General features: G+C 36.9%; 3 protein-coding genes and 2 pseudogenes across 3 annotated transcripts; all 5 read right to left on the bottom strand.

The window, feature by feature from the left end:
* Positions 1-13,728: 13,728 nt before the first annotated feature.
* On the bottom strand, positions 13,729-23,392 carry LOC122092801. Its single transcript, XM_042663096.1, is given in 5 exon segments — positions 13,729-15,114; positions 15,116-15,666; positions 15,668-16,000; positions 20,663-20,699; positions 21,582-23,392. Coding segments are annotated over 5 exon segments (3,438 nt in total). The 5' UTR covers positions 23,327-23,392; the 3' UTR covers positions 13,729-14,342.
* Positions 23,393-30,008: 6,616 nt separating this feature from the next.
* Positions 30,009-40,817, bottom strand: LOC122089111 (MADS-box transcription factor 26-like). Its single transcript, XM_042658583.1, has 7 exons — positions 40,515-40,817; positions 40,329-40,410; positions 32,802-32,863; positions 31,809-31,908; positions 31,464-31,505; positions 30,444-30,485; positions 30,009-30,326 (listed from the first exon to the last, which is right to left on the bottom strand). The coding sequence occupies exons 1-7, from the start codon at positions 40,694-40,696 to the stop codon at positions 30,261-30,263; spliced, it is 576 nt and encodes a 191-aa protein (XP_042514517.1). The 5' UTR covers positions 40,697-40,817; the 3' UTR covers positions 30,009-30,260.
* A 7,014-nt stretch (positions 40,818-47,831) lies between these two features.
* On the bottom strand, positions 47,832-56,269 carry LOC122062769 (putative 12-oxophytodienoate reductase 11). Its single transcript, XM_042626418.1, has 5 exons — positions 56,010-56,269; positions 54,928-55,068; positions 54,680-54,810; positions 51,930-52,106; positions 47,832-48,785 (listed from the first exon to the last, which is right to left on the bottom strand). Exons 1-5 carry the CDS (start codon positions 56,087-56,089, stop codon positions 48,193-48,195), a joined length of 1,122 nt encoding a protein of 373 aa, XP_042482352.1. The 5' UTR covers positions 56,090-56,269; the 3' UTR covers positions 47,832-48,192.
* Positions 56,270-57,507: 1,238 nt separating this feature from the next.
* LOC122062759 lies at positions 57,508-62,481 on the bottom strand (annotated as a pseudogene).
* A 6,464-nt stretch (positions 62,482-68,945) lies between these two features.
* Positions 68,946-72,089, bottom strand: part of LOC122062751 — a 5,066-nt pseudogene continuing 1,922 nt past the window's right edge.

Below are 72,089 nucleotides of genomic sequence, written 5' to 3'. Positions count from 1 at the left end.
TACCACGGGCCACCAATGCACTCATCTCCAAGCCGACTACGGCATCTAGTCTATCAATGCATTATGCACTATGATGTCAACATTCATCACATAAGCATTTCATCATTTGGCATTTAGAAAGTAAACATATCACACATGCATAACAATGGGAGGATAACTAATCTACATAGCATATTCATGATGGCATGACTAGACTAGATACATTTAAACGAATGCCAAACAATGCCTTGAAACAAGGCCAAACGTCCTCTCCCCACTTACTTGTTGTGTACAAGGATTCCCGCTCGGTACGGGTGAGATCCGATGCGAAACGTGTAGGATTTGGTGAACCTAACATGATCGAGCGGGGTTAGTACTTCACCATTTTGGAATCAAAATTAACGAGATCCGATGATAAAATCATGTTTATAACGTTAAAAGAAGGTCACAGGTCCGATTTGGGTCCAATCGGACATAAGAATCACCTTCGGGGCCACACACCGGTTCTACCCATCGGTTTGGACCGACGGGTAGGGGCCCACCGGTTGGCCCGCCAGTTGGGGCAGGGGGCCCTGCTAAGACCGGCGGGCAAGGTGGCCCGTCGGTTAGCCTGCTGGTTGGGCCCACCGGTTGTGCCCGAAGGCCCTGCCCTCTCAGGTGGGTGCTCACAGGCGGGCCAGATGGCCCACCGGTTCCACCCACCAGTCTTGGCGGGAAACACGTTGTTTCTTCCCAACTTCCTCCATTCTTTGGAAATTCAAATGGGGCTTTTCCCAATCCATTCTTCACACCTTTAAGGTCTTATAGGATGGTTCTAACCTAGATCTAGGTTAGATTCAAGGGATGGGAAACCATCTTACCTTCTTTGCTCAAAAACAACTTCAAACCCTCCAAATCACTTCAAACCCACAATGCTTCTTCCACCTTATCAATACCTCTTCAAATCCTTCAAGATCAACACATAAATCATCCATTAAACCTTAGATTCATCATTTCAAAGGGGATTTACAAGATCTCAAGAAACCCTACTCGAATCAAGGGTTTATGCTTGGTTATGGTGAATATTCAAGGAACCCAACTTTGCTTACCTCTAACTATAGATCTAGAGTTGAAGATCACTCTTCCGGTGCCGGAATGGGAAGATCAAGCTTCAGCGCCACTGAAATCCCTCTTTCCTTCCTCTTCCTTCTCTTCCCTTCTTCTTCCCTTTCTTTTCTCTCTCCTCTTAACTATCCTCACCAACGTACGAGTGTCATTAATGAAAATAAAAGAAAATCATAAATGCTACATATATATATACTTCTTAAATAACTGAATAGTGCATATGGATGGGTCACTCAGGTGGGTGGGTACGCCCACTTGTCCGCCCACCTGAGGGCCAAAACTTGGGATTTTGACAGAGTTCGGGCCTGGCGTAAACCCCACCCTAGCATACGATGTAGTATACATATATACCTTAATATACGGCTACAATACCTGCTTTATCCATACATGGCCTAATGGTAGGTGCATATACACGGCTTGGGCACTCCCGTCTCTTTTGGCACTGGCTCGGACTTGTCGGGCCAGCCGGTGTTTAAGGTCACCCTTGCCATCATAGCCCATAAGGAACCCGCTCTAACTCCCTCTGGTTCGGTTCCTGCATGGTTAAACCGGGTCAACCACGTAATCAGACCGGGTTTAAGAAGTAGGGTATTACATCTTACCCCTAAGTGTCTTATAGAACTCATGGAAAATATCAATCCCAAAGATCTTATAGATCTAAAAAATCCTATGTACCTCAAATATCATATGAATCATATGAATCACAAAGAACCCAAAGGAATCCAAGATCATCTCGGAGACAAATTCAAAGATCTAAAAGTTATAAGACCACTTGGGTCCCAATAGGGACATTTGACACTAACAGTGACGGACCCATGATATTATGGAGACCAATGTACAACTAAACTCTTATTGTAGGTGTGCTTGAAGAACAAGATTGAAGCTGAATGGGTGATAAATAGTGGATGCTCCAAGCACATGACATCCAACAAAAATATATTTTCAAGCCTAAGAGCCTACGACGGAGGATGGGTCTCATTTGAAGATGATAGCAAAGGAAAGATTGTTGGGATTGGAAGAATTAAGTTAGGAGGTATTTTCATTTCAAATGTATACTATGTAAGAAATCTAAACTACAACTTGCTTAGTGTGAGTCAGCTATGTGGTATAGGATACAAATTAGAGTTTGATGTATCTCATTGCTATATCAAAGATGCAAACAATGACTTGATCTTAAAGGGAATTAGGAGAAATAATATATATGTTTGCATGCTAGAAGAAACAAGCCCCTTTAATGCTTATCTGGTTTCTAACCATAGTGAATCCTCACTTTGGCATAGAAGGCTTGGTCATGTAAATGTCAAGGTAATCTAAACTATAACGTCAAAGGAACTTGATAGAAATCTTCCTAAAATCAAATATGCCAAAAATGATTTATGTGATACTTGTCAAAAAGGGAAACAAACAAAGGTATCACATAAGTCAAAAAGTATTGTTTCCTCATCTAGACCTTTGGAATTATTACGTATGGATTTATTTGTTCCTATAAATGTATCTAGCTTGAATGGTAAGTCTTATACTTTCGGGATTGTAGATGACTTTTCTAGATTTACTTGGACTATATTTTTGAGAAACAAAAATGATGGCTTTGATGAGTTTGTAACCTTGTGTAAAATATTACAAAATCAAAAAGGCTATACAGTAACCTCCATAAGGAGTGATCATGGAAGAGAGTTTGACAATATAACTTAATTTGACTTATATTACAACAAGTATGGTATTGACCATAACTTCTCCGTTCCTAGGACACCTCAATCTAATGGGATTGTTGAAAGGAAAAACAGATCACTACAGGAAACTCCTAGGACAATGCTCAATGAGTACTCCTTACCTAAATATCTTTGGGCTGAAGCTATAAATACAACTTGATATGTTCTCAATAGGATTATTCTTAGACCCATACTTTCCAAAACTCCCTATGAGCTATACTTTGGTAAACTACCTAAGGTAGATTACTTTAGGGTGTTTGGTTGTAAGTGTTTCATCCTAAATACTAAAAGACCATCATGGAAAGTTTGATGCCAAATCTGATGAAGGAATATTCTTAGGGTATTCCCTCAACAATAGGGCATATAGGGTCTTCAATAGAAAATCATTAATGGTTGAAGAATCAATGAATGTAAGATTCGATGAGTCCTTACCTAAAGACTTATACAAACAATTGATTGATGATGATGATGATGATGATATTGATGAAATAAAAAATAAAGTTGATGGCATTTCTCCTGAAAAATCTAAAGATAAAGAAAAGACTATTGAAATAGTAGAAGACCTTCCTAAGGAAATCATTCCCTATAGGAATCATCCATTAGAAAATAAAATAGGTGATTTGGATAAAGGAATTAAAATCAGATCTAAATCTCGTGAGATATGCACCCATACTACTTTTATCTCAAAGATTGAACCTAAGAACATAGAAGAAGGCCTGAATGATAGTGACCGGATTATTGCCATGCAAGAAGAGCTTCACCAATTTGAAAGAAATAAGGTTTGGGAACTTGTCCCAAAACCTGAACACCACACCATCATTGGTGCAAAATGGGTCTTTCGAAACAAATTGGATGAAGATGGAAACATTGTAAGAAACAAAGCCAGATTAGTAGTAAAAGGATATAATCAACAGGAAGGAATAGACTATGATGAAACCTATGCCCCTGTAGCTAGATTAGAATCCATAAGAATGATATTTGCCTTTGCATGCCATAAAAATTTTAAACCATATCAAATGGATGTAAAGAGTGCCTTCTTGAACGGATTTATTCAAGAAGTGTATGTTGCTCAACCCCCTAGATTTGAAAATCCAAAATTTTCAAACCATGTGTTCAAACTTGAGAAAGCCCTCTATGGTCTCAAACAAGAAACTAGAGCTTGGTATGAGATATTAAGCACCTTCTTAATCGAAAGTGGCTTCTCAAGGGGAAAGATATATACTACACTATTTGTAAAAACCAAGAAAAATGACATTCTCATTATTCAAATATACGTTGATGATATTATTTTTGGTGCCACAAATGAGAACATATGCACAGACTTTAGTAATGCAATGAGTAATGAGTTCGAGATGAGTATGATGGGAGAATTAAATTTCTTCTCTGGACTTCAGATAAAACAAGCTGAAAATGGTATTTTCATAAATCAAAGTAAATACACTAAGGAACTTCTAAAGAAATTTGACATTAATAGAAAAACATATTCAGATACTCCAATGAGCTCATCCTTGAAACTAACCAAGGATGAAGATGGCATTTCAGAGGATGTTACTAGATATAGAGACATGATCGGAACCCTTCTATATCTAACAGCTAGTAGACCAGACATCATGTACAGTGTATGTGCATGTGCTCAATTTCAAGCTAATCCTAAGAAATCATACTTCACAGCTGTAAAGAGGATTTTCAAATACTTGAAAGGCACATCTGATGTGGGATTATGGAATCCTAAAAACCAACCACTTGACCTCGTCAGCTTCTCACATGCTGACTTTGCAGGCTACCATATTGATAGAAAAAGTACTAGTGGTACCTGTCACTTCCTTGGCTCCTGTCTGGGTTCTTGGTTCAGCAAGAAGCAAAATTCAATCGCTCTTTTCACCACTGAAGCTGAGTACGTTGCAACTAGTAGAAGTTGTGCTCAGATTCTTTGGATGAAGCAAATCCTCCAAGATCTAGGAGTTAAATTTGATGCATGCCTTATCATGTGTGACAACACTAGTGCCATAAACTTGAGTAAGAACCCATCTTACACTCAAGGGCCAAAACACATTGATATTCGTCACCACTTCCTTAGGAATACCATACAAAATGGTGATGTCACTTTAGAATACATAGAAACAGAAAAGCAATTGGCTGATATTTTCACAAAACTGCTTGGAGAAGAAAGGTTTTGTACCTTAAAAAAGGAACTTGGCATATGCAACCCTTTCGGATAACACTAGAGTGTTTTTCTCACTTAAAACCCCTCCTTTAACAAGGAAAATTGGAAAATTCTCAAAAAATAGCCAAAATCCCCTGTTTCTGACCCATCCGATACTTGCCGTACATAACTGGTAACTACAGTTCAGCTCGGCTTTGACAAACCCAAGAGCGCAAATAGTTTTTTTAAAGCCCATTTAAAAGGTCTCTTCGACCTTTCTTCCTCTTTCACATCTTTGCCTCCTATGTTTGAGAAGAAAACCCCAATCCATAGCCTCTAAAATCCATAAGTTCTCAAACCTACTCTTCTCCTACCTCTTTCCTCTTCTCTGTTGACTGAAATGGCACCCAAGAAAGCAAGAGCCAACAAGAGACATAAGTCTGCTGCACCATCATGAGAGGATTTCACCTTAGAAGAAGCATTCGATTGTTGGGACTCATTCACTGATTGAGATGTCGAACAAGGTAGAGATGTTGATATTCTTTCTCTCATTTCCTTCAATTTGGATGATTATTTTGAAGTGCTAGGGTGGACTAGCATTCTTCAATGTGGATTCAGCTGTTACCCTAGACTGGTACAACTATTCTATTGAAACCTCATAGTGGAAGGATATGAGGAGAATATTAGGATCCGAAGCTTGGTGAAGGGTGTTCCCATTCAATTTGGGATTACGGATTTAGGTGCTATTCTTGGTGTAGAAGCCACCGGCCACCTAAAATACTTGGTCACCAAGAAAGATTCCAAAGAATTCATGGATCACAACTTGGTCTATGGAAAAATCATGAAGAACTATGTTGGAGCTACAACCACCAAAGTGAATGAACTTTTTGATTTTGCACAGGTCATCTCCTACATTGTGTCCTACAATATACTGCCCAAGAGTGGACATAGGGATGAACTCAGCCCTTTTCAAGCCTACATCACCTATTGCATATGTGACAACGTTCGGATCAACCTTCCCTATCTCATCATTCGTCACATGATATATGTCGGGAACAAGGATCACATCAGCAATCTTCCCTATGGAAGAATCCTAGGTCAGATCTTTGGTCATTTTGGAGTTAACTTAGTGAGTGAGTATGGAAAGAAGGAAAAGCCCAAGATATATCACTTCCATTCACCACATGGGGATAGCAACTCCTCACCCTACTAAAAAAGGTGAAGGCAGCTCTTCGAATAACGTTGTGACTGAAAAATGGTTAGATGAGAATCTACAAGCTTTGGAGACACGCATCAAGAATCACATAGATTGAAAGCCCAAGAGATTCTACAAGCTATCAAGGATTGGGAAGAAAAGTTGCAGCTAGGGCATTTATGTTTGCTAGTAGCTTGGTGTTAAGATCATTGTGTGTGGACTTGCAATCCTCTATTATGTGTGCTTTATAACATTGTGTTTCTCTTATGTTTATGTGTGGAAAAGTGCACTAAGTATGGCACTATATGTTATGTATTACCTTTTCTTAAATGAATGAACCCATGCTCTATGTTAATGGTTTTTGTGCTTATTGCTTTTTATATCATGCATGTGCTTAGGGGGAGCCTATGGGTCCCCTTCCCATTTTTGTTGTTTACAAAGGGGGAGAGAAATCTTGATTAAAGAAAGAAATCATTGATTCATAGACAAAGGGGGGAGAAAATTGAGAAAATTATAAAAACTATGCAATTTTTAAAATTCTTCATTTTCTCATTATTTTTTTAATCCACTTGTTTGTCATCACCAAAAAGGGGGAGGTTGTTGGGAATATCACTCTCCATAACGGTTTTGATGATAACAAACAACTGTATGTGCAACTAATCATTTTCATACCAAGTGTGATGTGAAGGATCAAGACACAAGGTTGCTTGACCTCTAGCTGAATAAAATGGAGAAATAGAAGAAATTAGAGCTCAAGACCGAATAGCTAGGAGAAGACTTGAAGCAAGTGATCAAAGACTCGAAGACTTGAAGCAAGTGATTGAAGACTTGAAGACTCATCTCTAGAATAGGTTGTAATAGCATACACTGATACACACCACACTCATACATATATGTGTTAGAAAGACCTTTAGTGCAACCTAAGAAGTTGGTCTCATGTTTATATTTGACATACACTCAAAAACACAAAACAGAGGCCATCCGGTACTTACCGGATTGAACCGGTACCCACCGGATAGTCTCTGTGAAGTAAAAATTTCTTAGATTTGACTAGCAAAGGCCATCCGGTACCTACTGGATGGAATCGAAATTTCTTCCGGTTGGTCGGTTTGGTTCCGGATGAGATTAATATCTTAGACATGGCCCATAGAGGCCATCTGGTACCTACCGGATGCCTCCTGAACACCTCTAACAACTATATTTTAGACACAATGGCTACTTTTATGAGTCTAACGACTATAATGTGGGCAACGGTAATATGATTCGATACCTACCTGATCCAACCGGTACCTACCAGTTGAGACAATTTTTGCCTGTTTGAGTTTATACTCATTCCTAAATTGGAGATATTGTTACCCAAATTAAACCCAACTCTCTCCCATATAAATACCTCACTAATGGCTTTATTAATTAACACTTAAGTGAGTATTAAACAATCATTATCAAAGCCATTGAGTGACAAGCATTATATTTTGAGTTCCAACTTTGTGATTAAAGCTCAAGTTCCAAGGAAATCAAGTGCTGGTTAGAAGTCTCCATCAACCTTCATATACAAAAGGAGACAACTAAGGTGTAATTTTTTATTCATTTTGCAAAGAAAGTCTAGGTCATTATCTCCTACAATTTTCCTCAGAGCCATCCACGTTGAGGCCTTCTTGATGCCTCTCACATTCCAGAAGAGAATCTTCATGCATTATTTTTTTAGGTTGCAAGTCGATCAGACCTTTTGGCCTGCAACACAGTGTCCGTCCCTTTTTCGTTTCTTTGGGCATAATGTAACTTGGATTCAGTGGCTTCAACCAGCTTATCAGCCATTTCTATCTCCTCATGGTGCACCTCCACAGCCCCTCCACGTGGAGATATGCAAGGAATAGATGACATGATATTCTCAGCCGCATGATTTTCCTGGTGGGTTGATCTAGGATTAGATACCGAATCCATTACATGTGATAGTCTCCCCTTGTTGCTGTGCGCTGGATGCCCATTATCTAGAGAAGTTTCTGTTATAGGGGAACGGCTACTCCCCAAATCTGGGTGTCTCTCACTTGAGATAGGAAGGAGAATCTGTATGGACCCCACGTTCTCTTGATCAGGAAGTGAATTTGAATTCAAATTCACGTTCTCTCCTGATAAGGAAGGAGATCGTGAGGTTTCCATCCCTGCATTTATTTCCATATTTGGTGCAATTAAGTCCGCAACCCTACTACTGCCGGTCTACTCTCCTTGCTGGATGGTAGCATCATCACCATTGTTGAGGTGGCCCTCATCACCATTGTTGACAAAAGGCGCATGGGAAGCCTCTACATTGGCGTCATCTACATACATCGCTCCAGGAGTCACATGTGTTTTGGATTTTTTCTTCTCCTCCACTAATTTCCTAATTCTGCAGTCAGAGGTCGAGTGGCCTGCCTTTTTGTATAACCCACAAAGTCCCAAGCTGTCTTCGTATATAACTTGTTGTTTGGACAAGAAGATTTCATGGGAGCCTGGTACCCTTCTTTCAACATGTATCTCATCAACACGGCTAGCACCGACTTCCATCTCAACTTAGATTCTTGCAAAACCTCTCATTGTAACTGCGGGAGTGTGCTTGTCGATGGCTATGGGATGACCCATTGCCTTAGCCATAGTAAGGAGAATTTTCTCATTCCAGTATTCTAAAGGAAGATCAGGAAATCTGATCCAGACCATTTTCTTATCAATCTGTTTTTCATGAATATTAAAATCCTGTCTCCATTTTTGGAATTTGACATGTTGCCCTCCAACCTTGATAGAGCTTCTGCGCCATATCATGGTCATGTCTGCTTCTAGTTGAAATTGAAAAAGGATGAATCCTTTCCCATCGCTGATAGAGCCACATTTCCTTTCATTATATAAAGGTATGTAACCCAAGCTATTAATCAGACCTTTGAATCCGATCTACTTGATATATGCAAAAGATTCAATTCTTTACATAATTCAGCCCCCTTTAGAATTGCCAGGAGCTCCATATATAAGATTGACTTTACCACCTCCTTTGCTGCAAAAGCCATAATCGATTGTCCACTATTGTCCCTTATAATTCCACCATAACCTGCCCTCTCCTGTGTGAGAGAACCATCACAATGGACTGCCCACATTTGATTTGGTGGAGGTACCTATTGACAGATTTTTGTGGATATACTATTCCATGTAACACTTAATCTCCAATTATTTACCAAAAACTGATTTTTGCCATTACAAACAACTTTGAACGCTATGGCCTTACACCTATTTGTCATATCATCCATAATACATGAAACAATCTGGTACTTAGTTCTTACCCTCCTTTTAAATATTCTTGCATTTCTTTCCTGCCACACATGCTGAATTGTAGCACATAGGGCTAACCTTCCAACAACATTAAGGTCATCTTCTTCATAAACTCATACTTCATCCAAAGAACAATACTGGTAATGGTTAAAGATTGGATTCCATTTTGAGAGCATAAAGCCATAATGCTCCTCCAGATGGAGGAAAATAACTGGCACTGAAAGAAAAGATGATCCCTACTTTCAATACCAGCTCAACAGAAAATACAACTACTGTTCACCCCAACATTTCTTTTTACTAGATTTCCTTTTGTAGGTAGAGCATCCACAAGGCATCTCCAAGATGTAAAAGATTGCCTTGAAATATTACCAGTAAACTAGATGGAGTTCGTCCAATTGACCTTATCCCCCCCATTTCTAATAATCTCCCATGCTGATTTTGTGGTGAATTTCCCCTTGGAATTCCCTTTCCAAACCACTTTATCCTGATCCATATGGTGTAACCTTTTTAAAGAAGGAAGGGTTTCCCAAGTCTACATAAGTAGGATTGTAGTAGATGGTCCCGGATTCCATCTACCATCCCTCATACTTTCCCCCACCTTTGTTAGTCTATTTGAACCACCATCATAACATATTCCATCCCCAAATCTATTAAGGAGTACTCCCAATGGATGCCAATTACCCAACAATAGTCTAGTATCTCTACCATCACCAATAAGATGCAACACATAAGGTTTTATTCGGCTTCTATACTTAATTATCTTTCTCCACACCCATGAAGCATTAGTTACTTGCTTAACAGTCCAAATAAAGTCATGTTTTAAATATCTCTTATATATCCAGTCTACCCATATGCTCTTTTTATGAGATGCAATCCATCATATTAATTTCCTAATCCCAACAATATTCATATCTCTGATGCACTTTAAACCTAGTCCTCCCTCTAACTTGGGTTTACAAACCGCATCCCAAATATAAAATGCATCTTCCTTTCAAGCATAGGGCCTGACCATAAGAAATTTGAGAAAAGGGGATCAATCTTAGATATCAGATTACTCGGCAATTCAAAGAGGCTTGGCCAGTAGATATAACATTCTTCTAATACTAGGATATCAGTTGGAGACGACTAGCATAAGACAGGAACCTCGACTTCCAGCCCTTTAGCTTCTTTCGTATCAAATCTAGAATGGGAGCACAATCTGTCATAGATAATCTTCTAGCAATGAGTGGGACACCAAGATACCTAATAGGTAGCTTTGTATCCCTAAAACCCATCAATTCCAATAGTTGTAGTCTGCTACTTTGGGTAAGGCCCCCTAAAATAATAGAAGACTTAGCTTTATTGAGATGCAACCCAGAATAGATAGCAAACTCACTTAGAGCCCCCATTGTAGCTGTAACAGATTCATAAGCACCTTTCATGATTATCATAAGGTCATCTGTAAAAATTAAGTGAATTAGATGAAGAGCTTTACACCTTGGCATAAGAGCAATCCTACCTTCTACCTCTAATTTTCTCATGATTTCTGTAAACCCCTCCATAACTATAGCAAATAGATAAGGAGATAATAGGTCACCTTGTCTAATACCTCTTCCCCCCTCAAAGTATCCTGCTGGACTTCCATTTACCAAAATAGAAAAAGATGGAGATGTCACACATGCTCTTATCCACCCTACAAACCTCTTCGGGAATCTCATCATTTTCATAACTTCAATCAAATACCTTCTGCTAGGAGAGTCATAGGCTTTATGGAGATCTATCTTCAATTCCTCTGACAATGTCATGACACAGAAGAATATTATCTGCAATTGATCTTCCCTTAATGAATGCTAACTGACATTTACTAGCTACATCTCCAATCACCATTTGCAATTTATTGGTGATAATCTTTGTTATTATTTTATAGATCAAATTGCATATGCTATTGGCCTAAATCCGGCAAAAGTAGACACATCCTCAGTCTTTGGAATGAGAGTAATGAAGGTGGCATTTAAAGAACAAGGCATCTTGGATTTCTTGAAAAACCATTTTACTGCCAATGATAGGTCTTCCCAAGGAGATAAAGAATATTGGATAGTGAAGAAATCATGGGGAACTAGTTGGGGAATAGATGCCTACATATATATAAGGAGGAGCATAGATTTTCCATATGGGGTTTGTGCAATCAATTCCATGGTTTCTCATCCAACCAAAGAATCCGTTACCCCTTAACCATCTCCTTTCCCATCTCCATCTGTTCCACCACCACTACCTCCACATGCACCCCATTCGCCCGTGCCTCCCTCTCCTAGTCCATCACCAAGTGAGTGTGGAGACTATTCCTACTGTCCAGCTTCAGAGACTTGCTGCTACATATATGAATATTATGATTACTGCCTCATCTATGGTTGCTGCGAGTACGAGAATGCCGTATGTTGTACTGGAACTGACTATTGCTGCCCTGAGGACTATCCCATTTGTGATGTCGATGATGGACTCTGTCTCAAGGTTTGAGATTCTCTCAAAGATACTTGATTGTTAGAACTTTGGTTTGCTAAGACAAACTCTAATTCACTTAGTTCTATTTTCGGTAAAGCACCTAATCAGTTTCAGTTCTCTGAGATACTCAGTACAAAATTTAGATAGGGCAACTTCATGCTTGATAGTGTTACTGCTACTTTCAGTTCAGAAGGCCAGGAAAGGAACCCAGGGACAATTTCCAATAATTGCTAGATTAAAACAATAATTACAAAACAAATAGGTTTACCAGAAGAGTAGATGTAAAACAAAGTCAACGCTACTTGTTTTGTAATTTATTTTGTAATCTAGTAGATCTGGGAAATTTTCACATTATGATTGAAATTTCATATATTTTATTCTATTGATACTTACTTAGAACCATTGAGTTCAGTCACTAGCTTTTTAGCCATTCTGACTCTAGGGATAAAATAGAAGTACTCATTTGGTGTACGAGAATGGTGAATGCTATGTATGCTGTACTGGAACTGACTATTGCTTCCCTGAGGACTATCCCATTTGTGATGTCGATGATGGACTTTGTCTCAAGGTTTGATATTCTAACAAAGATACTCAGATTGTTAGAACTTTGGTTTGCTAAGAAAAACTTTAATTCACTTAGTTCTATTTTCAGTAAAACACCTTATTGGTTTCAGTTTTATGAGACGCTCCGTACAAAATTTAGACAGAGCGCCTTCATGCTGGATAGTGTTACTGCTACTTTCAGTTCAGTAGGCCTGGAAAGGACCCCGGTGATAATTTCCTAGAATTGCAAGATTAAAACAATAATTACAAAACAAATAGGTTTTTACAAGAAAAGTAGGTGTAAAACAAAGTCAGCCTACTTCCTTTGTAATTTATTTTCTTATCTAGTAGAACTAGGAAATTTTCATATTATGATTGAAATTCCATGTTTTGGTATTATATTAGTGATACTGACTTAGAACCATTGAGTTCAGTCACTAGCATTTTAGCCATTCTGACTAGTTACTAGGGATAAAATAAAAGTACTCATTTGGGTTCTCTTTTACTGTAGAACTTGGGTATGTTTCAAGTTCCTACTCTGTTTCTTCTGCCATAGAACTATGAAGATTACCTGGGAGTAGCTGCAAAAAAATGAAAGATTGCCAGGCACAAGTTCCCATGGACCAAACTGGAAAGGACGGGAAACCATATCGATCTCTCCAGTTGAAGAGGAACAGGTTTGCAGCATTGGAGTGAAGATGATAGTATTCCATTGATCATAATGGAGGGGATTGCGAACCTGTATTGGCTTCTCCATTGGAAGGCAAATTGGTTTGCGACAATGAGGCAAATATGAGGTCAACTTATTTGGTTCGATCCTTTGAGGCATGAATGTTGTTGCCACTATTGTTTTCTGTAGGACCTATTTGGAGCAATTGCTATCAAATTAAATTTCTGTCAACAACACTATGAGTAAACTTGTGTACTGAAGACACCATATTACATAATAAAGCGACCAATGATAAGAAGAATTTCTGATGCTTTTATGCTTCATCTTGTTACATAATTTTCACCTCACCCAAGTTATAATCCCTCAACTGAAGACATTATGTTTCTTAAAAAGAAAGAATAAAAGAACAAAAGCAAAGAGAATCATAAACTGGTCTCTGAGTCTGTTTCCATCCCTTTTTTTGGGGTACAGCTTTCATAGTATGCACTACATTAATACAGTTCTTATTACAGATTATGTTTTTTTTTTTTTTTTTTTTTTTTTTTTTTTTTTTACCATGAGTTGAAACTGATATGCTAGATTGACAGCTGACTGCAATTAGGTACCACAGAAATATAACCATAAAAGCGAATAAGTCATCCACCTGAACTGTGGTAGAACCTCTTCAAATATATCAAGGTGAATCCAACCTCCTTTAATTTACAGCTTCATACAGTTTTCGTTTTCCTTTTTATTTTATTTTGAATTTATTGGAATTTCAAACAAATGTATACAATGAATGCTCAGTCTAGATATCTATAAAGCTAAACAATAGATCCTATAGTTCATGAAGTTTAAGTTGGGTTGATTTAAAACACAAACATGAGTATATTGATTTCCTTTCAAGGATTCATATTCATTCTATTCCCAAAAGCTTACAGAGGTTTCATGCACAAACCAGAGGATAAGGACTCAAATATTTGTTCTTCCAATTATCCAATTTAATTTGGTAAAAGTAGTGAATCAAGACTACAGGAGACTGAATTATAAATATCCATGAGAAGTAACTATTCCTGACTATCACTCTTACATGCTCATTATTAAGCTGTCACTGCCCAAATCCTTTCAGATATGGAGCCAGTAATTCTCAACTTATGGAGCAAGTAGAGCATCAGCTGAATCCAAGCCAACCCCCTTTGACTCCAATGGCCAACATCTATGCAATCTAAAGCCTAAGCCAGTTGAAGATATTCAGTCACAAAGAGCTCTTTTTTCATCATAAAGAACAGTGGAATTTTTACTGCTCACATTCCTGAAGTAGCATTCTTTATTACCATCGTAGGCATATACTTGCTGAGTACTTCCCAACCTACTGACTACCAAATTTCCCTTTACAACCATATTGCCCTGTCCATTCTGCAAGTTTCTGAGGGAGCTGTTAGAGAAACCAAACTGGGTACTGGAAAATTTGTCTTCATTAAATCCCAATGAGAGGTTTGCAAGTGAAGTATAACTACCATTTCCTTGGTTCACCTTGTCTGAGGATAAATAAAAAGGAAACCTCTGCATTGATTTGATATAATACATAGAAGAAGAAGTATGCTTTGCAAAAACACTTCTATTGGCTTCAATTGCTTGAGACACAGTCTGCCAATCTAAATTATTTTTCATCTCCATTGAGTTCATGAAACTAAAATCTTGGAATGAATAAGTCTTGATCTTCCCATGGGAGGACTTCACCCATCCTGTTGAAACAATAGACCTTCTTGCATAGATAAGAAAAGAATTAATCCCACCTTTAAAATGCGAAACAAGAGAGACCTGAGGATATGAACTTTTGTGTTTCATAAGCTTTCCCCTAGTTCTCTCACTCTTACTATCCAACCAGACATGCAAAATTGCATCTATATACCAAGTACTCAGAGCATTTGTTACACTAAACCCAAAATTGTGGAGATCTCCATCCAAAATCTTACCAAGGAACGGCGTAATCTCAATGTCATATGAAGGAACGTTAAAAGACCATCTCAGTGACAGGCCTCCATAGGAGAGGATTGACTCCTCCAGTAAAAATCACAGTGAAAGGCCAGACGGCACCAACAATCCTTTCGTCGAGTCTAGCCACAACCTCCCTAAAGGGTCCATTTCCAGCCACATCTGTTGGATTGTTTGCTTTTATATAATTATTGGGAGGATTTGTATACCAGGACTCATCATCTGAATGAAACGAAACATACACCTCCAGAACAGCCCGATAGGCATTTCGAGGAATTTTGAACTTCTTCTTCTGTACATCTGTTGAATTATTAATAAAAAGCCACAATCCATCATTCAGAGGAAGGTTTCTTGAGATGGGTAGCACCAAATCAGCAGGAAAATCAAAGCCAGAAACCAAATTCGGAGAATTCTTCTTAAGGGGACTGTGGGGTACTTCCGAAGGATAGAAATGGAATGTTACATTGACATTGTAGATTCCAGTGTAGGTTTGATCAACAATGTTACCCATATAAACAGCTAACGTTTGATGATTCTTAAGCAATGAAAGGTACCTTGTAATGTCCTTCCCGACTGTCCTTCTCGACTTCCCAGACAATCCCAGTGGCTCTAGGCTCTGCAGAGCAGCTACGGAGAATCTCGATACCGCCCAACCAAATACCAAAACTGCGATCAAATTGCCTCCCTTTACAAGTTGCTTTCCGTTCAAGAACAATTTTGGAGAAATCCTGAGATGGGCAATCTAATGGGGGTTTATATTCAGCAAGAACAGGGGACTTACCATATGTGTTTCCCAAATCATGCTGAAGAATGAGGTAAGAACAAGGTTTCGTTTTGGGTAGTTCAATGGGTTTTGTTACTTCGAAATAACGAGTGATTGCAGAGACATTATTGGGAGAGGGTTGATGAAGGAACTCTGTTCTGAAACGATTCGTTTTTTGAAGAGTTGCATTGCAAGCCAACGGAAGGTGACAAAAAAAGAAAGAGAGAGGATGAGACTAGAGGAACCCATAAATTTGTGATTGTCAGAAAACCGAGAAGACTTGCATTTAATTGAATTATTGAATGGGTTTATATAGAGTCTTATAGAGCCGTTACAGATTCTCTTTCCTAAGATAGTGTTATCTATGATAGAATACAATATATCCTAAGATGGTAAACAATCAATAAATTTGCTGTTAGTTAGCTTGGAAATAAGCTGGAGGACGTGGCATGAGTTGTCTTATGGACTCCTCCCCCTCAAGTTAGAGCGTGAAGATCATGGACGCTCAACTTGGATGCAAGCTTCTTGTAACGGTCTCGGTGAAGAGCTTTGATGAATGAGTCTACAACCTGTAGTTCGATAGCCACTTTTGTCCCTTGAATAAGACATTGTTGGGATTTTTCCGAGCACAATATGACAGTTTATTTCGATGTGTTTTGTGCATTCATGAAATTCAGGGTTTGCATGTGAAGGGCTGCTTAGTTGTCACAATACAGTGGGATTGGGGCTGTGATGGGATGCCCAATTTCTTGCATCAAATGGGATAACCAAGTGAACTTGCAAGTAGTCATTTGTCATAGCATGATATTTGGCCTCTGCTGAATGTACACTTGGGACATCGAGATATGTAAAAAGCAAAATAATTCAGTTTTTATATAGCTTTTTCTTCTAAGACAACATTTTTTTCTCCTTTTTTATTGTACTCTTCAAATCCAAGAAGCTTAAATATAAGGCGAAGTGAAATTTAATAACCAAATATAGAATGATTTGGAGTTAGTGACAACCATATAGAGTAATGATTACTCAAGTTTCCTTATTAAATAGAAATTTTTATTTCCTTTCCCTTTAATTTCCCTTACATCTAACATAGTCTATGGAGCTGATGGAGCTGATGTTGTTTCAAGTATGCAATGATTTTGAGGGGTCAAGATTTTAATGCTTGGTTAGTTATAAGTTCAAACCTAAATGGCATTCTCCTTTTGGTTAATTCTTGTAGGGAGTTGTTCGTCATTCTCTTCAACTGGAGCCATGTTAGGTATAAATGCAATAGTCTCCTGAGGACTAAACAGCCTTTCAGAACAGAAAATTGTAGACTGACACAAACAATGATGGGTGCGACGGAGGTTATATGGAGTATGCGTTTGAGTGGGTTATAAATAATGGTGGAATCGATTTAGAGTCCAGCTATCCTTATACGGGGATGGATGGAACCTGCAATGTCACCAAGGTCTTTCTCTAAACATATCCCACCAATACTAACACTGCTCACAACATCTAATTGTGTATTATGTCATTTCACTTCCCTCTCTAATATATGCTGTTCTGTTGGACAGGAGGAATCAAAGTAGTAAGCATTGATGGCAATGAAAATGTATTTGAAGACGACTGCTATGCTTTGTGCTGTTGTTCAGCAACCGATAAGTGTGGGGATTTCAGCTATATACAGGGGCAAGTCTATGATTTTCTGGATTTAAATGTAAACCTTTAGTTTTGTTTTCAGAACTAAATAAGTATCCAAAACTGTGGAAATGTTTTAACATTATAAACTGTACAGGGTATCTATGATGGGTATTGTTGAAGCGATCCAGATGACATTGACCATGCAGTTTTAACTGATTGTAGGATATGGTTCACAAGGAGATGAAGATTATTGGATAGTGAAGAATTCATGGGGAATTGGTTGGGAATAGGTGGGTACATATATATAAGGAGGAACACTGATTTGCCATACAGGGTTTGTGCAATCAATGCCATGGCTTCTTATTCAACGAAAGAACTCTCCTGGTTCGTCACCAAGTGAATGTGGATACTACTACTGTCCAGCCACAGAGACTTGCTGCTGCATATATGAATATTATGCTTACTGCCTCATCTATGGCTGCTGCAAGTATAAGAATGCTGTATGTTGTACTGGAACTGACTATTGCTGCCCTCAGGACTATCCCATTTGTGATGTCGATGATAGACTCTGTCTCAAGGTTGAGATTCTATCAAAGATACTCGATTGTTAGAACTTTGGTTTGCCAAAACAAACTCTAATTCACTTTTTTTCTATTTTCGGAAAACACTTATCGATTTCTGTTCTATGAGACACCCAGTACAAAATTTAGATAGAGCACCTTCATGCTTGATAGTGTTACTGCTACTTTCAGTTCAGTAGGCCTGGAAAGGACCCCAGGGACAATTTCCTAGAATTTCTAGATTAAAACAATAATTAAAAAATAAATAGGTTTACAGGAAGAGTTGGTGTAAAACAAAGTCAACCCTACTTGTTCTGTAATTTATTTTCTTATCTAGTAGATTTAACCCTACTTGTTCTGTAATTTATTTTCTTATCTAGTAGATTTAGACGATTTTTGCATTATGATTGAAATTCCATATTTTGGTATTATACTATTGATACTGACTTAGAACCATTGAATTCAGTCACTAGCTTTTTAGCCATTCTGACTAGTTACTAGGTATAAAAGAAAAGTTCTCATTTGGGTTCTCTTTTACTGTAAAATTTTGGTATGTTCTTATTTGGTTTGGTCCTTGAGGCTTGAATGTTGTTGCCACCATTCTTTGCCACAGGACCTATTTGGAGCAATTTTAATCAAATTAAATTTCTGTGAACAACATTATGATTAAACATGTGTACTGAAGATGACAAATTACAAAATAAAGCAGACCAATGATAAGAAGAATGATATGTTCTTAACTGTAATCTTTGAACAATTGCCAATGCTTTTATGCTTCAGCTTGTTACATGATGTTCACTTCACCCAAGAAGAAAAAAGAACAAAAGCGAGGAGAATCAAAAACTGGTCTGAGGCTGGTTCCATCCTATCTTTTTTGGTACCTAGATTGCCATAGTATGCACTATATAGTACAGTTCTTATTACAGATTATGTTGTCTAAGAAGAGTACAACTTCTCCCACAGACCACCTAAAGTTGAAAGGTGATATACTAGGTAAACAGGTGACTGCAATTAGGTACCACAGAAAATAACCATGCAAGCGAATGAGTCATCCACCTGAATGCTAGAACCTCTTCAAATATATCAAGGCAATTCCAACCTCGCTCTTCGGCACACAGAATGCTATGTCCATCACCATAAATGTGTATGCAGCAATGCTACTGCTTCTCTTTTCATGGTTTAGTGTGTATTCAGAAATTTTCAAATAATTGGACATCTATAGAGTTTTTTTTTTTTCCTAAAAGATCAGCAAAGATTACAGTTCATATTAAGCAAAGGATCATATTGTTCATGAAACAACAAATGGGACTATATTGATGTCCTTTCAAGGAATCATAGTTAGTGAATTCATTCTATTCCCAAAAGCTTAAACTCAAATCGCTTATGAACAGAGGTTCCATAATTTGCTAACAGAGGTTTCATGCACAAGCCAGAGGATGAGGACTTAAATATTTGTTCTTCCAATTTAATTTGGTAAAAGTAGTGAGACATGTTAGACAGATTAGCATGTTATAAAACACATTTTTAGGATGATTTATGAGAGAGATTGGACAAAAAGTATCTTGTTACATATATGTAATATGTCTCTTATGTACATATATGTATATATAAATACATTGTTTTGTAGAGAATTTATTATTGTAATTATTAATCGATGAGATTCTTTAAAACTTAACAATTTGAAAAGAAAAAAAGAAAAAAAGAAATGTTGATTGAAAACCATGGAACCTACTTGGTTCCTCATAAAAAAAAAATATCATTTGGTAAGAGAATTTATTTGTTTTGATGTCATGTATATATATATAAACAAGGTTGTGGGGCTATTTAACTGTTTTTTGGATCAACATTTTAGACTAGACCATAGTTTGTTGGGCAAAGGCCAGGGCTTAGAATTTTTCTTTTTCTTTTTTGGGGGTATTATTATAAGTCAATGAGGTAGAATCGTCCTGAATATAGGAACATCTAAGTCCCAGACTGGGATTGACAGCATATAGTTGCGGGCCAGGGTATTTCCATGGGTTGCTAGAGACTCCATCTTGAGTATATCGTAGATTGATTGTGTATGCAGCCACTCTAAATTTTATCTAATGAGGATCCTCTTGATTGGCTAATTTTAGAAATAAGTACCTGATGTTGAGAATCACAAGACTGATATTGTTGAGATGCATTTCTTGGTTGAAGCAAGATGAACTGTTGAAGATGTTTGGCATCAATTGTTGAAGCCAACGAACCAAACAGGTTGAGTCATACCCGAAATAGTCCTTAAGGTTTGAAACACCCCTACAGTAGTACAATTGAGGATTCCTGCATTTTACCTCCAAGATAAAACAACCACTGATCTTTGTCTGATTGTACACAGATTTTGATCCTTTGGGAGAGTAAGGCTAGACACAATAGTTCAGAAAAACAAAACCAAAACAATAATGGAGAAAACCAAAAAACAACCTTTTTGAAGTAGAGATTGTCTTACTTTATATAAGAGACGAAAGAGACATCTCCAATGGGTGTTTCCAAAAGCCATATCTCTTCCATAAGATATGTCTGTTAACCATTCAGACATACTGTCCAATAGTCACACCTATTGGTCACTTTTAGGTGCCGATTAGGAAGAGACAAGCCTCTCCATCACACACTTTTATAAGACAAAAATATATTTTGAATCTTTTACTTCTAAAACCATTAAAGATTCCAGCAGCTAATGAGGGAACATTGATATATATATATATATATATATAATTTTGGACTGAGTTTTGCTCAACCTACAGTGTACCAAGAATCTCTTCACCCACCACCTCCGGGCATTTCGGATTCTATACTAGGGGATAATTATGACCATTGATTCTCCAAGTTTTTCTTCATCAAAAAATTTCTCATAACCACTTATTCCATTTATAGCTTCAGAATTAGTTAAGTTCAAGCTGAATCAGTTTCACTTTTATGGGTTGAAAGCAACCAACCAACTACCAACAACCAACAGCCAACAACCAACAACCAACAACCAACAACCAACAACCAACAACCAACAACCATCAACTAGTTTTGTTACACGTTAAGTAAATTTTAAGCTGCAGAATATTAGAACATGGCAAACATACGGATCGTGTGCCATAGTAATGTTTAGTTGAAATTTCAGAAACTTGGTTGAAATGATGGAACTATAAAATTAAATTACTCTTAGCTCAGTTGGTGAGGTTGTGGTGTAATAAGCCCACACTCACTAGGAGGTCTTGATTTCCCCTCCCCCCTTCTATAGTGTACCCTTCTAAAATAAATAAACAAATAAATTACTCAGCACTGCCACTAAGGCATTAAGAAGGAAGCAAATCAAATACCAGAGACTGAAGCATACATATCCATGAAAAGTAATTATTCCTGATTATCACTCTTACATGCTTAAAACTATGCTGTTACTGCCTAAAACTCCATATTTACATAGAGCAAGTAGAGCATCAGCTGATTCTAAACCAGCCTCCATTGGCTCCAATTTAGATGCCAGAAAGGCCTCCTACCAGAACGAGGCCACCATCTACTCAATCTAAAGTTCAAGGAAAAGATTTTCTGTCACAAAGGTCTCTTTTTTCATCATAAAGAACAGTGTAGTTTTTACTGCTCACATTCCTGAAGTAGCATTCTTCATTACTATCATATGCATATACTTGCTGAGTACTTCCTAACCCACTTACTACCAAGTTTCCCTTTACAAGCATATTACCCTTTCCGTTCTGCAAGTTTCTGAGAGAGCTCATAGAGAAACCAAAATGGTCATCAGAAAATATGTCTTCATTAAATCCCAACGAGAGGTTCACAAGTGAAGTAAAACTGCCATTTCCTTGGTTCACATTGTCCGAGTACAAATAAAAGGGAAACCTCTGCATTGATTTGATATAATACATAAAAGTAGAAGGAAGCTTTGCTAAAACACTTCTATTAGCTTCAATTGCTTGAGATACAATCTGCAAATCTAAATTCTTTTTCATCTCCGTTGAGTTTGTTAAACTAAAATTTTGGAATGAATATGTTATGATCTTCCCATGGGAGGACTTCACCCATCCTGATGAAATAATAGACCTTCTTGCATTGATAAGAAAAGATCCATTCACACCTTTGAAATGTGAAACCAGGGATACCTGAGGATGTGAGCTTATGTGTTTCGTAAGCTTTCCCCTAGTTCTCTGATTCTTACTATCCAACCAGACATGCAAATTCGCATCTATAAACCATACACTAAGAGCATTTGTTACACTAAACCCGAAATTGTGGTGATCCCCATCCAAAATCTTGCCAAGGAACGGCGTAATCTCAATGTCATACGAAGGGAGGTTGAAAGACCCAATCCCAGTGATGGGCCTCCATAGGAGAGGATTGATTCCTCCAGTATAAATCACAGTGAAAGGCCAGATAGCACCTACAATCCATTCGTCGAGTCTAACCACAACCTCCCTAAAAGGGCCATTTCCAGGCACGTTTGTTAAATTGTTTGCTTTCACATAATTATTGGGAGGATTAGTATACCAGGATTCATCATCCGAATGAAATGAAACATACACCTCCAGAACAGCCCGATAGGCATTTGGAGGAATTTTGAACTTCTTCTTCTGTACATCCGTTGAATTCTCAATCAAAAACCACAACCCATCATTCAGAGGAAGGTTTCTTGATATGGGTATTACCATATCAGCAGGAAAATCAAACCCAGAAACCGAATTCTGCCGCTCAAGGGAACTTTGGGGTACTTCCCCAGGATAGAAATGGAATGTTACATTAACATGGTAGATTCCAGTGTAGGTTTGATCAACAATGTTACCCATATAAACAGAAAATCTTTGCGGATTCTTAAGCAATGAAAAGTACCTTGTAATGTCCTTCTCGACGGTCCAGACGATCCCAGTGGCACTAGGCTCTGCAGTACAGCTGCGGAGAATCTCGACACCGCCCAACCAAACACCAAAAATACGATCAAATTGCCTCCCTTTACAAGTGGCTTTCCATTCAAGAACGATTTTGGAGAAATCCTGAGATGGGCAATCTGACGGAGGTTTGTATTCAGCAAGAACAGGGGGCTTACCATATGAATTTCCGAAATCATGCTGAAGGATGAGGTAAGAACAAGGTTTTGTTTTAGGTAGTTCAATGGGTTTTGTTACTTCGAAATAACGAGGGATGGAGACATTATTGGGAGAGGGTTGATGAAGGAACTCTGTTCTGAAACGGTTTGTTTTCTGATTAGTTGCATTGCAAGGCAAAGAAAGGTGACAAAGAAGGAGAGAGAGAAAGAGGATGAGAATAGAGGAACCCATAAATTTGTGATGGTCGAGGCGTTCTTGCCTCTCTTCTTCTCTAGTTACAGATTTTTTATGATGAATTCTTCTCTAGTTACAGATAGATTCAAAATCTAAGGCACCGTTTGGTATTGTTCATAAGAAACGTTTCTATTGTTTTTTGGTTTTAATAGAATGAAAAAATAGAATCTTCTGTTTGGCGTGTGTATGTATCGTTTCAGTTTTTTTGAAACTGAAAGTGAATAAAAAACGAAAAATCATCTATTTGACAAAACACCCAAGAGGCTGTTCTGTCGGGGGTGCTTCGTTTCAAGTTATAGATATTGAAACGTTCGTTCCCGATAATTCTCTGGGTCCACGATAGAGAGAGGAGAGAAGAGAGAACCCAGCTTGCCCCCTTCTGAAATCTCCAGGTAACTTCGCCTCTTCTCTTTCTTCTCCTTCTTCTTCTTCATCTCTTCTAACCTGTTTCTTCTTCTATTCTAACATCTTCTCCTTCTTCTTCATCTATTGTAATCACAGAGCAGGTATTGGGAACAAATTTAGGGGTTTTTTGGACCACCTATGACTGATTGATTCCAAAGATAGAGATCGATAAGCTTCAATGTTTTGAGGAGAGAATATATTTTGGAACAATCGTTCTCGATAATTCCAGAGTCCGCGCATAGAGAGAGGAGAGAAGAGAGGAGAGAAGAAGGAAGAGGAGCTCGGCCCCTTGTGAAATCTCCAGTGCAGGTAACTTCGCCTCTTCTCCTTCTTCTCCTTCTTCATCTTCAGCTCTTCTAACCTGTTTCTTCTTCTATTCTAACCTCTTCTCCTTCTTCTTCATCTATTGTAATCACAGAGCAGGTATTGGTAGCAATTTTAGGGCTTTTTTGGACCACCAATTTCAGGGTTTTTCTTTTGGTAACTTGGTTGTGTTTCAGTAAACTTTGCCCTAATTATAATTGATTTCATGTGGACATGCACAATGAGAATTATCTTTCTTTATGACTACTAAATATAGTGATTTACTTCACTGATAGGCGTCTTCTTTGAATGGTTTAGCCTGTTGTGTGTTAATAGTTGATTAAACAAGCGGATTGGAAACTAGAAAAATGGTTTGGCATCAAACAACAAAAATCCACTGCCTGTCGGCAGCCCCAAAGTTTTCTTTCAGTTCAATGCATGGTTTCAAGAATTGGAGCTAGATATAAATGCAAATAAAATATGTTGCTTTGATGCTTGTCCTGGTAGACAACTTTATGTTAGTGTGATTACTTGTCACGACAGGAATTTTACAAGTATTAATTCTACAATAAATACCATAGATAATATCCACATACCACATATGTTATAGAATTTTTGAGTCAAATCTTCCTGCGAGTCCTTTCTATTATGGCATGTCCTAATATTCTGCCCTTTGGCATTAACGATCACTGTAAGACCTGCTTCTTGAAGTAAGGAACCCCTTCTTTTAAATGGACCATATACCTTATAGTGGTGATGCCTTGATGATTCCCCCTCTTCAGTTCACTTGTCTTGTGACTTTTACCAGTTCTATATTGTGGCCTCTTTTCCATATAACTGACATCTTTATCGCAGTTATCGCCAACCTACAAAGCTACCCAGTTCAGGGCACAAGTTCCATGCTCTGTAATAAAATCTCACTCCTAAAACAGAGAACAACTTTTTTGTTGCCAAAACAGATAACAATAGAATAGCAACTTAAAAAAAAAAGGAAAACCATTGAGAAACTAACACCCAATTCAAAGTTAAGACAACATTAACTTGATTTCTTTATTATTTTCCCATGCTTGATTTCTTTATTATTTTCCTATGCTTGATTTCTTTGTTATTTTCTTATGCTTGATTTCTTTGTTACCTTGCTTGGTTTTATTGGTCTTTCCATTATCTCTCCCCATGTCTGATTTTATTGGAGCTTTGCCACTTTGCGTGGGTATGATTCCAAATCTGATTCCTAGATATCTTTGGTAATTTATATTAGATAATTATAATAAGACATTGTTACTTGGGTTTCTTTGTTACTTTGCTTGGTCTTCATGCATGTAAGTTTTATTTACAAATGTTTGTATCATATGTGAAGATGAGCTTTGTTATTTCTTTTTTTAGTGTTCAGTCTTTTTTTGTCCCAGTATGCTAACTTTTACACTAACTTATAATGTCTAGCTATTATGTCTGGAAGTAGTATCCTTGCCGTTAAGTGGTCAGAACTTGGGACCACTGTTTTCATTGAAGCAATGAAAGAAGTTGTAAAAAATGGTCACAAATCCAGTAATTCATTTAATAAAACTAGATGGAGGACATTACAAAGCAATTTCAGCATGTTTTAAATCGTACAGTTGGGAGAGAACAATTACGCAACAAGATGAACAAGTTGAAACACGAGTATCAACAATTCAAGAGACTGCTTGACACAACTGGATTTGGGTGGAACTCAATGACAAAATCAATCACAGTAGATGATGAGTCCGTATGGGATAGGGCAATACAAGTACAATAGATTTCACTAACTAGTTGAATTATTTAAAAATTAGATTATGCAGGCAAATCCAGGTTGGTTGAAATACAAGAAGTATGGACTAAACAATTGGCCAGATTTGAACATGGTATTTGGGGATGCATATGCTAGAGGTAACTTAGAGGTTGATAGTGCTCAAGATTTGGATGGCATCGAAGCTGTTAATACAGCTAATATTGAGCACGTCGTTGACTCCCCTAGTACCCCGGTGCATATAGGCATGACTGACCCCTTTCATGAGGATAGTCATACTCCAACTCAGACCACCACAAAGTGAAGTCTTGATAGGACACCCATGGGACGAAGAAAAAAGAGCGTCAATAAGGGAGATAGCCACGTGAAGGACTTGTATGGGAAGTATTTATCCATTAAAATTTAGAAAGCATCCAGTACTTCCGTTACATCTCCTGTTCGTGGTAGGGTAGGTACATCTTGTCCTCGAGATTTCAGTGTGAGTGCATGTGAGGCAGTGTTATCCTCCATGCCGGATATATCAAAGCAGATATAGTTGAAGGCCACCAGTCGTATGTGTGTTGATCCTAGTTGGAGGGATTTTTTTATCTGTGCAGAGCCTGTTAAGAGGATTTGGCTTTTAGATGCCTTGGAGTAGTTGAGGTTGTGTTTGAATGCTACTTTTGATAATTTTGGATTCAAGACAATACTTTTGATGTGTGTAATGTTACTTTTGGAGATACATTGCATGATTTGGCTTTTATTTCTTTTATTTTTTTTTCTATTATTGATGTGTGTGTTACATGTGGTTTGGGTTGAGACGATGTGTTTTGGGTTGAGACGATGTGTCAGCTTGTTATGTTTTACAGTTATTTGTTTCAAATTGAGTAATAATTGTTTATTTATTACAGTTATGTCAAATGCATTATGTGAAACTTCTAATGATGAAGAAGATACGATCATTCACATGGGAATGGAATTACTGAGTGAGGTGGTATATATTCGAGAACTATGTAGGGATAGTGTATTTTCAGGTGCTGTCATGATGCATGAGGTATTGAATGGGTATGCCAATAGATGCTATGAAGAGTTTAGGATGGAACGTCATCTCTTCCTTAACCTATGTGATTATGTTAGACATAGGGGGTGGTTGAAAGACACGACCAACATCCGAGTGGATGAACAACTTGGAATGTTCCTATGGATTGTTGGGAAGGGTTCAAGTAATAGGGACACCCAAAATCATTTCAACCACTCAGGAGAAATAGTTAGTCGAACATTCAATGTTGTCTTGATTGCAATGCAACGCCTGGCTAAGGAAAAAATCAGACCGCCAGACGTCAATATGATATCGATAGAGATTGCACAGAACACGAATACTACCCTTTTTTCAAGGTAAATATGCTAATATGATACATGTTTGTAATTAAATATATGAATGTTTATATTCTTATATGTACTGACCATTTAATTGTCATTATATGTCATAGCATTGTATTAGCGCCATAGATGGTACTCACATCCATGCTGTAGTTCCAAGAGATGATCAAATTCGATATAGGAATCGGAAGGGAATCACAACTCAAAATGTGATGTGTGCATGTTTATTTGACATGCGATTCACATATGTGTATGCGGGATGGGAAGGTAGTGCAAATGATTGTCGAGTACTTGAACAGACAAGAAGTGATCCTCGATTGAGTTTTTCACATCCACCTCTAGGTATTAATGTTATACTAATATATTAGATTTTTATTTGAGTGTATACGTAATAATATATATATTATTTTTTTGTCTGTAGGAAAGTATTATGTTGTCGACTCTGGGTATGCTAGCCAATTTGGATTTTTTACACCATTTAGGGGTGAGAGATACTATCTACCGGACTACAAAGGGCATAGAAGATCCCCAAGAATAGCGAAAGAGTTGTTCAATTATAGACATTCATCACTTCGGAATGTCATTGAACGCACATTTGGGGTATTGAAGAACAAATTTAAAATTTTAAGGCTAATGCATCAGTTCCCAGTGGAAGCTCAGGCATCAATCGTACTGGCATGTTGTGGGCTACACAATTATATTCGAGAAGAACATATTACTGATGCTGAATTCGTGGGGATGAGTGATGATTTAAAAGTTGCAGAACCACCACATGAAGATTTCGTTGATCATTCTACAATACAATCAAGTCAACGAAATCGGGCAAAAGAGATGAATGCCACTAGACTAAGAACTACAAATACAATGGCTAGACAGCAAAAGATGCCAGAACTAGTTGAAAACTAAAACCGATAACTATTTTGACAAAACTGAAAACCTAAATTGATGTTTCAAGTGATGTAGTACTTGTTTTATGTTACATTTATATATGTGGTACAAGTTGATATATTATCATGAATGTCATATATTTGGATGCTATATTAACTTTTTTTATATTTAAATTTCTGTTACAGATGACTTCTTCTATGCTTCCACTCATTATAGCAAATTGTGAAATTTGTGAGAAGAGTTGTGGTAAATATACAACCAAGTCGGGTAAAAATATTGGAAAAGAATTTTTCAAGTGTCAAGATTCATGTCATTTTTTCATGTGGGTGGACCAACTACATCTATGTAGATATGGTAAAGGTCAATGCAAAGTACAAATTGTGATGAAAGGTCCAAACAAGGGACAATATTTTCTATGTTGCCCAAATTCAACTGGGGTAATTTATTTCTACGATTGGCCTATACCTATAGATAATTTTAGATTTTTTTTTTAATTTGATGTTAAATTTCAACGACCCTAATCACATCTATTATTTGATATATAGGCTGATAACCGTGGATGTGGTATGTTTGTATGGTTGAAAGATGAAACACATATCTCTACCATACAACATACATTATGTTCAGAAAACTCAAGCTCAACATCAACATCATCCACACTACCGTCCGTTTCGAACGAGTATATGAAAGGATATCTGGAAGGGACACTTAAAAGATTAGAGGACCAAACAAATAAGATGAAAGACATCTTCCATGCATTCAAGTCTTTAGACTTGGAAAAAAAGTGAAAATTTGGGGAATTATGTAATAATTAACTTGCACAAGGCATTGTTAATACTGTATTTTATTCATCCTTTGGAAACCATGTTTTTTTTCATTGGTATGTAATATTTTATTGTCCCAAAAGAATTTATATGCTTATAGTATTTTAATGTTATTTATGTAATTATTGAATTAAAAGAAAAGAAAAGAAAAAAAAAACCGTTTCTGAAACAAGCATTACCAAACGGCAGAAATGTCGTTTCTTGGTTATGAAACTGTTCTAGAAACAGATTCACCAAACAACCTTAAATCATTTAAAAACGGCGTTTTGACACAGAAACTGAAATTTCCGTTTCTGACACGAAATGGAGTTTCTGGAACAGAAACGATACCAAACTGAGCCAGTCTCTAAGGTTTTGCGGTTGTAACTTGTAAATTTGGGGTCCGAAGTCTACTCATTGGGCTTAAATGAAAATCAATACTTTGAAACCTCTAACAACTACCTACTACAACTGTGGTGCGTAAAGTCCAAATTTTTTTTCCGGGTAGATAGAGACTAGGGAGGAAAGTAGGTAACAGTCAGGAGGCTCAAACTTAAGACCTCTTGATGAGCATGGGTTTTTTTCTGACCACAACGGTCTAACTCCGTTAGACCGTTATTGTTAAAGTTCACATTTTCGAGTGTCTTGACTGTTATCTTTTTACGTAAAAAATAAAATAAAAATTTAAATGAATAAAAAAAATAAAATCTTTCGATAATATAATTCTTTGATTCAATAGCTTTAGTCATTGACACTCCATTTGATTTATGCTTATTTTTAACTTTTTGAAACATTTGTCACTTCATATGTTCTTCCTTATCTATAGATGCTTAGGTATTCATCGTAAACCTCTCCTCATTGAAACGTTATAAATGTTCATAATGATAAATCATAGATTGAATAGAAAATTTTGGATGTTATCATATATTTTTGTATCAATCAAGTTCATGACTTGGAGATAAGTAAACTCGAACCATTGACAACAATTCCAATACCCTTCAGAAAAAAAAAAAAAGCTTAAAACTTTCATCGTACTATACTCCAACCTCCCAAACAATCATCCTCCTTTCCACTATCCAAATGGGCCTGAAGGACTTAATTAAAGTTGATACAAGATACGTTCATGAAGGTTGGAGAGAGAGAGAGAGAGAGATTGTTTTTACAACCTTATCTATGCCACCATAATAAATCTCCAATAGCAACATTGACTAAAACATCACATTCACATTACCATAGCACACAAGAACTCACCTAAGTACTAAATGTTAATGGCATATTTATAATGGTAATTATTTATCCAACAGAAACCCCAAAGAGATAACTAATAATCCTCCACGGCAATCTTCCAGTGTTGCTATCATCAGTGGTCACCTAAGCAACTAAGTCTGGAATATCTCATTTTGAATAGTCAATGTGGATATGAAAATCCAGTTAGATCTGGTGGCATTTCAACTATCCCAGTTTGCTCATATATCTGCGAAAAAAAAAAGCAAGAAAGAAAGAAAGTGGGCATACATGTCACCATACTATAAAGTCAGGCGGAAATCTAAAGTTAATGGAATAAATAAAATTTCAGAGTATATTTCATTACCTTCCCTTGAAGATATCCATTTGCTGCAGTCAGTATTCCCTCCTTCAAAATCAAGCAATAGGTAAATTTTTGTTTTATGAATAAATAATTATTGGGAGAGGGATAGGTATGCCGCCGATATCAAGTATGCTAGCGGATAGCACCAATAGAAACACATGATGGAGTATCATTCAGGAAAGATATGAGGGTCATTTCAGAAAAAGGGAAGAGAGAGATAGACACAATGGGTGCTAGCATACTTGATATCGGCGGCATACCCAACCTTTTCCCATAATTATTTTAGAAGTCTAATGCAAGTAATTTGCATTCTCAAGGCATTTTTTTCTTTTTTCTTATGTTCAAACTGTTCTTTTGCCAATTATTTAAAAGAAATGCAATGCTCTTGTTGGTGAAGGCACCCAAACTTAGGTTTACAAAAACAAACAGAATAAGACTAATTGATGCAACACAGCTTAGGTTATGGACATTGGACATTCTAAGGCTGAACAAAGTGACAAGAAAAGATAGGGTTGGATGGGGTTCACATAATAGTGAGCCTGTACTCTGGATTTGTTTAAAGAGATTTATAGAGCCTAGATTATATTGTTCTCAAGAGGATCAGAAATAACAAAGGGATTATTGTTTTATAGGCATTATCTAGTACAATTGGTATAGCAGATACAAAGAAAAGAAAGAACAAGATGTTTAAGTTTACTTTTCTTTTGTTTTAACTGTACATACATGCCTAGTCAGATATGGATCTTTTTAGCTTGTTTTCTACTAATAACAAAACCTAGATTACTGATCATTGATTAGAGAGAGAGAGAGAGAGAGAGAGAGCTTGGAAATTCATAAAAGACTTCAAGGGTCAACCACTAAACACTCCTATCCAGGCTAACTATGAATTCAAGGTATGTACTGTAGGTTGCTATGAATCTCAAGCTCACAATCTTTTGTCACAAGAACCATGGCATAGATAAACATTTTAAGCCTTCCTATATATTTGTGTGGTAGGTAAGTGAAATGAAGTTTAGGGCAAACCTTATTCTTCAACAATTGAATTTCTTGAAACATTATTTGCATCTGTGAAATAGAAAATTCCAAGAATTATTGTTGATAGTAAATAATAAAAAACAAACAGGAAAGGGGTAGGCATACCGCTCGTGTGCGGTAAGGTAGCATACGGCACCAATGAAAGCATGGGACAGGCAAATCATATAAAAGGGGCATGGGAGTCATTTCAAAAGGGGGGGGGGTAGAGAAATATAGACAGAAATGGCGTTAGCTTATGAAATACCGGTGATGTGCCCAGCCTTTTCCCAAAAAAAAAATGCCGTATTATCATGTTGAACTAAATTATAAAGAGAATAAAAGTGGCATGCCTACCTTTGCTGTACGAATATGACACATCCAATTCTCTAGATGTTTCTCTAAAGCGTGTAATTCATCTAATGTCATATTTTCAGTTTTCCGGCCATATAAATACCTGAAAGAAAAGAATATAGTTTCACATATATTTCAATAAAAAACAAAAGTATATACGTACATATGCCCATATGCTTTATTCTCTCTCTCTCTCTCAATTGGCTTTACTGCAATATTGTACTTCATAGTTCACACATTTTCAATATTATTCATATTAATAAGGGATTTCCTTATTGACACCCTAAGGAGTCAAATCATTTGTAACTTTATATTTTGTCATTTTAGTGTAACATTTTTTTTCCAATGAGGTTAATACTGTCATTTCACATATGTGCTAAGAAATGTGCATAACAATAACGACTTTTGATAATGACTTAATGATAAATCACTTTCAAATTATTATTGAAAATACATTTATACTTCTAACTTAAATAACTGTTGGAAATAAGGCAAAGGGCAATATATATATATATATATATTAAGTTCTAAGTACACAAATAGAGTGTTATTTTGATAATCCCTATTAATCAAGGGAAAAAGGAAAATCTTAGTATTCCTAGTGAAGTTTGGTATCTCACAACCTGAAACATACTTGTATAAGGTGGATCCATGTGATAGGGACACTAAACCCATCTCATCTGGATTTTTTTTGGCCCAAGAATCTGGAGGAAAGGGTTCAAAATGACAAAAAAAATCCATTTTCATTTATCTACATTTTCTCCTATTGCTATTTAGGATTTTTTTTTTTAACTTTACAACTGAGCCATTTTCCTTACTTGAGTCTGAAAATTTTCCATTTAAATATTCTAGGATCTCTATCACATGGATCCACCCATGTAATGCCTTATGAAGCATTAAAAATAACTATGCTTAATATTATTAATTTTCTTTTTTAAATTAGTTAAGATACATAATTTTTTTTTTTTTTATAATGTATCAGCAATATAATCTTACCCAATGCCCTTCTGGAGTAGCTGAATCTCTTGCTTCAAATTGATTATTTCTTCTTGTAACTCCTGATGGACAATAGATTAGAAAAATATCATTAGTCTTAAATATTAGGGTGGTAATGCTAAAAACTAGTGGTTCTTTTTTTATTACAGACAAGGAAACTGATTTATGAATGACAAGTAAGAACAAATCTAGGTTCTCACCAGGGTTGAAAAAATAAACACCAATACTCTTTTTTCATTGTTTCTATTTCCACAAAATCGATTCATTATAGTTGCAATTATTATTATTATTATTATTATTATTATTATTTTGTTAAAAGACCCAAATGGAATATAGGATTAACATTTGGGTATATCTAGACGATTACACTGACAAGAAGAAGGGAAACATGCGACCTTCAGCATTGCCATAAGCAGAAAGCAATCAAGTATATGTAGAAACATAACCCTAAAACGATGCAAAAATGAATCAGAAAATAAGAACAAATAATCACACAATGCACATAGATTTATGTGATTCGGCTAGATGTGCCCACTATGGTGAGATGAGATCCCACTTTTTTGCTTTTGCTAACTACGGGTATCCAAACCTTTTTGCTTTTGCTAACTACGGGTATTTAAGCCTTCGGCTTAACTATTAACTAGTCCCGCGGGCCCATACTGACCCCACAACCGCATGGACCGGGTCATACCGGGGTTGAATCAGAACCATTCAACTTTCACTGAAAGTAGTGAAGAGCACTAAACACCCCCGTGTGAGTGGCCCAAGGTGTGCCTAGTAGGAGTCGAACTTAGGACGTCCGAATTTACGGCTCGTACCAAGTTTGTTGCTCACCAATTGCGCTACCCCCTTAGGTTATGAGATCCTGCTTCACTATCAATGTAGAATAGGGTTACAATGCTCGTGCTCACACACCTCTCAGCTTCTTTACAAAGAAAGAAACTCGAAACAAATATATATTTGAAACCTTATACATGAAACTTGTTGAAATACCCATACAACTTGCCTCACTATCTTGAATTCCAATTTTGCCACAAATGGAATTCAAGACATCATACCGCCAACAATATATTCACTTCAAAGGATTTTGATAAGAGCACATGACCTTCGTGAATGTGATGAGTTGCCAATATTGAAAAACCTCACTAGAGGCTATGCAATTCCACATTATCATACATAGAATAAGTCAAAGTGAGTGATTCAAATTAGATTCTAAATAGGGTTGGAGAGTAATTATCCACATTGTATGGAAAAATCCACCAGTTTCAATGACTCTAATCAGATTGATGATTGTGACAATAGCTAGATGATGGGGTTGATAAAATCTAAGGATTGAAGTAGAAAGAAAATGGCCTAAGAACTACAAAGGAAATGATGATGATGCCCTCATAAAAGGGTTGAAGTCCTTTTGTAGAAGAGAAATAGAGTTTCAGACATGGTTGTTCATATCGTAGATGAGTCAATTTTATGAAATGCAATGGGGGCAAAGACTCCAGAGCCAGGATTTCCTTTTATAGACTTCCACTTAACTACTCAGCATTTCTCTTGCCATTCATCCAAAAGTCACTTTCAATTTTTTCTTGAGATTCATACAGCTTCGTTTGGTGAAGGAAAGTAAATTTTTCATAATTAAAAAAGAAATGTTTGTAGTCATTATCCCATGTGACCATGTCATTAACTTCAAATTATTCCATATTTGGTTATTAAATTTTAATTTACTTTGCAAAAAAAGTCCTTTACTATAATATGTAAAATAAAAATTACATATAAATTGTATCATTACTATATATGATTAAAAAAATTAAGTAGTTTATACAATCACATGGGGAGAAGGAAAGAAACTGAAGAGAATGTGGGGTAGGGTGGGGTGGGGGGAAGGGGAATGTGAAAATGAACTGGAGGGGCACATCCCAAGAAGAAGCAATCAATCTATTCCTCTCACCATCCCTATTAGGGAAAGAAAGAAAAGAGAGAGCCGTTCACCAAACTTCAAAGATGATATAAATCCAAATCTACTAGTTTAAACTAACGAGTGTGAGCATCTTCTCCTGTTTATTTCCCACTAAATGTGATAAATTACAGCACAGAAAATCAGCTTGCTAATAAAATCACAGACAAAAAATTTCCTTTAGAATTTCCAATCATCCACTCCGATTTCCTAGAAAAAGATCTTATAGGTCTAGGAGAAGTAGGAGAAGGCCAACACTTGGCAAGAATCCTCTCCCAAAGGGATTTAGAGAAAGAGAAACTAAAGAGGAGATGGTTAATGTCTTCCTGGGTATTAATCCAACCAATTGAAAGCAATAGTTAGAGATAGCGATCAATCTATGCTGAAGGAAGATTAATTAGGATTTGGATGACCCTCAAAGCAGTGAACAGCTTCATATCTATTAAGTGAATATATTCTTTTATCTCTACAACCCAATTTTCCATTTTGGTTAATGGTAGCCCGGCATGTTGAGTTAGGGCTTCGTCGGTGCTTTCTTTCTCTCGTGTTATTCACTCGTCATAAAAGTCTTCTCCATCTGAAGGTGGATAACTAGATTTATCTTTTTCTCAAATGCAAGGCTTTAAAGCTATATCACATGATCTTTGTTGATGACCTGATGATGTTTCTCTAAAGATGCCCCTCTTCCTCATTAAAGATCAGTAATATTATGCTCTGCTTTGTCTCTATGCCTGGGCTACATGTCAATAGACGAAATCTCTGGCTTATTTTTGCTAAAAATTCATGTGTATTAAAAAAAAAAATAGGAGAAACAAGATACACGTTGGGTCTAGAAAGACACCATATACAAGATTACAAAAAAAAGGAGATTTAATCTCGGGCTCCTTTTCTTACCTTCGGCATACTTCTGGCTCCCTTGAGGAGCACTTGCCTATCAAGTATCTCGGGCTTCTAGTTATTTTGGCTAAGCTCTCAATCCACCATTTCTCCCTAATTAGCGAGTCTCATAGAAGTAGGGTACACCTATAGAAATCTAGCTTCTCTCTTATGCAGGAAGGCTTGAGTTAGTTGAATTTGTGATGCAAAACTCTACATTTATTGGACTGGTGTCTTTGGGCTTCCAAATTCCTTCATCAAGAAGATAGAATCATCCTCATGAGTGACTTCCTATAGAAAGGATCTGATAAAAACATTTTTTTCCACACCATTGGTTGGTCCTCCATTTGTTTGCCTAAGAGAAAAAGAGATCTTAGCCTAAGAAGGGTAAAAGGAGTCCACATAGCTGTGATTTTAAAGCTTATGGTGAGACTTGCCTCCAAGTAAAATGTATTTGACTTGATTGGATTTATTTTTTTTTTTTTTTTTGGGACTGTGTCTTGTCCTCAAGATTCCTCTTGGAGTTAAGAGGAAGACCTATAGGCACTTGATTGTTCTTCGAAAAAATGATACGGCTGATGGTCAACAAAATTCAATTAGAAATAAAAAAAATTATGGAGTTAACGTCTAGGCATACTCAAATGGTTCAAATACATGCTCATAGTTTACTTCGATCCTCCACATTTGGCATTGCCATTTACAGAAGAGGAAACAAACAGTGGCTACTCCATGATCAATTCTAAAACAGATGATGATGCCTCCACCCTTATCTAGCTATTGAGATATATATATATATATATATCTCGATACTATAGGGCTTGACAAAATGACGACAATGGCGTCTATCATGAAAGAAGGAGCTGGCATCCTAGAATAACTTCCTCCTTTAGTCTCTTAGGGGCATGGAGTGTGCTTCACGAGATCCCTAGGAGACCCCTAAGGTTGGGTGAATTGGTTTTCTTTGGTCTGAGTCTTCAAGTCCTAGGTTTTCTTTAGCTTCGGCTTCGAATCTGGAGAGGTATAAGGGCTCTAAGGTTCCTTAGCATTCAATAATTTTTGTTTCCGCATCTTCTTCCTTGGCACAGTTTCATTGCCTGGAGAGCCCTCTCAAACTTTCTCCCCCCCTCTGGTGCTCCTCATCCATAGGAATATATCCCCTCCTCTCCTTCTTGTTGCTTTTGTTAAAATGCCCAGGAGGAGATAAACCAGCTCTTCTTGGTTATTCCTTTTCCTTTCATATTTGGAGTTGTCTCTTTCATAAATTTGGCTGGTCTCCTTTGTAAATGTCGTGGGTCTATGGCCAGTCCCTTAGTCACCTTCCCCCGGATTTTTTTCCTTGTTTTCTCTTTCTTTCTCCCCTTCTAGGGGTGGTGTGTTCCTGAGCTAGCTTCTTTGAATATATTCATTTATTCACTAAAAAAATACTGTGTAGAGGACAGTGAAAGTGAAGAATCAAGAGAAAGCATAGTTTGCTTCTATATGTTGCATGATATAGGGGACAGTGCCCATTGAGTCCTTCAACCCATCTTATGTTTGCAAATGCCAGTTAACCATCTTTGACAATCCATTTTTCTTGGCTTTCGAACTTCCAATCTCTAAAACTTAGGCTTTGTAACATAATAATTTCATATCAACTAAGTTTGTGAACTTGGATGACTCATATACCAGTTGAGCCTCTCCACCTAATATCTTAAGCTTAGATTGAATACTTTAGTATGATTACAAAACCATCACCAACAAAATTTTGATAGTTCATCCATGTACATAATCCCTTGTTTTGAAGAGTTTATATTTTCTTTACCCCCTCCAATTTTCAACCAAGAATTCCATCTTTTGCCCCTTCGATAGGTTGTCCAAATTTGGCAATTTCTAAATTGTGAATTTTCCATTAGTCTAAAGTTCAAGGACAATCATTTCTAGCTCAAGAAATCAAGTATTCTCATGCTTCTAAGTGGACTTTTCGAACCTCTATATTTTGTTAAGCTCCTTTCCTTTCCTTTATTTTTCATTCTTCTATATTATATTCTACCTTTACTTCTTCTTTTTTTCGCTAAAAGGTCGATTGAATTAAAGAGAAAAGAATGTACAAAAAGATAACAAAACTCACAAAATTGCAAGACATAAAATCCAATCTAAGCCCCCACCTTCGGCATGACCATAAGCAAGGGAAAGATCAGAACTAATAGAATCTAAATCTTGCTCTACGCTAAGCATCTAAACTTAATTCCTCATGCAACATCGACTACCTTTACTGAATTTTCTCCATAATTTCCAATAAATTCTCTCTCTCTCTCTCATTAAAAATTTTCTCACATCTTCCTTGCATTTACTATATCTTAATCTTTCAACGCTAGCCTTAACCACACCCCCAACCTTTTTTTTTTCTTTAACCGGGGGAGAATAGTGAAACAATAGTAATTTACCCTCATAGCAGGTATATTTGGTTACTATTTTCCTACATTTCCCTTTACTTTTTCTGATTATCTTTACGTGTGCAGTTGGTCATTCTTCTGTTCTAAAAGCACTTCCCTTTCTATGTGAGTGGAAGCCTCCTCTTCAATAATAATAATAATAATAATAATAATAATAATAATAAAAAGAAGAAGAAAGGAGCCTCCTCTTCAAGCTAGGTGGATTGAAAAGAGCTAATCCTTTTCTTTGTGTAGTTTATTTATCATTCCTCCAAGAAGATTTTTATTCTAAACGATGGTGATCACAATCAAATCCCTACAGCAACAGGGCAAGCAGGACATCTAATTTTGGGACTTGCCACGAACCTAGGGTTGACATGATGGGTTTAATATATATATTGGATGAATAAATAATATATTAAGAAAAGAAGGGGGATTCCCCCACACCATGGCCATCCGAGAAGTCCACAAATCAACAAGAGTGATGATATGTGCTAAGGATGTGGACCATCTTCGCTTATTACGCTCCCACCCGATTATGACAGATCACTATGCTAAAAGCAAGTCTCACAGTTGCATCACAGACTGAATATTCCTTTTGACCCAAGACAAGACCCACATCCACTCACCATTAAGGGGACCAATAGGCCGAGGAGAGGGCCAACGTTTGGCCCGATTATCTTTCCAAATTACTTTAGGGAATTGATAGGAAAAGAAGAAATAATTGATATCTTCAAAGGAATTCCAACAAAAACAGTAATTATGGATGGAGAGGGTTCTCAACTGAAGGAAAAATTTGAGTTGGCAGAGCAGATATGAGAGCATGCCAAGAAATAAAGTTGTGTTGTGGGATACAACCTTTGAACCAAATGACTTTGGCCAGGAACCACAAGCATCTTTCATCTTACCAATTTTCAAGCTGAGGCCAATGAAAATCTGCCCGAGGGGAAGTAGTCCACTAGACAAGGTCATCACAACCTCTTGGCCTAGCAATGGTCAACAAATCAACCCAAACCTCAATGAGGACAAGGGAAATGGAAAATCTAGGATGCCATGAGCCATTTCTCAAAATTCTAGTCTCACTGTAAAGTGGTGGTAAGGTTTTCGTACATTATGAGCCTTTCCAGACTCACAGTGGCAGGAGCCTCATGCACTGAGTACGACCTTTTATGGTGTCAGCATATGTTTTCAAGCAGTAGATGACTATCTTAACTACCTTTGTTGTTAACAATGCTTGTTATGAGCATTCTATCCCATGAAAAGCCTTTAGTACAAAGCTTTTTTCTAATCCAACTATTACTAGTATCCTACTTTTAATTGTTAATATTGTAAACTATGATTATTATGTACAGTGTTCATCTTAAAGAAATACTTAAATGTTCATCATAAATATTTTGAGAGAAAAGAAAAAAAGTTAAGTAAAGAAACACAAAATCTCATCATAGGTCAAAAGATATAAAAGCTAGCCATGGTGGAACACCTGGTTCCAATAGCAGCCAAGGTCATGTGATTTATCATGTGATTTATCAGCAGATGACTTGGAAAACGAAGGAATTGATAGTGCGCCTATATTTTCTTTCTTGGGTGAATAAATAAATATATTAAATCAAAAGAAACATTAAAAAAATATTATAAGGTAAAGAGGCCACCAAGAGGCACTAAGCCTAGGCAAACAATGAGAAACCAATAGGAATAAAACATCAATCAGAAAAAAAAAAAAAAAAAAAAATCAATCTAAGGATTGCTATAGAATCAAACAAGATCCTCTCAAGATAAAAATTTGTAAAATAACAAGCTCCCACTGCAACCTTCTATGGGGAATCAGATTTTTCAATCTGGTGAGCAAAGAAAATAAGGGGCAAACCTAGTATGGTGACTCTTCCTCCTATGCCAAACAGAGAATCGGGTGCCTTCCAAGCTCCTATGCTTATGTTTCAATGTTTCCAGTTCGTATCACTATTTGAGATGTATGTTTCAATGTTTACATTTTTATTTCTCAATAATAAATCTTTTTACATAGTTAAAGTAAAAAAATTAGTGGAGATGAAGGTGTATACATCAAGAAAATATTACGAAAACAGTTTCCCATATCTCTATATGTATTCATGAGAGAGAGAGAGAGCTTACAAATAGGAAGAAGAATTAATGGAAGTCAATTTAAAGAAGCAATTATAAGTTGTACTAAGCTCATCAATAAGGTGTAAATTTAGCTAGAAAAACAGTAACCTCTATTTCTCTAAAAGAAATATATTTTCTTTTCTTTTTAAGTTATTAGGAAACAGACCCACTTACCAGATTAAGCTTTGCTTCAGCTTCTCCAATTTGAGCCCCTCGAGTTGATTTCATGTACCTCTCAATCAGCTGTTCCATGCTTCTTAAACAAGTGATCAAGAGAAACAAAGTAAGAAACTCTCAGATAAAGAAATGCATCAAAAGAATAACCAAGAGAGATCTAGAGAGAGAGAGAGAGAGAGAGACCCCTTGGTAGCAAGGTCATATAGCTTGCCATGGTTAGAGAAGATGATGATCCCAATCTCAGCATCACACAAAATGGATAACTCCTTAGCCTTCTTGAGAAGCCCAGCTCGGCGCTTGCAGAAGGTGACCTGCCTATGGACATGATTCTCGATCCTCTTCAACTGCACTTTCCCTCGTGCCATTGACGTTCCCTTAGTTCTGTTTTGTTGTTGGTTTCTTTGCAGCCAACCTCCCACTAGTTTAAACTAGCTTCGAGGTTGTTGTTCTCTACTATTCTCTCTCTCTTCAGCTACTTGACACTTGCTTTCCTCCATTGTTTAAGGCAAAGGCTTATATAGCCTTCACTAGTTCAGCCTTCCACTCTCTCACACAAAGGAATAAAATCTATCAAATCAATAATTATGTATGTTGGAGACTCCCCTTACATATCACTAGGGCTGCTTAATTGGCTTCTTTCTTCATTATTCTTTTTCAAACATGGACCTCTTGTAACTGTCACTGTATCTATTTTTAGGAAAATCTCTGTTCACATGGATGGAGATCTTTCTAAATGTCAAATGTAGAGACCAGATATCACTTCTTCCTACATGAAGCATTTACGTACAGTTTCATGATTGACACTTGTCCTTTTATATTCATAAAATGGTCATTCCATGATCGACCATGCTACCATTAATCATGTGTAGATAAAAAAAATGTTATCATGTAATCATCATTCTTCACAGATGAGAAGCTGATCCGGGCTCATAAATGTCACCCATTTTTATTGATTTAGTATTTGCGGGTCTTGTCTAATCTCTAAGTGGATCTTGCTAGGTATAGTGGCCCTTGTACTAGCATCCAAAAAAAAAAAGAAAAAAATTATCATATGAAAAAAAAAAAGAAAATGAATTGATCCAAATCATATAATATCATACTATCTTATTGGTCAAGTTTCAATATCATTTCGTCTAGAAAAAATGTTTTATTTGAAACTTATTTTGAAGTGAAAGGAAATTATATAAATGTTAGGGATAATATTTTCTATGTTAGTGATGTGATCTAATGACTACATCCATATCTCTAAAATTTGTCAAAGGAGCATATTTAGAATGAAGAGGAGGGCGGTGATTCCACGTTATTGGAAAGAGCTATTATTCTCTCTAGCTAAAACAGTTCTTAAGACTCCTGTGATTTGTATAAAATTAGGGAATTGTGAATTGGAAAGTTCTATTACAAAATAAAAAAAAAAAGTAAATGCAGCCTTAGAGCTTGGGATTTTTATTATTATTATTATTATTTTATTTTATTTTATTTTTTAAAATCTTCGACTCACTACTCTGTTCAGGAGCATAGTGTATGCTAAACCCTGCTTGTAAAATTATAAAATGATATATCTACCCCCTGTTTTGGAGGAGAGATATTCAGGGAGCACTAACATACGCTATTCTCCCAAATAAATAAGATTTTTTTATTGGACAATTCCTATCAAGTGCCCATGGACCAACTAGGATGACAGTCCAAAGGCTTCGCAAGGTGTCCCAACTCAAGAAAGGGAGCCAGCAAGGGAAAGAGGTAGGGGGACTCGAACACAAAAAATGCCCGATAAAAGGCTGCTTTGATAAGTAGTTCCTAACCAACTGCACTAGGCAAATGTTGACCAGATAAATAAGTCAATCCCCAGATTTTATTAAGGCCTTCTTTGTTCATTGTAAAATTACCTATGAAAAAGATATTTGCATACCATTTTTTGTCCAAGTATAGTTTTCTTATTTTTATTGTATTTGAGCAACAAAACCTGTTTTAAAGGATTTTTTTATTTTATTTTTTTGTAATAGGAGATTTTTCTTTTTATTTTTTATTTTTCATTAACTATGGGTATCCAAGCCAGTCCCGCAGGCCCATACTGATCCCACAATCGTATGAACTGGGTCATACCGAGGTTGAATGAGAATCATTCAACTTTCACTGAAAGTAGTGAAGAGCACTAAACACCCCCGTGTGAGTGGCCCAAGGTGTGTCTAGTGAAAGTCGAACTCAGGACATTCGAATTTATAACTCGTATCAAGTTCGTTGTTCACCAACTACGTTACCCCCAACATCTTCAAATTTACAAAATTTAAAGACATTTTTTATAATTCACCTAGGGCATAGAGTGTACGGACTTATATCCGTCGGCCTTTTTGCCTAGTTCACCTTTTAAACTTCTCTTTCATGCGCAACCTAAATTTTGACAAGGCAAGATGTTAAATGGGGTGGTCTTCACGTTTTGATGTTTGCTTTTGTGACAACAAAACCTTAAATTTTAGGGTTTAGTGTTTGGACCAATTAGCTTCTTTTTTTTTTCACTTCATGGTAGTGGTGAACTCAAGATATGTTAAGTCAACATTCTCCACCTCCCTTCCATTATTTTTTCTAGACAGGAAGAATCTTTCAAATCACAGTCCATTCAATAGGAGCCCTCAATTAGATCCTCTCATATATATACTCTATATTATGGGATGCAAGTAACCATTTAACAATGGACATGTAATGAAAACATAATATTTGTGCTTTAAGGTATAAAGTGTAGGGTCCCTCTAGAAACCAATAGAAAGCACCATTTTTATTTAAAACCTCTAGTGTTGGGGGCTCTGATAAGATAGCCAATGCCCTTTATGCAAATGATGTGTATCTTCAATGTTCTCACTAGTGAACCTTTTGCCTACACTAGATTGCTCATAGCATGCCATTAGATAGCTCATATTATGCGAGTGTAGAACTGAATCTTATACAGAAGAATGCTCTCGCAGTCCTCTACTAATGGCTTCTCATATCTCCACTTTTATTAGTATTCACGTTGGTGTAGAGGTCAAATGACCACGGAGCATTCATTTCCCTGAATGTTATTTATCATTTGCAAAATCAAAGATTCCAAATTAGTGTTTTCTGGTTGGTGTCTATAGTCTTCGATACAGACTCTAGTTCATTATGTCACAACCCAAAGCTATATTCCATCATTGTTTTTTTTTTCTTTTAATCAAATTCCACCACTATTGCTAAAAGATAAATTGTACAACACGACGTGTGGGTGTGTGTATATATATAAACATATATATATATATATATATATAGAGAGAGAGAGAGAGAGAGAGAGAGAGAGAGAGAGAGGGTTTCAAAAAGTGGCATAACAGATAGTGGAGGTCATTTCATGTGAGGACAATTAATGAGCTCATTTTATATGAGGAGGATGCAATATTTTCATCATGTATGGGCTAACATCCAGTTATTCTACAGGTATGGATTAGTAGAAGGATGTTGACTGATGATGAACTTGATTGGATAGAACTTATCATGGAAAGTGATCTCTCTAATGGGTTCATTGGTTTTTCTTAAAGTGTAGAGTGTATGTGAACCTATTAACAATTGAATTTATTATGGGAGAGGCATCAATTGTTTTGTCTGACAGGATTAATCTCTACTCTCAACTTATATATGTTAGCAATACCCATTAGTTTCTAACCCTAACAATTGTATAGAGAAGTAGACAAGATCAACAGTGAGAGAAAACCTACACTGACAAAAGAGCTCAACTTAGTTGGCAAAAGCCAACAACTCATGATTAAGGGGTCGTGAGTTCAAATTCTCTCCCAAACTCTCTTTGGGCCCTATCACAATAGAAAAAAAAAAAGTTGCACTACATTTAAAAAAATTGTTATGTTTTATGAAAATTGTCAAATCAATAGATTAGGGGTTTAAATGATTTAGGTTTGTTTTGAAAATTTACACATGGCGAATCCAAGCCTTAATTAACCCATCTTCAAAATGACAATCAAAAGGTCACAACAATCCACATCACCCCCCACCCCACACACAAAAAGAATAGTTTACACAGCGACTGAGAAATCTTCTATCTTTTTTTTTTTTTTTTTTTTTTTTTTTTTTTTTTTTTTTCTCACATAATACCAAATCAGAGACTAGATCATGTTATTAATTAAGCATGTCCATAATCCCTCTCGAAAAGTGGGAAATATAGTCATCAAGTGTCCTACAAAAAGCTGCCACTTTTGTTAATGTCTATATTGATGGCTTAAAGTTTAAACAAGTGATCATGATGGAAGGTACTTTACATGCCAATGGCAATAAATTATAAGACTGGAAAAATCAATGGGAACTTTAAGTTCTATGTTTTTCCATTGGTTAATCCATAATAGTGCCTTAGTGTATGTTACATCAAACTTACATAATCATTCTTCTCTTTCTTTGAAGCATAATCTTCTAAGCAGGACTGGCATGAATTGAAGAATCCTTCATTCAGCACAAAAGCCAACAGGCTTAAATCCAAAAACATTAACAAAATATGAAGATGGGATTGGATCCCAAAACTGAGGTACCATATCCCAATTAATTAATCACCAATTTGTAGGCATCTTCATAATCAAGAAATGAACCATTTAACTTAGGAGAGAGCTTCTGAGCCATTAAATTAGGTATTGTCCACCAATAATGTTCTATATTCCTCAAATATATGAATTATTATTATTATTATTATTATTTTTATGTGACTGATTAAATTAACTCAGAACACGGTGTGCCGACCAATAACTAGAGCGAATCTGTCCTCCAAGATTCTGTAAACACACTTTAATCAAATAATTAAAGAAAATATACCTTCACTTTATTTTTAAATATGAGAAAGCTAATCTCACTTTAGTTATAGAGGTTGCTTAGAAATATTGATTTTGTCACCACCTTTATTTAATAGAAGATATGCATGTGTGCTACAATAACTTCAGAAATATTTTAGTCAAAGACAGAAGAGAGAGAGAGAGAGAGAGAGAGAGAGACTTTAGTAGTTTGGAAAAAGTAGGCAATTAGAGCATGTAGATAAATGTTTAAATTTCAGTCTAGGCTGAAACAAAAAGACTTTGAAATTTCATTTGGAATTTATCTGAATTTTTTTTTTTTAATTTAATTCATGGAATTTTTCATTCATGCATCCTTAGTTTATTGGAAAGCTATGAAAGCTTTTTTTTTTTTTTTGGTAAAGCTATGAAAGCTATGACCTACATATCAATGAAGTTTATATCCCAACTAGACACACCAAATGCCATAGTAATTTAGGTTGAGATGCAAATTAAAACAAGGAGTGACGCTTAATCTCAAAGCCACAAAGTAATTTAGGTATGGGTTACCAATTCCCTGTATAATCTGTTATGGAAAAGACCCCTACCCAGTCCTAAACCACTGTAGTAGATTATTTGGCACTCATTTTCATGGTCAAGTTTTCAACATTAACATCTATCCACCCTGGATAGTCAGTTTACAAATGATTCTTTTATTCCTAGCTTGATTACAAAGTTTGTTTTTTTTTTTTCTTTTTTACAAATTCATATAGCCGACCCCATTTAATTGAGAAAAGATTGAGTTGTTGTTGTTGCATCTTGTGTGATAGTCTGTGATGGGAGTTTCAAATCTTCTTCTTTTATGGCAGGTTGGCAGTGGTTCTATTCTTAAATGGAACTTGTGTTTGTGCCTTCTTAAACTACGGTTATGCAGAGAACACAGGATTCCGAAGCCAACGGAATTCTCAAAGAACTGCAGCAAGCAAGACTATTAGGTCTCATCATTGCCACCATCTGGACTGATTGGGAGGAGTTAATAAAGTTTTTGCAACAGGATGAAGGAAGTTTGCTGTGGAAGGTGTTTTCTTTTAATGTTCCTAAACAATTTAACTCTTTAAACATAGAGAGAAAAAAACAAAAATATGCTATCTATGGCTCACCAATTAGCTAGGAGAGCTAGTGGACTTTGTAAAATTTATCCACATAGCTGATATAATGATGGACCACTTTCAAAGTATCTACAATATGATTTTTAGGAGAAGACTGCATATTGGGGCTTAATGAGTCAAGGCTACAAGTTGTGGCTAAAGTATCCAAACCCTGTTTGTCATTAGGATAGATAATAGAACTTATGAAGTTGGAGTAAAGAAGGGACATTCAAAATGGGATGGCAATAGATGATGTTGGGTCATCTCAAAGTTCAAATCTAGCCAAATTGTATCTCAGGGGATCACCCTTAACCTGGCCTGTTTCATGATCATGTCAAAGATCCCAACCCTAACATCATTTAAGGGAAAGAGGACCCTGAGCAAGGCACAAGAGGATCACACCAATGAGATGCAACAAGGTGGTATCATAGATAAGAGGGCAGAAAAGTCATTTCATAGTTCCACCTACAAACCTACTAAAGGTAACCTTTCCCAACCAAATGGTAGCTTAGGTGGTTGACCCAAATCCAGACAGTAATAAGCATTTGTGATGGCCAAAGTTAGCAACAAAGTCTGGTTTTGAAACAAAAACTGGTCCTACAAAATAAATAAATACAATATCTTTGAGATTCCATTTCAGTTGAAAGCAATAATGCCTCTATAACTAAAGCCAGCATCTCCACTCCATAACACATGAACAAAACCATCACCCATTCACTGCCCAACAACCTGTTGTTAACAACACTGCATCAAAATAAAGGCTTACAGACCTATATAGGGAAGAAACATAACAAAAAATATCTGACCATCCACACAAGTAACAAATTGCAAACACTACTGACCTCCAAGGACAATTAGATCACTCCATGTGACATCATAGGCAAATTCACAAATATTTCAGTGAACGACTGAATCATTATCAATTTGAAGAGTTTGAAGAAAGTTCATAGCATTTCAAAATTGCAAATAATTCAGAAAACAAATAATTTGTCCCAAAATATTATGAGTCTAGTAGATAATTCACTAATAGTTTCACCCAAAAATTTACAATATCTACAAAAACTCAAGAAGAATTAAGGAAATAGATTGATTTTAGACCCGAATTTAAAAAAAAATAATGTTTGATACAAAAAATAAATCAAAATAAGCCGTATATTTTAAAATGGAAAAGAACTAGCAGTGTTATAGTTGTTCACTTTGCATAATTTGGTGGTTACAAGTTTCAAAGTGCACTGTTTTGATGATATTCAAATGGGGACTAAGCCATGGATTTTAATCCATCTTAACTTGTTGAGTTACCTTTCCTGTCCTAAATCAAGTATCTCCAGTCCAAGTACTAGATATAGATAATAGGTTAGCCTCTGTTTTTGTCAAAGGCAGACATACTCCAACACAAGATGCAACCACAAGGGATTCAAATTTTCTGCATAAAAATGCTTTATAGTCATTGGCCATTGAACTTGTGGCATTAAAGAATTGAATACCAATGCAAACCACAGAGAATTTGGGGAAAATATAAGTTCGGTAATGTAAATAAAGCTTAACCAGAATCCATGAAGAAGAGAAATAAGAGAGAGAAAAAGAGATTGGGGAGAAAGGCTTGTGCGATAGGTGATAAATTACCTATCATCCAGCTATTCTCTTTATATTGAACTTGAAACAATTACATAATATGAGGACTCTAATGTGAGTAGAACTCTAAAGCCTAAAATGAAAGTCTACTAACAAAGACAACTTGTGACAAATACCATCTCGTGGTATAGAGGTCTATGGGCACCCTCAACTGACACACACTCTACCAGATACTTTGAACCAAATGGTATGTCCTTGTTGCATATTCATTGGTTTGAACATTTATTCTCCACTTCTACACTAAATAAAGATCCCTCAAGCAAGGAAAGAAATAAGACAACTATCACATACTAGCCTCTGCTTACTTCTCCGTGTTTAAACTGTAGATTCTAGAAATGGATAGTCTGTGTAACCAACAACAGGATCAGAAATGTAAAAGGTCTCTCTATTGTACTTGTTAAGGGGAGCATCAAGCTCAAATCTCTTCGGCAAATCTGGATTAGCCAAGAACAATCGACCATAAGCAACAAGATCTGTACAATTATTAGCAATAGCTTTGTTCCCATCATCCCTGTCAAATCCTCCAGCAGCAATAAAGGTTCCATTGAAAGCTCTTCTCATGGGTAGGAGACTGTGTGGAGTTTCACCGATAACTCCAACAGCTTTCATCCTTGGCTCAACCATGTGACAATAGAGAATCCCATATTTGTTGAGGGATTGAGCCATGTAAAGGCCTAGAGCTTCTGGGTTTGAGTCTCCAGCCTCCATATAACTGGCAAAAGGTGAGAGCCGAATCCCAACTTTACCAGCTCCAATCTCATTGACAATGGCCTCAACTATTTCAAGAGGGAAGCGACAACGATTTTGCAGGGTTCCACCGTATTCATCTGTTCGGTCATTAACTTGGTCTTTCATGAACTGCTCAAGTAGGTAGCCATGAGCTCCATGGATCTCAACTCCATCAAATCCTATACAACAAGAGAATTAGTCCAGTGAAGCAAGTGTGTAAGATCATTAAATAATAAGCACACAATAAATGGATTTAGCCACACAGAAATATACTTCCCATAGAAGGCGAATGACAATGTTCCAACAACTTAAACCAAAATATCACCAAGATGAGTATGGAAGCCAAGAAAATACATGGATATACAGTCTAAAGTTCTAAACCTTAAATGGAGGCTCTAACCACGGACATTTGATATAGAACAAATTAACTGTTGGCAGATTTCTTAGGCGAAGCAGATTTATTAAATACTTTTAGGTATCAATAATTAGATAATTACATCATTAATGGATTTAGCCATAAAGTAGGCTATAAATGAACTGGATATTATACGAAGCTGTATTCAAATCCGGACTGTTCCTCCTGAATGGATATGCTGACATGCTATCCGATTATTTATAGCATATCTGATTAATAATAAACAGACTGATATCGGAAAAACCATATCCAATTCGATCCATATATATATTTTCTATGTATTATACATATATGATAAATAAATGTGATATATATGGTACAACAACAACAAGAAGCCACATGGATCCTTGCTCTCCAATCAGCTCTGTTTGAAGCCATACAAGATACGAGACCTAAGCTAAGCATGTCTTTCTTCACCACTTCTCCTATGTGACATAAATGGTATTATATGTAATATAAGGTTATATAAATGACATGTAACATAACAAAAGGGGTAATTGAGGTGAAAGATTTTAAAATGAAGAATAAATAAGTGAAAAACAAGTGTAAAAATAGGAGGTAAGAGAGGATTTAAAACATAGCCATTTTAACCAGATATGGATAATGGATCTGAATATGGATTTCATATCCATTGGATATTTTAGTTAGATATCTGGTTAAATAAACGGACCGAATAAGATGTAGCTATTTGGCCCATATTTGGTCTGTTTATAGTCCTACCACAAAGAAATATGCCGCCCACTGATGGTGAATGACAATGTTACAAAATGTCACCAAAATGAGTAAGAAGGCCCAGAAAATACATTGATATATAATCTGAGTCCTAAACCTAAAATTGAGGCTCGAACCATTGATATATGATCCATTACAAAATAAATTGGCAGATGGCTTAGGAGAAACAGAAACAATTAGTTGTTTTTTAAATATCACAGATGTTGTCAGGACTCAGGAGTAGGCAAGCAAATTGATGGATCTGAAAAGAAAATAAGATCAGAAATTTGGTGGCTTAGTTTTGGTGCAATTGTAGCTATCAAGGAGTTCAAGAAGGAGATGTTTTAACTTTCATGAAAGGAAGAGCAAGTTAATGGTTGGTACATGAGCAAGAAAGTTTCAGAAGTTCCTACACTTATATTCTAAGTTCAACAAGCTTTGTATTTTTAACTACCCTTTCTCCATGTGGATAATAACATGGTGTTACTAGCTTCTATTATAAAAAATATTAACTGTAATCACTCGGGAGATAATACACTAAAAGTCACGTAAATCAGAAAACCAAAATATCCCACTGGATTTTCTTCAAGACTACTTAAAAGCTAGTTAAGGATGCATTTAAAATCATCCACATTTAATTTCTCTTATAACTGAAGGGTTAACACAGCTGAAATCCAACTAATATATATATATATATATATATTTTCTAATGACTAACCAAAAGTACTTGTCTTCTTCAAGGATAAAAAGTCAAATCATAAAACAACATATTTGATGTAAAGTATCCTAGAATGTTTGTATCCTTTCTTTTCTTTGATGAGGGTAACATACGGACATATAAATCTCTTTTTTTTGGTATTCATAAGTGGACAGTGGTATTGCAGCATTTCTTGTGTTTACTAGTCATAGTTTAAATTGTAAAATATTCAACATTAATTTCAGCCGTACTTTTAATTCTTTTTCAATCAGTAAATTAATTGAATTCAGGCAATGCTCAAGAAATCAAGCCCAGATGAGTATGAAGAACTGAGGTGGGAAAATGATGGAGTTTGTTCAAAAAGAGCTTATTCAAGTGAGCATCAGCCCTTTCCACTGGAGATGTTTATGGCAGAGAAAATTGGTACTAAAACTTGAATGCTAGAAATGATAATGAAACTTAGGTCCATGTCATGAAAAGTGAAGTTCTGGTTAGACAATTCTAGCTCATTTTATTTTAAAATTTAAATTTTAAACGAATAACAAGGGAAATGAGATGCGAGCTGGCCAGACAGGTGTATCAGTACGGGGCATCTTAGTAGCAACGAAGGACAACCATGACTCAGCCGTAGAGGATTCGATCTCTGTACTGTGCCAAGGCTCGAGGTTAATGGTGTTGGGTTAGGAGCATTTTCAATATTCTTCTTTTCCTCTTTGTCAAGACGAAAAAGGAAACCAGCAACCAAGCAATGGCTGAGCTAGCTAATCTATGACCACTCTCTCCCAGTGGTTGAGCTACTCGTAGACCACCTGATTTACAACCAGCCTGTGGTCGAGCTGATTGTAGAGCACTGTTGCGCTAACGCAGCAAGAAAAGCGCTAACGTCACAACTATAAACTGGCATGCTAACGCGTGCAGTAATAAAGCTATTGTCCTTCTTTAATTATACCAAAATGAGTATTGAGGAACCTATCTATGCATTTGGGAAAATAGGCTTATAGGTTTTACACATAAAATTTGGAAACAACACAATATCAAGGAAAATATGCTGTTTGCCGATCAGGTTATGAATAATGAATTGCATAGAACAAGCTACACTATACAAGCAAAAGCTAGATCTGAAAGGAATCGTAAAGAAGTAACATAAAGCAGTTTGTCTATTCAAAGTTTCAAAGGCAATCGATCAATGTATTTCACTACTATTTTTCATATTTTTATGTTCCAATTTTCCTTTTTCATGTATTTACTGAAGGAAAACCTTTATCCTTACTAAAATATACTTTATTCAAACATATTGGAGGAATAACTTGTATTTATACTGCTTCCAAAAGATAATTATGCTAGGATTTTCAAAACCATGTGCCATTTTTCAGGATCACACAGTAGTTCTTTCAATAGAGTTTAACTCTCCAATTTTGGCCAATCAACTTCCAATAATTTTTTTAAGCTTTAAATTCCTTTCCACATTTGACGAAATTTAAATTTCTTTCAAAACCTTACCAGCTTCTATTGCATTTCTAGCAGCAATTCTGAAATCATTGACAATATGAGGGATTTCATCTAGCTTTAACGGTTGTGGAGGTGTGAACTCCACTACATCAATGCCATTGGCACGAACTGAAGGCTTCAGTGGTTTGGTAGTTGATGAGATTGGAGCTTGTCCATTTGGCTGATAATCTGCATAAAGTGACTGTGTCAGGAAAGTTGAGAATCATGACTATGACTAAAACTTTCAATGGAATCTTTTCGGTCAATCAACAAGAAGAAAATATTTAAAGGGAAAATCTTGTTGTAACCAAAGTCACTTATTTTCCCTTTCAGTATAACACAATTCTTTTGTCGATGAGGGTAAATCCTATCATTTCACATAGACACTAACAGTTTTTGAAAATTATACATAATGATAAGTCAGTTTAGAGAGCAAGCATCGGCGCAACAGTAAGGTTGCTCCAATGCGACTTAGTGGTAGCGGGTTCGAGTTGGGAAACAGCATGAACACAAAGCGGGGGTAAGGCTGCATACATTATAGAGGCCCCTCAGTCAAAGCAGTGGTGGGAGCGTCGTGCACTAGGTACACCCTTTTTTTTATATGATTAGTCACTTTCAAATTATTTTGAATATCCTTTTTTATCCTTGACTTACAAAAGTTTTGGGAATAAGAAAATGGGCAATCAAAAGAAGGTTAAAACTTCTCACTTCACCACCTTGGTGACAACAAGGTGCACCCATATTTAAAATATCCATAAAAAAAATGTACTTATGTAAATCATCAACTATATCAATAATAGCACAGGTATCCTTCACACAAAAAATTAACAAGAGTAATTCATTTCAAATTCATACATCATGTACAGCAGATAATGTAATGACCCATCATCCCAAAAGCTTGAAGCAAACAACTATCTCCTTTTCTTTTTTTTTTTTTTTTTTTTTTTGAACATCAATTCTGTGGGTGTAGAATGAGATAACTGGGTTTTATGATTATTGGATTCTTCAATAGGCCTAATAACGGCAATGTCATGTAAGAGGGTACATTAAGTTGATACTCGAATATCAACCTAGTTAATCAAAAGGCAAAGAGACTTCAGAAAAAAAAAGGGGTGGGGGGGGGAAGGAACTTTCACATGTCATGGACAGCTAAAAGTGTTTGCGGGGCCAAAGAAAAATTTTCTGGACTTTACAGAATATTTAGATGTTCTGTGAATCTTCCCCTCTCTCTATAAAACCAAAATGATGAGTAATTTATTCATTTAATTTAAGAGAAACATGATAAGATTGCAATTAGCAAAAAAGTTTTGCTAAAGGTGCAAGAAAATCAAGGAAGAAACCACTCCAACAAAACACAAGGACTTAGTCCTTGGACTCGGCGAAAAAATCACCAACTGCCAATCCAATCCCAAGTCAACTCAAGCCAACAATGCACAGATAGGCCAAGTTTGGACATAACAGTGGGGGTTAGCCAGGCCTGGTCAACTAAGTTCTTGGGGGGATTGACGAGTCAACTTGGGATCAGGATCCAGCAATCCCAAGTTCACAGGCCAATATGATCCTAATCTCCAAAAACCATCGTATAGCCTAAGCTATTCAAACAAACAAAAAGACAAATGAAGAAACCCTGGGGATTACTATATTGATACAATTCATATGTCTCACAGAGTGGCAACCAATCCCCCCTGAAGCTCATAGAATTAGACAATGTCAACTTCATACAAAACCCATCCAAGGACAATTGCATAGACATGAAAATGTACCACATAATATTGGATAACTCACAACTGTAAGCATGGGTATGGGCATCTTCTTCCACACACAAATTGTAAAATTATAAGCCATTCAGATCCAACTAATTCACAGTCAGATTGTTGTTAAAATCAAACAATCAACAGCCAATAAATCCTTCATCATAATTTTTTTCTGACTTCTTTGATCAAGAACCAAATGCACTCAATTGCCATTAATCTCATTGCTGCAATCATGATGTAAAACCAATAAATCCTACATCGTATACTCCTTTCCTAACTTCTTTGATAAAGAGCCAAATGCACTCCACTGGCATAAACTCATTGCTGCCACTATGATGTACATTGGCTTCATTTTGCAGATTAAGTACAACCACTCTTTGAACTCCCTCTTTAGTTGGACGGTTGATTTTTTAGGTTATGCCTTGGCCAAACAGGTTCTAAACCTTGAACTCTGGAGGGAAAAAAAAATCTACTATATGGGATGATCTTTTTTATTATGTTCAGACTCTTCAGTATAAATTATCCAAAACCTTCAAAATATTTAGATACAAAAGACAATAGTCTACTGAGGTGTCAAAAGAAACACCTTTGAATCTGTAAGCATGGAAAAAATTTAAACCCAGAATTATATCAGAGTAAGATTATTCAAACTCACCTGAGAAAGGTGATATTCTGCAATGCATAAGTTGATATCACAGACGGAGCTGTTAAAACTTGGCACATGAAAATATAGTCATTGGGAAGGACCATCATTCAGATGGAAAAGACTAATATGTTTTGAATAAACTACAGTGTGTTGCAGTTTAGCACCACTGATTTTCAAAAGGAGGTGTGATTGTGCACATTCAGTACTACTCAATTTGTCAATCCAGAAAGGATAGTCAATAAATTGTCTAATGGAGGGAATTAAGTTAATTCAACGGCCTAGTGAAACAAAAAATTAAGGCTATTTTATCAGCATGAAATATTGAAAAAAGAAGAAAAAGGTACTCTGAATCAAGAAAATACCAGAACTAGATACCCTTCCCACATGCCAAATCTGGCAAAAGAAGATACCACCCTTTGCATGAACAGCATCCACTATAGGTTTCCAGGCTTCCACCTGCTCTTTTGTCCAAATTCCAGGTGTATATGGGTACCTTCCATTGAGAGGAAGAATAGATAAATAAATATACTTTGAAATAAAGGAAAATATACAGAAAGTTTTAAAACTTCGGTTTTAGAATGAAAAATAAAATCTGTAGAAGGCATTATACCCTTGTGCAGTGTCAGAAACACCTGTGGCTTCACTTATGAGAAGTCCTCCTTTGGTGGTTCTCTGAGAATAATACAAGATAGCATGTGGCTGAGGGATGTTGTTGTAGGACCTCTGCCTAGTCAAGGGAGCCAAAACCACTCTGAAAGTTCATAGAACAAGTAAGGTTTCTTATTTCAAGTGCTGTAATTTCTCAATTAAGATGATGTAATAAACCAGCAGACCAGCAAGATGGAAGTTGATTTTCAAGAAACTCAAAATAAGGGAGTCATCAAATCCATTGTTTCATATTATCTACTGCTCACAACGGGGAAAAGTAATACAGATGAAAGAAGACTATCTTTGAAATGAGAATGAAACAATGCAGCTGTATATTTTTGGAATACCCATGATAGTCCCTCCTGGTGTTTGGATGGTGAAGTCTCACAGCTACGAAGCAGTTATAACTCCAAAAGACAGAGTAATATGACAGCTATCTAAATGACTCAGTAATTTCTCAATGGAGAACATGCATGCAAAAAAGAGGGGAAAAGGAGCTCAGATTAGGTTAAGAGATATTCCAAATCTTTGTGGAAGATCTCTTTCAGCACTAACTAGGAGTTGAGAGAAGTCCTTATACGGGGTATTGTTGTCACTGAATGGCACAATGGAAGGTCTTCCATTATTTCCTACAAGTGTATTGACCAGAAAACACAATGAGAATTCACATTCATCAGATCCTCATTGATCCGATAGGAAATGAATGCAGAAACCTATGTTGGAAGTCTGAAACCAAAAATAAAGCAATTAACTACATATCTCTCTACTAAATAGTAGAAATCTAAAAATAATTAGACCCATAGATTCCATTATCAAATAATTATATTGTCAGGGATCCAAGAATTTGAAGGTAAAAAAAAATAAACTGCTACAAATTCAATTCCAGTAAATATCTAATATAAATGGTTGAATACAATATCTAATGGAATAAATGAGATTTCAGAGTTATTTACACTTCAAATTTCTAGATATTTAACGGAAACCCAAGTTCTTTCAGCTCTAGAAAACAAGATAAAATCAGACAGATTGGTTTGAATGACAGACCTGTGAGAAAGTTGGAACTTTCCCATCTTGTATGGAGTGAGGAGAGGGAGAGGGAGAAGGGTAACTCCAACACTGGCCATATTTGATGATTCTTCTGAGCTTCCCGGGCTCCTACTCTGTCATCGTCTCTTTCATTTATACTTTCCTCAGTGTTCATGGACGTAATGGGTGACGCATATGGACAATATGTATGTAGACAGAGATCGAAGAAGAAGAATCAAATTAGCCTTAATTTTGACACGTTTCCACTTAGTTTGATTAATTTTGGTATGAACTATGAACTCGACCAGATTCATGCTCAATGGCTTCCAAAATTTCTGGATGTATCTTATTCCCATGAGACTTTTTTGACGACGAATGACCAAACTCGCCCCAGCGATGTTACAAATTTGTCCAAGAATTTCCATAAAATATATTTTTTGAGAATTCTATATGATGATATTAAATTTTATCATTTAATTATGGGTTAATTTTTAAATTAATATATTTTCGTAAGCCGCGAGTCGGGGTGTCAATTGGTCAGTTTGGTTTGGTTTGGTTTTGGTTGAGTTGAATTGATTTCGGTCTAGGAATCAGGGAGACCAAAACCAATCTGTTAAAGAACTTCGGTTTTCTGTCGATTTTGATTTTGATCAGGTTTGGTTTCAGTTTAGATTTTTTATTTCGATTTTTCAATATTGGATTAATACTGGTTTATATCGATTTATTATTGAACTTGAACCATAATGAAGTCTTACATTCATAACTTATAGTGATAAGATTTGATAAAAAAAAAAAAAAACACTTTAAATTTATGATTAAATCATGTCTGAGAATCTTGTCTCATTTCTGTTCTTAATATTACATTTTTATTTCCTATGTTCGTGTCGTAATGAGGTGATTAAAAAAAAAAAAAAAAGGCCTAATCCTAGGAGGTTGATTAATTGGAGTCATTCTTATATGGATTAATGATCATAAATTTCCGGTTATTTCCGAGTAATTTTTTATTTCTAGTGATGTTTGTGATCTATCTTCTAATGAGTACCAAAGGCTATCAGAATAGAAGTCTAATTTTGTCATTTGTGATGGCAAAATTTGACTCAAGAGCAGGACTGTAGGGTGGGCTTCTATTTTCAGTTAATAGTCTCATCTTGTAGCAGCATATATGAATTATGGTTTTGCAAAGAATGCCTCAGAATCAGAACTTCAGGGACTGTATCAAAGTTCACAGACTTCAAAGAATCAAGGGTTGACTCAATTAGAAGTTTGGATGGATTACCAAGAGGTAGTGAATTGGTTAATACACGTAATGAGTAAGGATGGTTGTGGGAGATCTTGAGTTTGCTTTATGATATTTTTGGGTTAATAAATTTTTTTAAATTTGTCTACATTGTTAAAATACTAGGTCTATAAAAAGTATGTTTTTACTCAAATAAATAAAGCAAGGTCAAAGATAAAGGTATAAATTTAAAAAATTGTAAACAATGCAACCAAAATGCTTAAATAATTTATAGCTGCTATTAATTTCTCTCAAAATGGTTTGCGTTGCCTCATTGCTTTCATTATATTAAGGGTACCTTACCTAGTTGACACTATATTAACATGTTACTAATCAATCTTAACTGTTGCAACTGGTGGTGTGCTTTGGAAGCTAACAAGAGAATGGTATGCCCCATTGGGTCTCCCATTGGGTCCCTTAGCCAAAAGACCCAATTGAGTCCCTTCCTTCACCACCTTCCCCTTCTCCAACACCACAATAAGATCACAGTTCTTAATAGTGCTATGCCGATGAGCCACCACCACAATTGTCCTCCCAACCATCAATCTCTCCAACGCCTCTTGCACAACCACCTCTGATTGCCCGTCCAATGCACTCGTCGCCTCATCCAACAACAACACCGCCGGGTTCTTCAGTATCGCTCTTGCTATAGCTATCCTCTGCTTCTGCCCCCCAGACAATTGCACCCCCTGTCCCCGCACCTCATCTCGTACCCATCCTTCAATGACGCTAAGAAATCATGAGCGTTCGCCGTCTTTGCTGCTTCTATGATCTCTACTTCATCTATCTTCTCTGAAGCTCCTGGTTTTCCATACTCTATGTTCTCCCTAATGGTCCCAGAGAATAGTATCGGCTCTTGGTTCACCAACCCAATGTGTTTCCTCAATGACCTCAGGTGGTAGGACTTGATATCTCTTCCATCGAGCATCACTGTTCCTTTCAATGGGTCATAGAATCTCTCAATTAGACCTATAATAGTTGACTTCCCAGACCCACTCTGACCTACTAAAGCCATTGATTTCCCGGCTTCAATATTGAGTGATAAGCCCCTGATGACAATGATGTTTGATCTGGCTGGGTAAGCGAAATCCACAACGTGGATGTCCATGTGACCGGCCAACTCTTGGGTCTTGCAACCATTATTGTTATCTGGATCAATGCGGGTGACACGGTCTAGCACCGAGAATACCGTGGTGACAGCATCAGCTCCTCTAGCCTGATCAGTTGTCATGGCTCCAGCATCGGTGATGACACGGCCGGTGCTAACCAAGATCATGAAAGTCTGAATAAAGGCCTTGGAGGTGATATCGCCATGGGAGACAAGCCTCCAGCCATACCAAAAATCAAGGGCCCAAGTGCATGACATGAGAGACTGGGAGAGGGCGAGGCAAATGCCGGCAAACCAAGATTGGCGAATGTTCTCCTTATGTGAGGCTTCTTGGGCTTGGTCTAGCATGCTAAGGATTTGAGTCTGAGAGGAGAAAGCAATGACGGTTCGGAGATTGGAGATGGCTTCTGTGGCCAGCTTGCTGCTCTCATCTTGTGCTTTGATGCCCTTCTTAGACATACACTTGTGTACAATACGTCGGGTATAGAAGCAAGCGATGAGTAAAGGTTGGACCACGATCATTACAATTGCAAGCCTCCATGCAATAACCAGGCTCATGGTGCAAGCCACAGTAACTGCCGAGAAGGTCTGCACTAGGAGAGCCATCCGATCCCCCACCAATTATCTCACCTGAAAACAAAACAAAATTAGATTTCCCTTCTACCCCCATAAAAATTGAGTTGGAGCTTTTACCCAAAAAAAAAAAAGAAGATTGAATTTGTTCTTTTGCATCCTAGGAGGTTTTCCATTAATTCATGTTGTGCAACCTTCAAAGTGGGATGTGATTAAGCCACCAATCTTGGTGCCAATGCAATTCATGGTGCAAAGTCTTATTCTAATGCATAGTGGTTGGATTGGGTTGGAAATCAAACCATGGTTTGATCCTGACATTGATAAATATCCACAGATTTGGAGTTACTATTTTGTGTGTGTGTGTGTGAGAGAGAGAGAGAGATACCCCATTTGCATCATTGGCAAGCCTAGAACAAACAGCTCCAGTAGAGTTCTCATCCTCATCGAACCATCCGACCTCAAAAGTTAGTATATTGGAAAACATTTTCTCCCTCACCCTCTTCGTCAGATACTCACCCATGGCTGTGAAGTTGTAATGCTGGATTATGCTGATTGCAAATGAGAACACCGCCAGTGACGCAAAGGACAATGAGTACTTCATTGTCTGGTAGTTGATTTCTTTGTGTTCCGTTAAGAAGTAAATGGAAATCATAACCTCTATCACCAACGAGTACATTGGATGCACCACCCCAGACAACAATCCACTCACACATCCTACACTCGCTTTCTTCCACTCCGGAAGATTCAGGAGCAACAGCCTCCAAAACGATGGAACATGCAAGGTATTCTCATTCACTGTTGATGTAGCACCACTATCATCTTTGCCTTCTACTAACCTTGCAGAGCCAGACTCACTTAAATTGATGGAGTTTCTAGGATTGTTGCTGCTTTTGTGGTTGTTCCTATAGTCGACAAGGTTAAGGTTGGACGATGTCGATGCTATGGTGGTGGCATCTTCTTTCTTCTTCTCTGTCTGTTGGATTTGGATAAGTGAAGAATACAGTCCATTCTTGTCCTGGATCAACTTGTTGTGTGACCCAGCCTCCATAACTTGTCTGTTTTTCACCCCAACGATCACATCCGCATTGAGAATTGTGGAAAGTCGGTGGGCAATAACGATCGTCGTTCGCCCCACAGCTGCCTTGTCTAGTGCTTCTTGGACAATTCGTTCAGATTCAGAGTCTAATGCGCTCGTTGCCTTGTCTAACAAAAGGATCCGAGGTGCTTTGATTATTGCTCTGGCTATGGCTATCCTTCGTTTTTGTCCTCCTAACATCTGAACCCCTCTCTCACCTACCTGTTGTTCACACACAAGTGATTTATTTATGTACTAGAATTTCATTATTTCACAATTGATGTACTTAGACCACAACTAGAAATTCACCAACCAACCTACCTGTGTATCATATCCTTGAGGCAATTGAGAAATAAAAAGATGTGCATTAGCAGCTTCTGCAGCAGCAACAACCTCCTCCATTGTTGCATCTTCTTTGCCAAAAATAATGTTCTCCTTAATGGAGGTTGCGAAGAGAACTGGTTCCTGGCTGACTAAACCCATCTGGGACCTCAGCCATTTAACCTGAAGCTTTCACTATTTACTCCTCCAAGTAATATCACTCCATTAAGTGGGCTATAGAACCTTTCTAATAAGGAAATAATGGTAGAGTTTCCTGAAGACTCAAGTCTTGGAGGATTAAGTCATCTGGTCTCGATGGGTAAGCGAATTTGACATTCTTGAATTCAATACCTCCCGAAAAAATCTCCAAAATTTCGCCTTCCAGATCTTCTGGATCAATTTTGGATACCCTCCTTATGACCTTCAATAAATGTTCTCCGGCTGAAAAAGCTTCAGACAAATATTTCAAGTTTGAGAGACCAGACCCTAATGCCCTGCTCAAGAAACCAAAACATAAATTAAGAAAAATTAAGAAAATACTAGTGAAACAGAAAATTGAAGCTTAAGGAAGAGAGAGAGAGAGAATTAAGAAAAATTATTACCGGCCACCAACAGAAATGCAAGCTCCAATGCTGAATACAGTGCCTCCCATCCCACCATGATACATGACTAATATGCTGCCATACCAAGAAACAACAGCCCACATAGCATAGATTGCTCCATTACTACCCATAGCCAAACCCTTGGCCAAGCCCTCCTTCAGACCTAATTTAAGAGACCCCTGAAGAGCTGCAGAGAACTCCTTCATTGTCTTTCCTTCTCCAACAAACGAGTAAACTGTCCTAATAGATGAGATCACCTGCTCGGAGTAAACTGTCCTAATAGATGAGATCACCTGCTCGGTGATATTGGCAGCTTTGTTATACTCTTCTCTGTTCTTCCTCGCTAAGCTGGTTAATATCCTTCCACAAATTATTCCTGCGATGACTAGAAGTAGGACAAATGGGAGCGCCATGAGGGCCAACTTCCACATTAGCAGGAATGCTACCATGTAGCTCCCTAAGAACATTGCCACATTCATCACAAAGTTTGGCACCTATTATAGATCCAACAATCTTATTAGAATAACATGTACTAATTGTTTCTATGTTTTTTGAGTATGAGACAAGGGTTTGCAGATATGAAGGATCGATTCTATGATTTGATTCAACTCAGATTTTTTAAGTTTAAAATCCTTGTTTTAACCTGGGTATTTATCCCCAAATATTTTACAATTTCACAGAGAATCATTCAGAGGAAAAAAGGAGAGACCTTTTCACTAATGGCCTCTTGGATGATGATAATATCATTGGAGACACTTGAAATCACTTCAGCAGTGCTTGAGACTTGAAGATCAAGCTAACCCACTTCTTGCCTCAGCAAGGATTTTACATATTTGGCTCTCATCCTTGTTGCTTGTCTTTCCCCTGTTCTTGTCCAGCAATAACCTTCTGCAAGGCCAAAACTATAATCCATTACATATACATATCCCTCCAAACTACATGAACTAAAACCAAGTTGAATACTTACCCAAGAAGGCAACTAAGAAAGACCCACAAGCAATGTAGAGTATGATAACCACGTTCTGTAATCCAGAAAACAAATAAGAACAATGCGGATTGTTAATGTAGATTAAAAGAAAAAAAAATGATGTTCTTTCTGTTCATACTACCTGGTTGATATTGTGAACTAAGACATGAGAATCGGTGGTGACGGCAGTACCAAGATTGTTCATTATTCTACCCATAACGAACATCTTGATTGGGGTAATTAATCCATAGCAAACGGCGGCCAGAAATCCTACAATCATCATCAACACATCTATACTGTCCGCATTCATGAAAATAGTACTGATGGAGGAAGGGCTCTTCATCTTCTTCACCTATTTCGTCCTCTTCAATGCGGGTTCTTTCACGAACTTCTTAACTCTCCCTCTTTGTCTCACCCCCTCTTCTCCCTCTGTCTGACAACCTCTTCTCGCAAGTGATGGAAAACAGCTTGGACTCTCCCTCAGTATTTATAATCGTTTGTTTTTTCTTCTTTCTGGTGGGTAATCTGCGACCGAGATTGGATGAATGAAACAGAGAGATGTATGAAGACCCAAATTACCGTGAAGAACAACTACTCGTTTTCCTATAATCTCGCTTATAAGAGAACAGGAAGAGGAAGAACAAAACAAAAGAGAGAAAATAAAAACGATATAACAGAAGAAGTGTTTCCAAGGAGTGTAAAATAAAGAAGAGAATAAAAAAGTTTAGAAAAACGGAAAAAAGCAAAGTGAATCGGTATCGGTCTCTTCTAATTCGGATTGGTATCGGAGAGGATCAGCGTGTATCGGTTACTTTTACCCCTTGTTTTTTCAGAAAAAGTATGTGTTTTACTGTTTTATCCCTGAAATGATATGGGTAATCAATATGGATCGGTCAAGGATCGAGATCAATCTCAACCGATACCGATACGATACAGCCAATATGGCCAATACAATACTAATACTTGAAACCATGGTCTTTTATCTGTAGTTCTTTACACGTATTTCTTGAGATAGTGAAATTAAAAGCTAAAATTTTGAAAGGGGGAGAAAGAGTGCTACCTTGCTGGCGCAGTTGTACACCAGCGCGAGAGTATCTTCAACGCATTGTAGGCGGGGCAGCATGGTCTTTCTACGCTGCGAACAATTATTATAATTTTCCTTTTATAGGAGTGACTGGTTTCCAATTTTGAGTCAATTGGCCCACATGCTTGTGTCCGCATGCACCAACAGGGTAGTACTCTTTCTCCCTTGTTTATTTATTGATATTGTAATTTTATAAAGATGTAAATCAGATATAGATACACCTAAAGAGAAACTAGTGTGAATTGAATCTGATTTTTTGACTATTCGTTTACATCTTTAAATATCAGCTAACTGGTACACTCAATTTGTTTCCAATTTGTTTCAACGAAAACATTTTCATCCTAATTGTAATTTGTACTCAAGCGAATGGAAAATATATAGTAATTGTAGAGCCCTACTCTTTAAACCCGATTTATTAACTGGTTGGTTCGGTTTGGTCTTGCAGGGTCTGAATCGGAGCGAGTTGACTCTGGTGCCTTAGTAAGGGTGACGTCAAATGCCAGGTGGCTGGACAAAATTGAACCAGTACCCGAAGTGATTTCCATGCCTAAGTCGTGCCCTTACACATATCACAAGGCCATGTATGAATAGGAAATGTGCGTTATCACATTTGAATGATAAGAACTTAGTCTACAATGCATGGCGAGAGTGATGTATGTGTCAAGATTCCATTTGCCTCCAAAATACAGTAAGATTGGCTTGTTTGCCAACTGGTGGGTGTCACTGGTTGGTGCGAGACCCATCAGTGTGACCCACCTATATGGGTAACGTGGACCCCAGCATGCCCAGCTTGGGTGAGTGCATGCATTTTGACCTCCTCTTCGTAAGGAGGTCTCGTTCGCCCGATGATGTTAGGTGCTTCTCGTAAAACTAAATGGACCTTAGAAGATATTTATGAACCAAGGTATAAATAGCACTTAAGTCTTCTCTCTCCCATTTATGATTTCAGCAAAGTTTGGTGAGGAGAGTAAAGAGGAGGGAGAAAAGAGGAAGAAGAAGAAGAAGAAGGCTAGGAAGAAGGCTACCTCCTTGGATCCCATAGCCACATTTTGCCTTTTCGCCGCCGGTATTGTCACCGGTGTCTTGAGATCTACATCTTGAGGTAAGTGACACCATGAACCCTTGAGATATGATGAAACCCTTTTTGTGTGTGGTTGAATCTAGAAGATAATAAAATCCTTGTATGATTTTCATGAAGGATTTAAGAAGGAAAACAAATATTTGGGAGTTATTGAAGTGGCATTTGAGTTTGAGAAGAGGATCCCAAGATTTGGGGTTTTTCAAGTTAAAGTATGATTTCTTTTCCTAAATCTTGTTAATGACTTAAATCTATGGAACAATCAAGTAGACGAGGCTTAGGAAGTGTGAGAAATGAAGTGGGAACCACCCTATTGAGTTTTCAAGAGGTGGAATGAAGAAAAGAAAGAAACAGCAAAACCCGAGGAATACCGACAGGTAGGATAAACAGGTGCCACACCTACCAATCGCCTATCTTCTCTAGGTCTACCAACGGGTAAGACCGGTGAGTGCCACACCTACCAGTGTGACCAGTCTATCTTCTCTGGGTCTACCCACCTGTATGACTTGCTTGTAGCCTAAATAAGCTCCGATGGAACTCAAACTCATCGATAACCTTCTTCACGCTATTAAATGTGTCGTGATTATATCTTACGTCATTTACAATCCCGAATTGGATGTATTTCTAAACTCCCCATCTGTGCTAGGTTCTGAAAAACTCATCTTCCTGTGTTGGATCTTACCTATAGTGTGTGCACATACTATTGTACGATAATAGGTAAGTGGGGAGAGGACTTTGATCTTATTTTTTAGAGTGTTTTTTACATCCTATGCATCCATAGACTATATTGACATTCCAATTGCCATTCTCATGCATATGCTTGATGTATGAATGATGCATTTAGAACTAAACATGTTGAATCTTAAATTTCTAACTGCTTGTTACTTGCTTGGAATCATAAGAATGGAATTATCATATGTTGTGGTATGGTGATGATTTGCCAAACATATGTGTGATTTCTAGATTAGATACCATAGACGGCTTGGAAACAAATGCAGTGGTACACCGTGGAATGAGACATGAAAGTACTATGCAGTTGTACTATCTCATATAGGAGCATGTGGCTAGGATATCATATTCTCTCGTGCTACAACCCTTTCCAATAGGGGTTTACGTTTTGGGTTATCACTGGGGAGAAGTGTCGATCGTGGACCACCATGGTGGTTAAAAGTACACCTGGCTGATCATTGGGACAGTTGAAAACCTTGGTGATATATTCAGAGAGCCAATCGTACTGCTTTTAATTTCTGTTGTAGTTCGGCCACGATTTATTTTCTGCTGTGGTTCGGCCACGATTTATATTTCTACTGTGGTTCAGCCATGATTTATTTTTTCGAATGTTCATAGTAGGCCTTCTCCGACAACCCTATAGGCATATCGCGGGATGGAGAACGCATCTCAAACCCGGGGCATACGCTCATTGTGGTTGTGAGTAGCACGTTACCTATAACCTAGTAGTGATTGTTTAGGTGGAATATGATTAAAATGAATCTCATGCATATAATATCATTTGAAATGTATTTGCTTGTGTGCGTCTTTCTTTTCATTTATTGAGCTAGTGAGCTCACCCCTCGTGTACACACATTTTTAGATGATTTTATAGATTGTTCAGTAAAGGAGCCCGTGCCAGGTCCTATCGAAGAAACCCCAGGGGAGGATTAGTGGGTCCCCGAAGAATTCGAACAAGGTGACGACTGCCCGTGTGAGGATTGTGTTGTAGGGCAACAGTGACAGCTTCTATTTACTGTATTATTTTTTTATTCTTTTGGTATATTTTCCTTTTGTACTTTCGATAGTTAAATTGTTATTTCTTGTGTAAATATTATGCCTACAGGGTCACATGTAAATACTTTATGTATAACAATTTGGGTATCAAGAGTATATGAGAAATTAAAGGTAATCATTTATGACAAGACTTCTGTTGAACGAGAATATTAAATTTCATAATTACTTGTGGCTTGCTGTGCTGTGGTTACTGTATTAGATGATCCTGATGGTTTTGGGTTACCCGGAGAAGTGTCGATCGTGGACCACCATGGTGGTTAAAAGTACACCTGGCTGATCATTGGGACAGTTGAAAACCTTGGTGATATATTCAGAGAGCCAATCGTACTGCTTTTAATTTCTGTTGTAGTTCGGCCACGATTTATTTTCTGCTGTGGTTCGACCACGATTTATATTTCTAATTTGGTTCAGCCATGATTTATTTTTTCGAATGTTCATAGTAGGCCTTCTCCGACAACCCTATAGGCATATCGCGGGATGGAGAACGCATCTCAAACCCGGGGCATACGCTCATTGTGGTTGTGAGTAGCACGTTACCCTATAACTTCTCCTACAATTTCTCCCTTTATCTGTTGGAATATGATTAAAATGAATCTCATGCATATAATATCATTTGAAATTATATTTATTGAGCTAGTGAGCTCACCCCTCGTGTACACACATTTTTAGATGATTTTATAGATTGTTCAGTAAAGGAGCCCGTGCCAGGTCCTATCGAAGAAACCCCAGGGGAGGATTAGTGGGTCCCCGAAGAATTCGAACAAGGTGACGACTGCCCGTGTGAGGATTGTGTTGTAGGGCAACAGTGACAGCTTCTATTTACTGTATTATTTTTTTATTCTTTTGGTATATTTTCCTTTTGTACTTTCGATAGTTAAATTGTTATTTCTTGTGTAAATATTATGCCTACAGGGCCACATGTAAATACTTTATATATAACAATTTGAGTATCAAGAATATATGAGAAATTAAAGGTAATCATTTATGACAAGACTTCTGTTGAACGAGAATATTAAATTTCATAATTACTTGTGGCTTGCTGTGCTGTGGTTACTGTATTAGATGATCCTGATGGTTTTGGGTTACCCGGAGAAAAGCCGATCACCGGTCCGATTCTATGTGAATGGGGCGTGACAATAATAGAAAGAGCAAAAAAAAATATTTTTTGTAGGTCTTCTAATACATTTTTGGATCTCATTTTCCAAAAGAGATGGGTGTATTGATTGAGCATACAAACTTACCTTAAGATTAAAATTAAGATAATTTGGTTTTCCTAAGGAAGCCTGATATCTTTAGCTTTACAGAGGACGCTATATATGACCACATTCTCCTAAAGAGAAATCATAGGAACATTTTATTTGTCCAAGTCTTTAATTTCCATTTATGTTCTATCACAATCTATAGGTTACAGAGTTAGCTTCTCCATGACTCCACATCTCCACCCTATAACTTCTCCTACAATTTCTCCCTTTATCTGTTGGAATTTAAGTTTAAAAACTATGGTTATATTTGTCTTTTCTAATGGTCCTTTTGAGATTTAGCCTTTTAGTCTTTTCAAATGGTCTTCTTTTAAATTTCAACTTTTCCTCCCAAAAGTGTTTTTTCCATTTTGTCTTTAGCACTTATGGAGTTGTAATGAGCTAAAACTTCTCACAAAGTTTAGTCCCACATTGGTTAGAGATGAAAGAAAACTTGGACATATATATGGGAATGTTTGTTAAGGGTGTAAGCCCTTTGGAGAGGCACTCTCCCTTGTCATGTGTGTGTGGGGATTTTTCGGGTGCTTTTGAATCATGCGCATCGTGTTGTACCGTAACATGGTCGTGTGGTTCAAAGAACCTACTTTTTACTACACGTAAGTTTTTGGCTCTACACTTTTTTTTAAGGGACATATTAGTGTATGTACTCAATTAATGTACATGCACCTGTACATGAATGTACCCTTCCCATACAAAGAGACACATGTATACATATGAGTACCTGTACAAGTATACCCATTCATATACAGAGGTCTACATTCAATATATACAAGAAATCTTCTATATTCGGGTACTGATATATTGCGAGAGTTTTAAGTTCTCTGTTTACTGCCAGTGCTTATGTTCTTTGTTTTCCATTTTGTTATCGTTCTCTTTCAATTTCTGAGTATTACCTTCAGACATACCTGTGGAAATTGCTTATTAGAGTGCACCTTAAGCAATTGAAGAGTTGTTTTATCTTGGAGGTGCGAATGTACGGTCAACACTGTTGCATACATATATATGGGGCGTTCAAATACCTTAAGAAGAGTATATATATACACGACTCAACTCTACTTAAGAGGACGATTGTTGCTACTATTTCATAGGATCAATTGAACAAGTAAATGATCTTCTATTTGTAATTATATTTCCATTAATATAATTGTTTTGTCAAAGTCTTATACCTATTGCCTAGTCTCTTTTTCTTACATTACCTACTATTAATAACTCACTCACTTCTACTATCCACTAATAAAATAACAAGATACAATAACCAACACAAACTTCATAACTATGTCCTAATTCCATCCATGTTCCAATCCCCCTTCCATGCTTCTTAACCAACCCATGCATTCATCATTCCAACGAGTGATTATTGTCTGCCGCGGGTGCGGCGAGCATAAGACCGCTGAAATGACATTAGCACGGCCCGATGTTGTTTCGGCCATCGTATACTCTCTGCACTGCCGCACCCGGGACAGAGGATGTTTTCACTCATTCCATCTCCTTGAATTTGTCATTGTCTTCAAGGACAATCAAAAGCCAATGTGTCCATGCCATCATGAAGAAGAAACTCATCAACTGAATATTGTAATCATACTCTTTGCAAAAGGTGAAGCACACGAAAGAACTCGTCAGTAAACAAATTGTTTGAGCTTCCTCCACCACTCGAACCACTTTGTCTGGCTCTGATAGCAGATGATACGTACACACAAGATAGAGGAGAGAAAATAAGAAAATATTAAAAATAGGATTAAGATTGAGAGATAAATAATAAAAGATGGGTTTTGGCTAAATTATAGGTAGCACACTTCATTGACAAAAAAAAAAAAATGATGAGATGGTTTAAGCAAACCCAAAGCATTTTGAGCGAGCAAGTACATATATTGAAACTTCAAAACCAGATTACATCAATTGTTGTATAATTATTGGATCGAGCATTCTTCACTTCCATACTAGATAAAGGCTCCTCAAACAAGAAAAGAAATAATCACAACTAACAAATTACCACCTGCTCTTACATTTCCAAATTTTAAGTTGCAGATTCAAGAAAAGGGTAGTCAGTATAACCGATACTAGGATCAGGTATGTACATTGTCTCTCTATTGTGCTTGTTAAGAGGAGCATTAAGCGCAAATCTCTTAGGCAAATCTGGATTAGCCAAGAACATACGACCATAAGCCACAATATCTGCATAATTAGTAGCAATTGCTCTATTCCCCTCTTCCCTGTCATAGCCCCCAGCTGCGATAAAAGTTCCATTAAATGCCCTTCTCATGGCTAGAAGATTGTGGGGAGTTTCACACTTCTCCAAAGCCATCTTCATCCTTGGCTCAACCATATGGCAATAGAGAATCCTGTATTTGTTGAGGGATTCGGCCATGTAAATGCCAAGGGCTTCTGGTTTTGAGTCTCCACATTCCAAATATTCAGCGAAAGGTGAGAGCCTAATACCAACTTTATCAGCCCCAATCTCATTGACAACGGCCTCAACGACTTCTAGAGGGAAGCGACAACGATTTTGTAAGGTCCCACCATATTCATCCGTTTGGTCATTAACTTGGTCTTTCATGAACTGCTCAAGTAGGTAGCCATGAGCCCCATGGATCTCAACTCCATCAAAACCTGTAGTCAAAGAAAAATTTTAATTTGAGTCAATAAACAGTATTAAAAATAATTCTTCACGGCAAAGCCATGACATATAAAACCCACTTCTGGAAAAAAAAAATAATGTATGACTATCTTCCCAGTGAATGACTTCTAACGGAAAAAATAAATAAATAATTCAGTGAAAGACTTTGTTCCCGACCACTCAACTATAAAGATGAGGGCCAATTTTGATATTTCAGATGTATTTTGTGTGCACTTATGTTTTTATCTTATACCCTCCAGTATAAGGATATTTTTGTATTTGTGTACTGTAAGTTTACATATTCCTTTTGGGTTGATTAAGGAGATCACCTTCCAAAACAAGAATTCTGTATTTTGGTTCCTAGCTGATACTTGTTTTACAAGGTTTCAAGCTGATTGCTCTGTACGATGCAGGGGAGAAGCAGTTTCTCACTTACTCCCGTAGGAAGAAATACAAACAACAGGTAACTTAGTGTCCATTAGTGGCCATAATTTCTAAGGGGGAAGTGCCCATTAGTGGCCTAATTTTTAAAGGGGAGCCTTCCTTGGCTTGACATGGACCAAGATCAGCCCATTCATGGAATTAGTCCACCAGCCCTTCTCATGGGCCAGTTAGCTAGTTATGCCATGTTCTGTCCTCATAAAGCACCGAGTGCAAATACTATTGTTGCAGCCCTTGAAGCTGATGATGAGGTTGAAGTTGTTTCAGTAGATTTGCTAGTGGTGATTTGTTTCAGCCCACCATATCTCCTTTCAGAAAGAAATTGATTCTCTAAATTTAGCCAACCAGCTTTCCCATTAAATCCATAACTTTCTAGAGCTTTAACATTTTCACAATTTGGTAAAACTAAATTTATTTTGAAACCTTACCAGCTTCTATAGCATTCCTAGCTGCAACTCTGAAATCATTGACAATTTGGGGGATTTCATCAGTCTTTAACCGTCATGGAGGTGCGAACTCTTCTCCTGTTAGTGGTTTGTCTGTGGATGAGATCGGAGCTTGCCCATTCGGTTGAAAATCTACAAAGGAACTGCGTCAGGAAACTTGGAGAGGATGACTCATGATTAGGACTTGAACTTTCAAAGGAATCAACTGGATCAGCCAACAAAACGTATCTCTATGAGATGATATATTTCAGTATTTCACTACTAATAGAAAAAGTATACCTGACAGTAAAAATTAAAAAGATAGCATAGATCATCTGAAAATTGGTTCATTTAGGTGAAGAAAGGATAAAGTAAATCTACATCCCAGAAGTAAAATAAACATTCTTCTTTGTCTTTTTTTTCTTTTAAATCAGTTATAGGGCATGAAATGACATCACTTGGATTTCTATGCTTATTCCATGCTTCAATAGATTAACAACGGCAGTTTTTATTGTAAGTAACTACAAGAAAATTGTTTTCATAGTCTCTTGACCAAATAACCCTTCCCATTTTTCTGGAGCACTGTTTCTATCATATAACTATAAAACCAAAATTGTAAGTAGTTTACTGATATATCTACAAGTATCAACATGACAAAGAGCAGGTGCAGCTGCAAGTACATTCAAGAGAAAGCAATTCACGGAGAAAAAAGAAAAAAAATGAAAATGAGGAAAATCTGGCCGAAGAACAACTCAATCAATCGCCAAGGTACACAACCCATATCAAGAATGACATGTAGAAGCACCAAACTTTCTTAGATACGGTACGTACGACACCTTCTTCTGACCCCTTAACACAATGCACATCTGTAAGCATTTGGATCCCTCTTGTTCACAGGTGTTTATTATTAACAATTTAACACAAAGTCAAAATCTAATTAAAGGTCTAGAATTTTTGGATGTATTAGATTCCCCCCTCCCCCAAAAATCTGAGTGTATCGGTCGACTATCTCAGGTTTAGACTTTGGGTGTATCACTCAAGTAACTATCTGAGTGCATCCTAGTGTGTCACTCAACTATCTCAATTTCATTCCTCCCATCATACAGTGCATTGGTTTCATTTAGCTGACTAAATAAGTAAAATGAATCTTCAAACTCCCTGTTCAGTTGGATGCTAAAATAAGGAGGTGCAATTGCGCACAAACAGTAATTCTCAATCTTCACACAAGTTCATTTTACCAGAACTAGTCAACAATAGAGGATGGTCAATATATTTTTAAAGTGGATGCTGATTATCTCTTTTCTCAACTCTTTTTTTTTTTTTTGGGCATAATTAAATTGTCTCAAAGACAACGATATCATAATAAGATAACATCAAAAAAAATCGGAAAAATACGAAGGGTATATGATCAAGAGCATACCAGAGTTAGACACCCTTCCCACATGCCAAATCTGGCAAAAGAAGACACAACCCTTTGCATGAACAGCATC

The sequence above is a fragment of the Macadamia integrifolia genome, chromosome 2 (assembly GCF_013358625.1).
Source record: "Macadamia integrifolia cultivar HAES 741 chromosome 2, SCU_Mint_v3, whole genome shotgun sequence".
In the NCBI taxonomy this organism is placed as follows: Eukaryota; Viridiplantae; Streptophyta; class Magnoliopsida; order Proteales; family Proteaceae; genus Macadamia; species Macadamia integrifolia.
The sequence above is the reverse complement of the archived record's forward strand: the minus strand, read 5'-3'. Positions and strand labels throughout refer to the sequence as shown.

What these genes read in the sequence shown, in the direction of transcription:
- LOC122062769 (XM_042626418.1), bottom strand. Translation starts at nt 56,089, where the DNA reads ATGGCCAGTGTTGGAGTTACCCTTCTCCCTCTCCCTCTCCTCACTCCA. An exon ending in GTTTCTGACACTGCACAAGG is followed by an intron (nt 54,811 to 54,927) that starts GTATAATGCCTT and finishes TCTCAATGGAAG; the next exon opens with GTACCCATATACACCTGGAA. An exon ending in GGGAAGGGTATCTAGTTCTG is followed by an intron (nt 52,107 to 54,679) that starts GTATTTTCTTGA and finishes CACTTTATGCAG; the next exon opens with ATTATCAGCCAAATGGACAA.
- LOC122089111 (XM_042658583.1), bottom strand. Translation starts at nt 40,696, where the DNA reads ATGGCACGAGGGAAAGTGCAGTTGAAGAGGATCGAGAATCATGTCCAT. An exon ending in CTACTCCAGAAGGGCATTGG is followed by an intron (nt 31,909 to 32,801) that starts GTAAGATTATAT and finishes CTTTTCTTTCAG; the next exon opens with GTATTTATATGGCCGGAAAA. An exon ending in GTCATATTCGTACAGCAAAG is followed by an intron (nt 31,506 to 31,808) that starts GTAGGCATGCCA and finishes TCTATTTCACAG; the next exon opens with ATGCAAATAATGTTTCAAGA.